Source organism: Pholis gunnellus, assembly GCF_910591455.1.
Source record: "Pholis gunnellus genome assembly, chromosome: 7".
Lineage (NCBI taxonomy): Eukaryota > Metazoa > Chordata > Actinopteri > Perciformes > Pholidae > Pholis > Pholis gunnellus.
In genome coordinates, this window is record NC_136533.1 from 4,051,396 (window position 1) to 4,123,484 (window position 72,089).

General features: G+C 43.4%; 3 protein-coding genes across 4 annotated transcripts in view; all 3 read left to right on the plus strand.

Moving 5' to 3' along the window:
* Window positions 1–431: 431 nt before the first annotated feature.
* On the plus strand, window positions 432–16,515 carry LOC306698964 (kinesin-like protein KIF21A; the record flags this gene model as incomplete). Its single annotated transcript, XM_079163465.1, has 3 exons — window positions 432–750; window positions 15,716–15,938; window positions 16,417–16,515. The coding sequence occupies exons 1-3, from the start codon at window positions 707–709 to the stop codon at window positions 16,513–16,515; spliced, it is 366 nt and encodes a 121-aa protein (XP_079019591.1). The 5' UTR covers window positions 432–706.
* Window positions 16,516–17,533: 1,018 nt separating this feature from the next.
* Window positions 17,534–39,925, plus strand: LOC306698531 (kinesin-like protein KIF21A). 2 transcript variants are annotated; one of them, XM_079162857.1, is made up of 32 exons: window positions 17,534–17,710; window positions 18,200–18,340; window positions 18,549–18,680; window positions 18,770–18,940; window positions 19,671–19,786; window positions 20,015–20,210; window positions 20,307–20,496; window positions 20,628–20,694; window positions 20,973–21,161; window positions 22,768–22,855; window positions 22,948–23,062; window positions 24,005–24,193; window positions 24,736–24,935; window positions 25,335–25,442; window positions 25,565–25,633; window positions 25,746–25,876; window positions 26,255–26,399; window positions 27,311–27,505; window positions 27,675–27,776; window positions 28,016–28,181; window positions 28,757–28,777; window positions 29,541–29,598; window positions 30,147–30,201; window positions 30,292–30,494; window positions 31,088–31,207; window positions 34,654–34,790; window positions 35,270–35,444; window positions 35,734–35,898; window positions 36,433–36,550; window positions 36,795–36,965; window positions 37,367–37,566; window positions 37,703–39,925. In XM_079162857.1, exons 1-32 carry the CDS (start codon window positions 17,552–17,554, stop codon window positions 37,791–37,793), a joined length of 4,383 nt encoding a protein of 1,460 aa, XP_079018983.1. In that variant the 5' UTR covers window positions 17,534–17,551; the 3' UTR covers window positions 37,794–39,925. The 2 variants fall into 2 exon arrangements, with proteins under 2 accessions (XP_079018983.1, XP_079018984.1); XM_079162858.1 differs by lacking the exon at window positions 28,757–28,777.
* Window positions 39,926–49,284: 9,359 nt separating this feature from the next.
* LOC306698296 (copine-8-like) overlaps window positions 49,285–72,089 on the plus strand; it is a gene marked incomplete at its 3' end in the record, with an annotated part of 61,802 nt that continues 38,997 nt past the window's right edge. Inside the window, exons 1-4 of the mRNA XM_079162540.1 lie at window positions 49,285–49,697; window positions 63,303–63,343; window positions 68,850–68,896; window positions 70,765–70,868. Coding sequence (XP_079018666.1) covers window positions 49,615–49,697; window positions 63,303–63,343; window positions 68,850–68,896; window positions 70,765–70,868 — 275 coding nt within the window. The 5' untranslated portion in view covers window positions 49,285–49,614. The remainder of the gene's footprint in view (window positions 49,698–63,302; window positions 63,344–68,849; window positions 68,897–70,764; window positions 70,869–72,089) is intronic.

The following is a 72,089-nucleotide window of genomic DNA, read 5'->3' on the forward strand; positions in this document are numbered from 1 at the left end:
ATAATGAATATCTAAACAAATGAATATAAATTATACAGTGCAGTATGTTTACAGGTGTTTTAGACAATTATTTATTAATCAAATATTTCTTTTGAGGGAATTTGTAAAGTGAACAAGTAACTGTTTAAAGTGACCTAAAATCACATATTTTTGTCTTTTTAAATCTTTACAAAATAAAGTTATATTTCTGACTTTCTACAACAATGTGTTTCACACCCTTGTCATGACGTCATCTCGCAGCCCCGGAGAGGGCGTGGCTTGCTGACGCATTGCGGCTCCCTCCCCGGTGCGTCAAACTTGTTGCGAAGCACGGCGGCGCGTGAGTGCCCGCGTGCATGTGTGTTTGTGTGCGTTGTATATGCACGCCTGTGCGCGTGTGCACGTGCAGTGGCTCACCTAGCAGCTACAGCGGCGTCAGTCTGCATGTGGGCTCGAGTCGGAGCCGAAGCATCCGCGAGCGGAACTGCGCAGAGATGCGGCGCATGTAGACGCAAAATGCGGACTACACCGCTGATGTATCACGGTTAAACACAGCGTTAAGATAATTCTTGGTGTTTGTTTAAGAAATGGCGGCGCTGAAGTGGAGGTGAGCCGCTCCGTTTGCTCGAGAGTGCGCACTCGTTTTCTCTTCTCTCGCTCTTCTGCCCAAAGCAGAACCGTTTGTTTTTGTTCTCTTTTCTTATCGACTATCGTGTAACAAGGAGTCATGACTTCAGGACAGGATGAGAGCACAGTCCGTGTGGCGCTGAGGTAAGTCACCAACCATTTCTCTCTCCATGTTTCCATCAGGAAGGCTACATGCGTAGAGGGGGGCTTTAATTGCGCCCGGTGCCACCTGTCAGTCGGTGCCGCAGGCCTTGCAAACACCTGCACGTCGACGGCAGCATCTGCTCGCACGCACACACACACGCTATCTCGTGACCTAGTTCCAGCCAGGCACCTCTTGATGCTTTCTACCGGCTTCTCATGACAGATTTTCGGGCTCTTTTTGTGGTTCATCACCTCTGCTGTGATTTGACTCAGTGTGCTTTCACACCCATTGCACAGACACACATACACACACATACACACATACGGGTCCATCTCTAGCACACTGTGTGCATGCTCGAGGAGGGATGATATCATCAATTAGGGCTGAGCTTTCAGAGAGAGAGAGAGACAGCCTGTGTGTCTTTCCTCAAAGCCTCCTGCAGACAGACAGTTAATCGATGAAAGAAGAGCTTTAACTGACAGCCAGCTTTCAAGGAAAGGACACTGAGTCTTTGCTTAGGAGACATGGCTCTATACTGATCCACGCCTGTGACCGTCTATTAGGACCTTTTTGCTTGATCAGGAAAAAAAAGGCTTCTTTTCCTCCCAAGTACATCCACTTGATGTGCTATTGTGCTGAAGTAGGCTGCTCCCAACCCAGCTGGTGAGGTGGCACAGTGACAGTGGCATGATGGGAAACCATCCTCCCCCTCTGTGTCCCTCTGTCTCCCTCACTCAAGGCCATCCAGGACCATTTTGACCATTATGAAATGATAAATAATGGCCGTGTTGTTGCATTCATCCTCGTCTCTTTCATCTGTATCCATTTGTTTTTTCCCAGCCTGTCCATGCCTGGATTTGCTCATTTGTGTCTTTTTAATAATCACCCTAATGTGCACTTGTTCACAAAAGAGCTTCATCATCATCTTGAGCATGTTTGTCCAGAGCTTTCTGATTTCCCATTGTCCTACCTACGTTAAAAACCTGTGCAGCTAACATTAGCAGAGTATGTTAGCACACCTTTAACTAGCGTTAGCAGTGAGCTACAGCAACTACTGAAGGTGTACACATGCTGCTTTTCATTGTCCTCTGTCTCAATCTCCAGCTGATGTGGTGGTTACATTTTATACCGTCGACTTTAGTTTCTATCTTTTAGCCTGTTTGCACTGCTGAATCCATTTGATTGATATATATATATATCTCTATCTCCACATGTTGTAGAGCCTTTTAGACTTTTAACGCTCCACGTTAACGTGGCACTGACAGCTTGAATCTGCACAAAGTTCCAGAAAACCACATTTTGAAAGGGAGTGAACGGATGAACAAGCAACCAGTGACCTGCTGGATTCACTTGTGAGAGATCTGTGAAGAACGTAACAACATCTGCACTACAGCTGTTTTGTATATCGGGGAAGTAATGGCGGACATGTTAACTGATAACACTCACGATTCAAATTCTGTCAAGTAACCACAACGTTTTGTTTGGTGACTGTAATGAAGCTTTTATTCTTTTATGTTGCATTGAGCTGAGGTATAACTGGCAACCATATTTTCAGTTTCGGCAACATAGAATAAAGATAACAAGCATGGCCTCACAACTGACTGTAGAGCTAGTTTATCACATTCTAATGTCTCAAATTTCATGTGTGTGAAGCAACGTAATTGACATAGAAGCTGGTTCCTCACCCTAAATCTGATACAGGATGCTTTCTGTGAAGGTAAATTGCTAAATGAATTATGGCCACTAACAATAAATGCATGCTTGTCCAAACTAAGTATATGTGTTCAAAAAGACTTTCACTTTCTAAAAAGAGTCTTTCCTATGAGTGTGCACACTGCAGTTAAAGTGTGGACAGCATCCATCCAGTAAGAGGTGGATGTTCTTGTGTTCTGGTTCCAGAAAGCTTAAATTACAGACCCGATTTTAGCGCACTACATTTCCCATTAAAAACACAGTTCCTCTTCTTTCTCATTAAAAGGCTTCATGGCTCCACTGATAATCTACACTTGTGAGGCATTCAGGATGTAATGATGCCTGTAAAACTCAGTTTAATGGGGTTTGCACAGCTTCTTTTCTCCTCTTTGACACCCAGCTCTAGCAGTGGCTTTTGCAGGGGCATGTTTTTAAACTGCTACCAAACTGGCAAAAATAGTTTGTCACGATGACTGTTGACAAGTCTCACCGTACACGTGCTCAACCAGTTCACAAAGGGCGTGACGGTTCAATCTGCTCCACTGCTTATAAACCCAACATATTTGGGTTTGCTCACTCCTCGCTACGCAGGAGTAAGTGTGTGTGTGTCAACAAAATACCTGAAAACGTTCATGTAATGGGAAGAATGTCGAGCTTATCTTGGAGTCCGGCGATTTTTCAATGTGAACCTTAAAACCATAAGTCTTGATCCCAGATTGCGTAGCGCCTTAAGCAGGGCCGTTAACGGAGCGGGGGGGGGGGTCCACTTGGAGGTCGGTCAATCAGTTTAAGACCCGAGCTTATCTCAACAGAGGCCGTCCTGTTCTTTCAGACTCCCACAAAGGAGCGCCGAGCTCAAAACATTTGCTCTTCAGCGTCGTATTTGCGTCCACAGTATGTGTTTAGCCACGCACGGAGAGGGGCGAGCGCTGGAACACAGCGCGGCTCCCAGGCTGCTTACAGATGGTACCGTAGTGGACGTGTTTGCACAGCGCGAGACGTCACAGTTGGTCTTAAATGGGTTGGTGTGCATTGAGGGGAAGGGCTCAGGTGCAAAGTGAGGACTTGTTGAACCTGCCTGCTGGGGCGTATTTCTCCAGTAGCACCAACATAAAGCAGCCGTCATTTGTTGACAAGGCGGTGACGGACGAGCCGCGCGGATCAAAGCGAGAGGGAGCGACTCGGTCTGTTTATATCTGCTGTAACAACGCCGTGTTAGCTGCCGCTGCCATGCTCATTAGCTGCTTAATAACATGAAATGTATTGGAAAATCACATCGCATCGAGTCTCTTACCTTTTTATTCTTTCCCCCCGTGTGAGGACTTGATTTCGATGCTCGACTGAAGGCCGATAATGAAATGAAATAGGTCTCTAAACCTCCTTAAGGCTTAAGTTCCAGGCGTTCTTTAATGTAACGACACGGAGGCATGCGGCAACTGGTTTAAGTGGCTCAGTCTTAAGCCTCAGGTTGTAGTGCAGAGACGGGGTTAACTGTGGTAGGAAAAGCTTGTTAAAATGAGCTGCACGATTAGAGCTGATATCTGCTATTACTTAATGACCTGCAGTGAGGACGGGGGGGGGGGGGGGGGGGGGGGGGGGGGGGGGGGGTGACAAGAGACAACAGCTGACAATAGCTGTGGGGGATTTACAGCGAGAGGGGCCTCTCGACTGAAGACAAGTGGGGTGCAGAATGATTGTGAAAACACGGGGAAAGGAACAGGTCTCCTCAAACACTACATACTTTGAGTGTTAAATTGAAAGAAAACAGACTTGTGGGAAAATAACCAGCTAAATCCTGACCTGACGGAGTGTCAGAGTCGGATGCTTGTGTGAGCTGAGATTCTGAGCAACAAGGCGGAGGACCAGTAGAGGACTGACGGGAGGACCAGTGGGAGCTCGGATACGTGTTTTCGTTACCCATGGCATCGCCATGCAAACACAAAAGACCCCGACGGGTCTAAAGCCTCTCCAGACCTCCAGCTTTGTTCACATCCACTGAGCCAAGCCAGTCTGTGGGGAGTTAGTGTGTGTGTGAGTGATGGTCTCTAGCTGCTCCTCACATTGTTGTAACTGTAAGTCCAGTGTAGAATTCACACCCTTGTGTCGTGTTACAGTTCTGCTTCTTTTAAGCTTTAAACACCTGCTGATGGTAAAAAGAGGGGGAATGTGTATTCTGCCGGTTCATATGAAACACGATACACACAGTAACTGTTTCATAAAACCTCATTCAGTCTGAGCTGAATGATGTACGTTCAGTATATTACTGCATACAACTCAGAGGGGTCCATCCCAGAATTGCTGAATATGACGTTATTTCCAAAAAAACACATTTTCTGCATTACAGTACATCGTAAATTTGCAGGTGAATATGTATTGAACACCCTGTGATGGTGTTGTTTTGGAAGTGGAATGATGATGGAACCTAAATTAATCAGAAATGCTTTTGATAATCGATTTAATAGCTGAAGTTGTTTTTGAAGACACAAATCCAGAACATTACAGAAGAGTTTCAGCTTCTCAAATGTGAGGATTTGCTGCTTTTCTTTGTTTTGTGCGATATTTAGATGAAGTCTCTGTAGATGAGGCAAAGCAAGCAGTTTTCTGACAATTTACAGAGCGATTGAAATAACAAATGTGCTTTATTTTAAAGGAAGTTGTGAAGTGCTGCTTTAAGAGAAATAGTGCTTTCTTTATACATAGACACCAAATAATAGATTGTGGGCTCAAGTCTTATGGGCTTCTTCTATAAAGCTGCTGTAATGTTAACTGATCAAACTGTGAATTGGTAGCCTATTAATGAATGGATATTCATTGTGCTTCCTGTGCGCTCTCACTACTTTTGAAGCACTAATTAATGCAATTAGCGTCACTGCAAACCCACACCCAGGTGACCGCACACAGACACACTGACTCCCACTTTCACATGATGTATGATGACTTAAAAAACAACAACTGGGGGGCATGTCTGCAGGAGCCCGGTGGAGACAAACTGATAGTTTACGGTTAAAAGTCACCAGTCCAAACTGCATAATGAGATTGATCATGGAGAATTCTGCTTCGGGTGTAACCAGACTATATTCAATAATTATGGATTTTCCTCTGGAGTCTGGCTTATTCTTTGTCCGTGGCTTGTGTTGTTTGCATCCTCGTGCTGCGATCCACATTCTTTTGTTAGAGAAACAGCCCGAGGCGGAGCTCGCATGGAGCCGTGCTGCCCCCTCTGCACATGCTGCTGGTCTTTCAAGTCAGAAGAGAGGTGGTCCACATCTCCCGCGTTAGCCAAAGTGTTAAAGTGTTAGCCAAGTTACCCAGACAAGCTATGAATAACACCTACTTTGCCTGCAGCACTAGTTGAAGGAGCTGGAGCTCTGAATAGACTCTGCTCATTAAACAGAAAGATAAACTGACCGTACATCACTTTGTTTTTATGGCGCTATAAAGAGTGCACTCAGACTGACGGACAATATGATGTTATAGTATTGATATTAGAGGTGCTCTCTTCATCCTGTAATCAAGCCTTCAGCTGATGTGCTTAAGAACATCAGCTGTTAACTAAACATACAGTCCTTGTTTATTTTGAAATGGAGACAAATGTCTTTTTACAAATGTCAAACGTAAAGATATTCAATTTACAATGATGCATATGTTCCCATTTTAAAAGCTGGTACCAGTACATTTTTGTCATTTCTACTTGATAAAATGAGGTAAATAATTAATTATATAATAAACTGATGAGTCAATCATCGGAACAAGTCGGCAATTAAAGATTCTTGAGTGTTTTCTGGCTCCAGCTTCACAAATGTGACGTTTTCCACTTGTTTCTGCGTAAGACTGTTAGACAGACAAACTAGTTTGAAGACGTCTTGTGGGGAAACTTTTAATAAGGAAATGAATCATTACTTGTAGCCCGACAAGGAAGTAAGACTACATACTTGTAGTCCAGAGTCCCTGCTGCACGACTCAATGATCAGATATTCAAATTATCTTCAGTAACTGACTTTTGTCACACTGTGACGAGGTAATTTGAGTGAAACCCAGATACGTTTCCAGTGTTTGGCCGCCATGACCCTCTTCTCTAGACAGCGGGCTCTTCCATTCCAAGCGGACGCTAAGCATAGCCTACACTTAAACTCAACTTGGCCCAAAAATAGACCGTCGAACCGGCCGCAGCGTGAGCAGCAAGACCTCAGTTATCTATATCGCGGCCTCTTAAGGAGTCGGCGCATTTCTGCCAGACGCATCTGCAGCGATGCAGAGAGCCGCACGCACCACATGTGGACACGTTCATGACAAGCAATGGATTCCCTCTCCTCCCCCGTCACAGAGCGGGCTACTTAGGAAACAAGCTGGTCATTGCAGGAATAAATTGGATGTAATTATAGAGTAGCTTCCGTGTAGACCACACCCATGCAAATATGTTGTTCTCTGCGCTGCTGCCTTTTGTCTTCCTCGTGCTCAACTTTTCGTTGTCATTATTCTTTCCTCCGGTTTCCACTCCAACACAGCTCGGCGTTCTCCTCACCGTTACAGATCTGTCCAGTTAAGGGGCTCGGCTGAAAACGACCGAGGGTCTAAATGTGGATCCGGTGTCACAAATAGGATGTGGATGTAACTTAACTTCCATCATCAAACTGCCAGCAGAACGTCAGGAATAGCTCTGTTTGCATAGTGAGCTGCCACCTTGTTATTTATGTGAGGAGGCTGCAGCGAAACGGGGACGGAGCATCGAATGTGATATTAGAGGTGATATCTGGGCTAATTTAGAGGATGCAGCCGTAAGCCAGTTTATTAACGATGGGCCTAATGGAGGTTGCATTGGAGTTGAGTGATATGTTGAATAAACCGGCCGATATATTCGGGTAGGCATTGTTTTCCCACCCTAGCTTCAGTTGGGAGATGAGTCAAACGCGACAAACAAAAATACAACTCGCCAGTCTTTCCAACATTCACCAACTCTGGTTTGGTTAAAATAAACCTTTAATTCACAGAGTTAGACATGAAGATATACCAGCTCTACTGACTGTCTCTCTCCCTTTCTTCCTGTTGAGCAGCGACTTGGAGAAATTAGCTACATTGGCACTTTGTTGAAATGTAATAAAATAGATGTGATGCATGTCAATACTAACCTCCTCATGATCTGTGTGCAGAACAATGCAACAGCTTCTTCACACCCAAACGCACGTTTATGCACAGCGAGGCTGTGAGACAGCTTCCTGTCTCACACCTTCAATACAGGCGTGGATTAAACCGTGCTGCACAGCGCTGTATGCAAATGACCCGCCTCGCCACCTGCTGACGGCATGTAACAGCTGTCTGCATTTGCATATTCATGAGGTGTTCAGGATTTTAATTTAGCTGCAGGTGTGAGCGCTCGGCGTGGGTGGTGCTTTCTATTAAACGTTTCGGTGTCGATTGGCCACCGACGGAGAGGAAATATAAAAGCTGTTCATCTGACGGAGAAGCAAACCGCGTAGAGCCGACCGACTTCCACTCGACCTCCACTGATGTGTTTACATAACCTGTTATCTGCTCTCTGGCTGCCTTGAAAGCTGCAGACGGTGGCTGGCTGACATGTCCACACACACACACACACACACACACTCGGGGCTAGTTTTTGTGTCCTGTGGTTGACACAGAGAGGGGACTCCTGTGTCAACACCACATGGTTGAATGACACAGCAGTCCACAACTGACTCTGCAAAGTCCACACATGCAACCCAAAAATATATATATATAGCGCAGAGGAGCCTGTGTGTGTGTGTGTGTGTGTGTGTGTGTGTGTGTGTGTGTGTGTGTGTGTGTGTGTGTGTGTGTGTGTTTCCACTCCTGAAAAGGATGCAACACTGATGTGTCCACAAATAAAAGAGCATCAACCGGGCTACAAAAAGAGTCTTTAAACCATCGATGCTGCACCGTCTGTGTTCAGTAATGTGACGATTGAAAGTGAAAAGTCTTTTCTGAGGTGTGGATTTGCAGTGAACTCTGGGACATTTTACGCTTCAGTCAGATTTGTTGTGGCAGGTGTGAACAGGCGGAGGAAGCACTGAGGGGATTGTGGGTCTCTTGTAAGCGAACTGCAGAGCAACAGTGTGATTTCACGTGATTGTGTGTGAAGTTGCAAGTGACAAATCTGTGCAACTTTAAATTTCGGCTCATTTGTAGTTTGACAGCCAGTATTTTGTAAATAAAAGAAATACACAGTTTCTGACCACAACGGGGATAATCAAACACTTATGGATGCGCTGACATTTTAATCACCTGTCGGTCCTATTTCCTCATCCTCCGTATTTTAAGATTCAGCGCAATGAACCGGAATAAACAAAAGCATATGACCATATCTAAGCATAGTATTACCACCAAAAGAGGTTTTGAAAAAATGACACTGAAAGGAAGAACTCAATCCCCCCCCCCCTCCAGTTTTCCCTCCCCATGTGGACAGCTACAGATGATCCCTCGCCTCCTGTTTCCTAACCTTCCTCTCCTCTGCCCGGCCCCTTAGTAATGATGGGCCGGCCTGCTCCCTGACCTTTTGACTCGCAGGAAGCAGTAAAGCCGTTATCGGCGTGCCGCAGCGACTTTGGCGCGGCCTCGTTTTCACATTTTCCAAAGAGGCTCCCGAGCTCCAGGATCAGCTGGATATTTATGCACAGCCAGCGCTTCAGCGCAGGAAGATGAACCAATAAGCGTCATGTCAGCAGCAGCAGACACAGGCCTGGGCGGGCGTCGTGTTTATGCAAGCTCTGTCCTCGTGTGCAAATATGTGATGAATTTGTTCTCTGTGGTTATCGTCTATGGAGATAAAAAAATATATATGACTGAGCTAATGAGAGCTGTGGTCACCGCTTTGCTTGTTAAATATCATCGTTAACACTTCATGGACATTTTTTGGATCCTGGCACTAATATGGTATTAGAAGCAAAACAATACCTTGTTTTAAATCATACAGTGATGAATAAAAACATGCTTTAGTGTTGGGTAAGAGACTGTATAAGATCCAAATAAAATACAGGCTGCTTTGTTCTTGCTTTAGCCTGATGAGGTTTATATTCGAGGGCAGAGTCGTGCGTGTTGGAGTTAGTTTCGTGTCTCAGGTCCCTGACAGCAAGTCAAGTTTAAAATCTTAAATAAACACTTTGCAAGTCAACATTCACGTCTTCCATATGACGCTCCATTCTCCTGTCAAAACTGAGTTGATGCCGTTTTTACTTGCAGGATAAACGCATTGAAAGAGTGCAGCTTTGCACAGATATTCTCGCACATCTATCACTTTTTATTTTTAACTAAACCTAACAAAGTAGTTCTGTTTCCATCTACAATGTTAACCACGTGTTTCAAAGGAGGCGGGGTTGTGATTGAGGGTTTTGTATGTTGTACAAATATTTTCACAACTCATTTTGGGCTAAAAATCTACATATTTGTCCGCTTCCATAAAGAAATGCCTTATTTCTAGCATAGAAATAGCTGCTTTCTATACTATTTAATGACTTTGTTTAACACAGCACAGACCATCTTTGCACTTGACCCAAGGCTCTTTTTACTCCGCTTTAAGGCTAATAAATATTTCAAATCCTCTAAATGTTACATTTATATTTTAACCCAGACTGACTCGGCCAGTTTATTGCAATTAACCGGCCTGGCAAAGTGGTTACACTTGAAAAGAGGTGAAATGATCCCTCTGGGTAAAGAATGATTATATGATGATGAACCCTCTTTGGTGCTCGAGCTTCAAGTCACGAGGACGGAGAGGCTCGGAGAAGGAGACGAGGACGGAGAGGCTCGGAGAAGGAGACGAGGGCGGAGAAGGAGACGAGGACGGAGAGGCTCGGAGAAGGAGACGAGGGCGGAGAGGCTCGGCTCGGAGCAGGAGACGAGGACGGAGAGGCTCGGAGAAGGAGATGAGGCTCGGAGAAGGAGACGAGGACGGAGAGGCTCGGAGAAGGAGACGAGGGCGGAGAGGCTCGGAGAAGGAGACGAGGGCGGAGAGGCTCGGAGAAGGAGATGAGGGCGGAGAGGCTCGGCTCGGAGCAGGAGACGAGGACGGAGAGGCTCGGAGAAGGAGATGAGGCTCAGAGAAGGAGACGAGGACGGAGAGGCTCGGAGAAGGAGACGTCGGGTCGTTAACCTCACCTCTCTGACGGGCGACAGGACGCTGAGCCTGTCCGTCTCTCTCCGAGGCCCCGCCTCCTCCTGGCATCCTCCTCCAGGCCGGCTTTATAGCCCGCCGGGATCGGATTATGACTTTAATTCTCCGCTTCCATTACCGGTCCCCATATGTCACGCACAGCGTCTCTGTGCCGCACAGACATAAAGACATATTGGTCCATTATGAGGAAGTATTGAATCACAGATATGAAGTTAAAGCTTTTATCGGTGACTGATGGGTTTTATTTTTGGACTGCGGCACAGATTGCATGTGCTCGTGGTTTCTTTTTGGCAGCTCGTCTGCGGCCTGCTGTTCAGTTTACAGTCGACGCCGGTGCTCTGAGCTCTTTGTCTGGGGCAGTAGGTGGTCCTGTCTGGCTGAAACCGACCTCCTCTAGCCGGGTTTCTGACACTAAAAATGGAACCTTCTCATTGTACCGCAAGGCAGTTTAACAGCTTCCATCAAAAGCCACAGTGTCTGAGTATTTGAGGTTGTAGCCTAAACGGCAGTGGTGATCAAAGTAACTGCATATTATTATCCACCTTTGCGTGATAATGTCGTGCTTCTGCACAGTGAGGCGCCTCGCATGCTGTAAGTCTGTCACGGTTCTGTGAAGTCCAGATATGGTTCCAGCTCCCTCAAACCTGCTCATACGTACCAGCTGAGCTCTAATCCTCTCACTGCAGAGGTTTAACATGCAACCACTGCAGGGTCTCTGTATGAAGTACAGACTATAACATAGTGCAGTTAAACTATGATGGTAAACACACCTCATTAGTTTGTGTTGTGTTGAAGTGCTGTGGGAATGTTTACGATTGAGATAAAACATTGTGACGTATATCCAGACCTCACTGGAAGGGTCTGCCACACTTTATATGAATTATAAATTAGGAAGAAGTGTTTAAAGAAGCAGCTTCAGAAGAAATAAGACCTGATATGAAATGATACAAAATTCAGTGCAATTTAAGAAGGATCATTATTAGCTACATGCTGGAATCAGAGCTTGCGTTTAAGATACCTTTTTTAAAGGTGAAGTATTTGTAAACTTTTGCTTGAGAAAGCAATTTTTAGCAAAACGTGACTAACCTGTTTTATACAGTGAGCACAGTGAGCCTTACACACCTGAGTTTAGTAGTATCTTCTTACTTAAATACTTTAATGGTCTCACCTTAGGCCTTGAGGATGGCGGGCTCTGCCTTTAGGACAGTGATTGACGGGAAGATTAACGACAACTGACTGTCAAGATAATTAAGTACATGCTGCTGTAATTAAGAACTCACCTTTCCAGTTGTGAACTGTCCTCACTTCGTAAACTGAAAAGGGAAACCTCACCCTTCTGTCACACGATGTCTCGTTAAAAACAAACGTCCTGCAGTGCGTGAAAGGTAAACATGTGACAGAGCTGCTGCCTCTCTCTACCTTCACATTGAGGCCCGTAGAAGCCGACCTTCAGCGTCTGGCAGCGAGCCGAGTGTGAGACAACGAGACGCGCACTTCTTCTTCTCTTGTTCTGTCTCGCTGCCCTTCACACAGGCCTGACCGTCTCACCACTCTGTGAAGGACGGTGAGACGTCGCGCTAGAAGCTGAGCGGGCAGGTGATGACGTCACCATGGCAGGAGATGATGTCACCGTGGCTGGTGACATCATCCCCAAACAGCCGCTCTGCTGCTCTCAGCAAACCTCCACCGCTGGGAGTGGAGCTTCAGCTCTTGTGTGGCTTTTGATTTATTTATTTTTTGCATGAACAAAGGTTTCTCCCTCCTCTTCATCTTAAGCAGGAGCCAGGTTCTCTCTGTCCAACCTGAACAACTACCGCTTTGTTTTCTCAGAAATCTGTCTCTCTGTCTGTCTCTCTCTGTGTCTCTCTGTCTCTCTCTCTGTCAGTGATGTGCGGTGCTCTTAATGATTTATTGGTGCAGTGAGGAAGATGTTTGAAGTTGGTGTGTTGTGGCGGGTTAGGACGTTGTGACGGGTTAGGACGTGCTCCGGTGTTCACAGCTGAACGGCAGCAGCTCAGAGACCAGCTGTGAGTTTTAGAAAAGCAGAAATAAAGCAAAGCATCTGTGTTTTAAATCATGTTTATAGACAGACGAGAACCCAAACGGAGTCTCAGATGTCATTGTGATACATTGTATCCTGCAAACTGCTACAACTTGTAAAAAGTTTGCATTGATGAGAACCAGAATCCTGAAGGTACACTAAGAAGTCTCACTGTTTACATGCACGTGAAGAGAGAGTACATTTGGGAAATGCCATCAGATTCCCGTGTGTGAAAACACTGTGGCAGAGAAACAGGATTACACACCAATTAGTGAGATAAACTGTCTGAAACAAAGCCCCCCCCCCCAGTGGTTACTGGAGAGGATTAGATTTCTAAAACACTCTGACAATCCACAGAAACATGTAATTGGCTGAGCACGGTGAATTTGTCACGAAAGCTAATTGATTTTCTGACGTCTCACGTTTATTGTGAATTACAACAATGGAACACGAGACGGATTAAAGAGCACGTTTGTTTCTTTGTTTGTTCTTCTGAGGATGTGTGACGTTTGAGTATCACATGATCCAAACAGCTGAAGGCTGGTTGGTTGTACTGAGGACACTTAAGAGTCACAGAAAGGTCTGAATGACACAGCAGAGATGAAACATCAGTGATCAGAGTAAGGAGCCACAGCCATAGAAGTGAATATATGGAAGTTGCTGCTTAAATGACGCTTGAAAGTTGATGTTTTATCTCTTTAAATAAATAAAGAAAAGAGACGATTTGGACATCCCTGCTTCATCCCTGGGAATGAATGCAACAAATAATGTGAACCCTTTTGAAGGACTGTGCTTCACCAAAAGCAGCCGGAGGAACAACAAAGATCGGTCTGCGTGTGAAGTCAGTCTTTCCTTCTGTGCAGTTATTTGGGACGTTTCCTCTCCTCCCTCGCCTCCGTCCGGCCGTGTAATCCCGCTGCCGTGGCGTCGGTGTCAGCGTCTGGATCCAGTGTCCCACAGACAGACACACAATGGCCGCTCTGTGCTCCCCTCACTGCATTGTCCCCCCCCCCCCCCTGAACTCGGGAGGCACAATGAGGCCCTTATCCACACAGACCGAGTCGGGCCCGCTGTCAGGTGCTTTCTCTTCCAGTGAGCTGAACCCACGAGGGGAGTTTGTTCGGATTGTCTTCTTTTTTTTCCGTGTCGCTCAGGATGAAAATGATGCCAATGGAAAGTCAATTCCGATCTTTTTTCATGGCGGCCACACAAAGTAAATGCATCCACGTGACGAAGCAACAGTCGGACAAAGTGACGTAGTATTTAACATCCAAAAAGAGCACTTATGGTGGACGGGTTGCAGCTTTTGGTTGGTTCGGCTGGTTGCGTTGCCTAAACTTACCTTCGTTGTGTTGCCTGAACCTAACTATACGTAGTCATTTTTAAACCTAACTATGATGCGTTTTCAAAACCTAAAGCTTAGTTTATGTTCGCCGGTGTGAGGAGGCGCTCCAGAGAAAGACGTGTTCACAGCCTGCACGTCAGGAGTTTTATAACTTGAGCTTTACAGACGTGACTGTCACAACGACATGTTTTGGGATTATACAAAGACGGACGATTAGTTCTTCGATGCTTTAGAACCAGGAGGTCCTTGACTTCTTTCTTTAACGGGGCTCATTGTTGCTTCAACCTAACTTTCGTTTAACGTGACGCCGTAGAGGGACGCTCATGTCCCTGCACACTAAACCGATAGATGGCATTTGGTGACTACTTCACGAGCCGCCGTGAGACTGAACCCCGTCCATCGGATGTTTTTACTGCTCCCAGTAAATTACTCTGATTGCATGAGTCGGTTCCTCATGTGACGAGTTGTAGTGATTGAAAACCACAACATTACAGTTTTATGTTGAGTGAAGCCTGAGGTTAAAAGTAGAGCAGCTCTGTGTCTTTGTTCAGGAGTGGATTCCTGCACAGCCGCTCTTTGTTGAGTCGGTTCATCAAACTAACGCTTCGGTCCCGACAGACCTTTTCTAGGAAATGAGTTCTCAGCTTCTCATCATCTGCAACCAGCTCTCACTCTGAGGGACGCCTGAAGAGGACGAGACATGATTTGATGTACTGATTCAATAAATGTCTTGAGAGTAAGAACGCTGAGCGTCTCCCCCATGTGCAAAAGAAATAAAGTCTATTTCCTGCTAAAAGTAAGAAGAGACGTTTTGTTATTGATAAATTATAAACGATATGAATACAAATATATTTGTACCAATAACAAGCACATGCTCACTCAATGCTGTCCACAAAAAACGGATTATATTACAATAAACAAATACTTTCTTTTCAGTATTTAATTCACACAAGAATAAACAACCATGTGGTTATTTAATAGACTTTATTTATGGAACTACCAGAACATTGTTATTGCTGTGTCATGATAGATATTTATTTTTGCTTTTGACTCTTGAAAGGTCATTAATAATATGACATGAGACCATTATTGTTGAGAAATCTATAGAAAACAAAATCTATCATGAAGTACGTGATTGTTTGTTACACCATCTTTCTTTCACTAAAGAATTTAATGCTCACTTTCTCTCTCACACACACACACACACACACACACACACACACACACACACACACACACACACACACACACACACACACACTAAACCAGTTAATCCCTGCCAGAGTTCAGTCACTCAGCGTTCCAGCTTTGACAGACAGACAGACAGACTCACTGGTTTAGTACATATTAACCCAGCTGGCAGGTTTTATAGGACAGAGTATTGGGTCAGATTAGGATGTTGACCCTGCCGTCATCTTGTACAAAAACCACACATCTGGAGCAGATGAAAATGTTTGCAATTACAAAAACGAGTTCAGTATGTTCCCGTGATTCCAGGACGGAGAAAAATAAACGTGGACTTCCAAATACCAGTTTCAGTTTTTCCATCTCAACGGGGGGGGTTTAGTTCATGTGGTTGTCAACAATTATCCCAATGCAGCGCGGTAATTACCATGTGTGAACCAGCGCTGTCTCCGGTTTAAAGCGAAGCAGCTCCGTGATCACGTTTGTTATTCACGGGTTTGATCCCCACAGCCTCCTTCCAGGCTCTCATCTCTCTGACTTTTATTTCATTTCCTGTAGGATTCGTCCTCAGCTGGCCAGGGAGAAGATAGAGGGATGTCACATCTGTACGTACGTGATGCCCGGGGAGCCTCAGGTGATCCTGGGGAAGGACAAGTCCTTCACCTACGACTACATGTTCGACATGGACTCCCAGCAGGACGCCATCTATTCCAGCTGCACGGAGTCGCTGATCGAGGGCTGCTTCGAGGGCTACAACGCCACCGTCTTTGCATACGGACAGGCGAGTGTCTGTCCTCGCTGTCACAGCTGCAGGGCGTGTGTGTGTGTGTGTGTGTGTGTGTGTGTGTGTGTGTGTGTGTGTGTGTGTGTGTGTGTGTGTGTGTGTGTGTGTGTGTGTGTGTGTGTGTGTGTGTGTGTGTGTGTGTGTGTGTGTGTGTGTGTGTGTAGACTTGATGTTTGGGCAGAAGGAGGCCTTGTGTTTTTCCAACCATAGTTATAAAAGAATTAGACATTTGGGGAAATGCACTTATTAACATATGCAAGTTAGGGCCTCAATGCACCTCACCCAGTGACACACACACACACACACACACACACACACACACACCTACCTCTTTAGAGAGCCATGCATCTTTAATGTGTGCCCATATTAACACATATCTCCCCAGTAACTGCTTGTGTCACCGCTGGCCTACTTCTGAAGCGTACCGTGTGCACAGTCTGTCCTGGATCAGACCCGTTTGCCTCTGTGGCTTTAGAGGGACTCGTCTAGATATAGAGCGACCCGCTCGGCCGCATCACAACAAGTCGGGCGCCCGGTTTGGGTTTCAGATATAAACAGACGGCAGCGAGAGTAGAAAGCCTAAATATCTGTCCTCTCAAAGGGGCTTTGGTATGTGGTGGTGTATCATTTTAAACTGGTTTGTAATGCTAAACATGACATGCTAAATGTTAGCATCTCTATTCCCTGCTCTTAAACATGAAGAATACATTAAAAAGCATTGAAGGCCAAAGAAAAAGTGCAAACAACAGATTGAAATAATCGGATTGAGACGACATCCTTTATGAACAAAGAGACTGACATCAGTCAAGAAAAAAAAGGTGACTTGACGTCTGAGATGCTCGGAGCCCGAAACCTCACCCGACACATTTGGGATGAACTGGAAGGCCGACTGTGAGCCGGACTGATGCTCTTGTGGCTTAATGGGAGCAAAACCTCTGTGTGGAGGACGTCACAGCAGCAGATTAATGGTTATCAAATCGCACGTTAACATTCGGGTGTGTTCAGGTGTTCACATACTTTTTGTTATAGTAGTTTAAATCAAATAGATATCGCAATCAAACATCAAGATGAGATTATAGTGCAGCCCCTCCCCTTTAGATTAATCATCTAATCTGTTTTATTGGTTTTAGTCGACTGAGAATTCTTCAGCCGATTAGTTGTTTGCTGCTGAATGACTTACTTTAAAGACATTTATGAACACATCTCTGGTAAACACGAGATTTACAGTAAAGAGGTGATTCTGTGTGATTTTATGATCTTCAGTTTAAATCCAATAATTCATTATTTAACTAAATCGTATCGGTGTCGGTCAACAAATAATGAATTTGGTCTGGGACGGCTCTACAAAATGTATTTTCGTTATTGTGATAGGTTGTTAAGTTTCATTGTTTATTTCCACGACCAACTGTAAAATAAAACGAAGCCAAAACAAAATAGATTAAATATTAAAACCACTGCTAGAAAGTGTCTGTTCATGATGTGAGCCCAGTAAACAGACTGAAGTGTCTGTAAGTCAAAGGTACAGTCAGACGTACTCCCTGCTTTGTTCTCTTGTATGACGTTGTTTTCTTCTCCTGCCGCTCCAGACGGGTTCAGGGAAGACGTACACCATGGGGACGGGCTTCGACGTGAACTTCGTGGAGGAGGACCTGGGTATCATCCCGCGCGCCGTGCACCACCTCTACAGGGGCATCGAGCAGCGCCAGCAGGCCGCCCAGGAGCAGGGACTCCCCGCCCCCGAGTTCAAGATCAACGCCCAGTTCCTCGAGGTACGCCACCGTAAATAAATAAATAAAACCAACAAGCTGTGATGTTTCTCTCGCTAGCAGCATTACAGGCTTTACAGAGATGTCGGGGGTCAGGCTCTTGTTGTTGACACTGCTCGTCTAACCGGCTTTGACACCAGCGCCCCGTCGTTTCAAGAGATCCACGCTGACGATTGAACTGCAGCAGCTGTCATCGGGGGGTCAGGAGGTGTCCGAGAGCTCATTAAATATAAGCTCTCCGACAAACTACTCTATCACACATTACTAAACGGGTCCATATCTCTAACATCCAGCATCACTTTCATTTATACTCACTCAATGGCTAGATAAGTATTTTAAAAACATGTCGGTATGTAGGTCGACGGGGGCGGGTTTTCCTCTGGTGATGGAGAAGATATTATTAAGAAGGTCCGAAACGTTTTGGAACCTTCAGATGTTCTGATTTAGATTTAAAGTGAACCATTTTTTCGTGTGTGTTTTGGTTTCTTGTAGCTTTATAATGAGGAGGTTCTGGACCTGTTTGACTCCACACGAGACATGAAGCAGAAATCTCACATCAAGATCCACGAGGACGCCACCGGGGGAATCTACACAGTGGGAGTGACCACGCGGACCGTGTCCTCCGAGGCCGAGGTAACAGAGTGTGTGTGTGCTCATTGTAACAGCCCCATTATTAATGACTAAAACAAGGGTTTATTAATGCAGCTCAGCTTTTACAAATACACTCATTACCCATTTAATATTCATTCCTTCACTGCCAGAGAGTGTTTGTTGTTGTTTTCCTCACAGCTGTATCAAAGTTGTTTGTTAGTATTTAACGCTCTTTTCTCGGCCCGGTCAGATGATGCAGTGCCTGAAGCTCGGGGCTCTGTCTCGCACCACAGCCAGCACTCAGATGAACGTCCAGAGCTCTCGATCCCACGCCATCTTCACCATCCACCTGTGCCAAGTTCGCGTCTGTGCCTCCGACAATGTTCGTGCGGTCCTCCGGCATCATTCGAACGTTTGACCGGACTTGACGCCGCCGTATTTAACTGTTTTGTTTGTGTTGTTGTCACTCAGCAAGAAGGTGAGAGTGACAACAAAGTGTCCAACGGAAACTCCGAGATAGACGAGTACGAGACGCTGACGGCCAAGTTTCACTTTGTGGATCTTGCCGGATCCGAGAGGCTGAAGAGAACCGGAGCGACGGGCGATCGAGCCAAAGAGGGCATCGCCATCAACTGTGGGCTGGTGAGCCGCTTCTCCCTGCTATGCGTCACTCCAGCAGGATTTGTAAAGTCACTCTGATGCAGAGAAGCCGCTGAGATACTAGAGTGTGACTGCCATCTAAAGGCTGAATCTCACCATTCATCATTTACGCAACAAGAGAAATACTGCACAGAGGAAGGACAAACACAGACAATCATGTTATCATTAAAGCTCCAAGTGGCATGATTCACTACATATAACATCTTTAACATTATCTCTCCTATTTAACATGCACAACAATATCAATAACAATGCATTTAGATATGTTGAGTGCAGCGATGAAACAATAAATTAAACTTCAGCTGCAGTGTTAATGTTCTCATCATGTTAATGACTCATTTTAAGTATTTAAAAAGAAATTTGGGGGGATTTTATTTGTCATTAACCCGTCATTCCCTCTATTTACTTTGCTCTCTGGAGTATTTTATTATACATTCTTATTATTTCTATAATTTTTGTATTAAAGGCAGTGAAGACTGCACAACTTTACAAATGGATCACCTGGGAAATTTGAAGTTCGACGGTGGATCTTTGTCTCGTTTACTTCGTACAACTGATGCCCTTCAGGCCCAAATGACTTGAAAATCAGAGCGATAACTTTTGAGTCTTAGCTTAACAAACAAGCTCCTTTTTAGTTATTGACAGAAACCAACAGTCATGGAATAAACTGCTGCATCCCGTTGAAACTCGTGTCTCCTCTGTGTCGCTGCAGCTCGCTCTGGGGAATGTAATCAGTGCTCTGGGTGACCGCAGCAAGCGCTCCTCTCATGTGCCTTACAGAGACTCCAAACTCACCCGACTGCTGCAGGACTCATTAGGAGGAAACAGGTGGGTGGTCAGCTGACGTCGCCTTTATCCTCAAGTACCATCCGTGTCTATGTGGACCCTGAGAAGTGTCAGTGGTCAAAGGTTTAACTATTTATTTACATCCATCTGAGAGGAAGGGGAGGAATATTCAGACCTTTTTAATGTGGTTTAAATTCTTTAGCGTTTTACTGAAGTCAAAATAATATTGCTGATACTTCCAAACATTTATAACTACCCGTCTTGTCTCAGCCAAACGGTGATGATCGCCTGCATCAGCCCGTCCGACCGGGACTTCATGGAGACGCTGAACACGCTGAAGTACGCCAACCGAGCCCGGAACATCAAGAACAAGGTGATGGTGAACCAGGACAAGGCCAGCCAGCAGATCAGCGTCCTGAGGACGGAGATCGCTCGCCTGCAGATCGAGCTGATGGAGTACAAGACGGTGAGAGGAGTTTAAAAAAAAAAACGAAATGTAACTAGAGGGGGGGGAACATTTCACGTCACAAACGAGCTGAACCCTCTGCTTCGCCTCCTGCAGGGTAAACGCCTGTCGGGGGAGGACGGCGTGGAGAGCTTCAGCGACATGTTCCACGAGAACTCCATGCTGCAGACGGAGAACAGCAACCTGCGGGTGAGGGTGAAGGCCATGCAGGAGACCATCGACGCTCAGAGGGCGCGGCTCACCCAGCTGCTCAGTGACCAGGCCAACCAGGTCCTCGCCAGGGCAGGTGGGTCCTTTTGTTATCCTCGTCTCTCTGGCTTCATTCTGCTCATCTGTGAGGCCGTAGTGAACGCCGGATCTGCACCTTTTTTAGTTTAGAAAAGCCATTTTACTCGCCGTGTCTCGGTTCTCTTCCAGGTGAAGGTGCGTCTGAAGAAATCGGAAACATGATTCAGGGTTACATCAAAGAGATCGAAGAGCTCAGGTAAACAACTCTGACCGTAGATTGTGTTGATGCTAGCTCCGCCCCAATATACTTTATACATAGGGTATAATAGTAATACTTTATAATACTCCATACTGGGCTTTTGTTAGTTTGTACTCAAAATATCTTTGTACTCAAACTGTGACTGTAAATATAACTGCAAACATTTCAAAAGATTTGATTGTTCTTCCTTTTAAGATTTGTTTCTCTAAACAACACAAACAAATTAGAAACATTTTCAAGCTCTGGCTCATCCGTGTGCGTTGTTCTTTCATCAGAGCCAAACTCCTGGAGAGCGAAGCTGTGAACGAGAACTTGAGGAAGAATCTGTCTCGAGCCTCCAACCGCCAGTCGCTGTACGGAGCGCCGGCGCTGCTGGCCCCCGAGAAGGAGACGTCCGACATCATCGAGCTCGCCAAGAAAGACCTGGAGAAACTGAAGAAACGAGAGAAGAAGAAAAAGAAAAGGTAACACTACTGGAGACCAAAAGAACCACGAGTAGGTCCGGGATCGGCTGGTGTTTGATGCAGACCAATAAGTCTCAACATGAAGCGATTCATCACACACACATGTAATGTTTGTAATGTAGATTCATGTTATAAAGAGCTCTTCAGAGACTGACGAGAGGTTCCAGGTTGATCAGAGTCGTGTTGTTGGGCGCTGTAACGAGGATAAAAAGCTTCCTCTGATCCTTCTTCCCTCCATTCTCTCTTCCTTCGTTCATCTCTCGCTTCCTTCTCTCCTTTGACCCCTTCACCCTCCCCCGAAGACTCCAGCACCTGTTGGAGGAGCGAGACAGGGAGGAAAGGGAGGAGGAGGTGGAAGAGGTTGATGACGCCAGGTTTGTCAGAGCTTCCACCCTCTGCTTCCCCCGAGTCAGCGTTTTTATTTGACTTTTTCATTATTTTTGCGCAGGTGTTTCCCCACCTGGGGTGAGACTCGCTACCATCAGCGCACTTCCCTTCAATATTATTATGATTTTTACTATATAGTGAGCTCTTTGGATCTCCTGTGTGAACCCTTCAGCTCATTCTTTGACCCGTCACGCTGCATCCCTGCTTCCTTTTTCATCTTTTTTATGTTTTTACTGATGTTGTCTCAAGTTTTAAAGGTAACTTATAACTAGGAAGTGTCTGTTTTCAAGACTCGGAACACTTTAGTTCATCACAACACCAGTTTTCCTGATCCGCTGTGAGGGTCCGAGGAGAAAAGAGCTCGTAGGATTGTAAAGCCCTCTGAGGATATATCTGTGATATTGGGCTTTAGAAATATAATTTAATTTAATATTTCCTCTCTACACGCTTTTACTCGCTCAGGGTCGTTCTAATCATGTGAATATAATAATTATAAATAAAAAGAACTTGCTTAAAGTTCAGAGAAATGCATCCGCCACAGATCGATATTTTGTTTCATAGTAAGTGACACGTGCAGTTATTTTACCTCACGGCAGAGATTACAGTAACATGTTGTGACTCTCGGCTCCAATGCTTTTATTTTTCAATAATTTTCCATTTAGATTATAAGTGTTGAAGGTTTGAAACCTCCAAAAAATATTGGTTGAAATGTCGAGCATGCAGGCAGAATATGTAGCTTTCCTGTTTACATTTCTTTATTTTATTTTGGTCAGCTTATCCAGAGGATTTTGTGCAAAACTTTGCTGTTTGGATAGAATATGTATCCAACATCTGCTTCATGGACTCAACTCACAATTATTATTTTTTTATTCCTTTCCTGCTTTATTTGCACAAAAAAACAGTCTTTTCCACAAACAAGCTGATGAAAACAGAGAAGCATCCTGTCTGTTTATACTCACAGTAAGGTCACCAGCTTCATTGCTACACGGTGGTGAAGTCAGTAAAAGAGTTTGTTTGTCAAAAAGACAGTTATGTAAATAACAAAACGTCTGCCCTGCCAACTAAAAAATACAATGAAACAAGGTCTTTATTAACTGCAGATGTTCTGTTAGAAATTTGCCTCTTGTTGACGTGTGAGCCTGTGGAGGTGGACCATGTGCACCTCCGTCTCTGATGATAACCTCCGTCTCTGACTCTCCACCATGTCTGAACCTTTCAGTGCCAACAAGGAGGAAGTTCCGGACAACGAGCAGGAGAAGGGCACAGAGAAGGAAACTACGGAGCGAGTCCACGAGGAAGCAGACATTGTATGATTGACCGCCTCTCGTTTTCATCTTTTACACTGAAATACATTGAAGAGTGCGTTCAGATATTAAAACGATAGCGTGTCATCCTGCAGGAGGTCCAGGAAGGCAGCGACCACGAGGAAGGAGAAGAGGAAGAGGACGAGGATGAAGAGGAGATGGACGTGGAGGAGAGCTCGGATGATTCAGACTCGGAGACGGATGAAAAAGGTATGGGGGGGGGGGGGGGGGGGCAGTCTCTGTTCACGTTGAGAGGCCTCTGATTGTCCACAAGGGGGAGCTGTTCCATCACTGACGGACCAGTTTCTCTCAGACCAGCAGCCACTCTGTACAACGTGTGTTTAAGAGTTCAGAGCTGAACACTTATAATTTCACCCCCGATGCATTAAAGATTGAAGAACACCGCTGAGTAAAAACCAGAGAGCGACGGCCTTCAAATGAAGCTGCGAAAGTCTGTCGTCATATTTTATTTTGTGATGAGTTAGACTGGTTATATAAATGTATTTATGGTGCTGTTTCATTGCTGCTAGACCGCCTCCTTAATACAGGTGCACGCCTCCCTTTGTGTTTGGCAAGCAGGAGAGCAAACTGTTGTTTTCACTGCACTGATAATCTTGTTTTTGAAAGGCTGAAAACATTACAACGCTCTGTAGTTATTGGAAATGTCTACGCAGCCACCACTGGTATCTACTGCTACAAACAGTATACTAGTAATGATGTTAGTGTTGCCTGCTCTTTACCTGCAACTGTGCAGAAATATCAGGTTTCAACTAAATGAATGGATGTGCAAAAACAAAAAAAAGGCTGCAGATCATTGGAGTGTTTAATTAAAATGCCAACGTTATGATTGAAGCTTTGAACTATTCGGTAAAGCCCGACACTGAATAGTCAAGGCTCTTAATATAAAGTTGTAAACACTCTGAATTGTGAACTGTTATGTTGCAACAGGAAGCAATTCATATGGTTTATGTAATACAACCATCAACTCATGTTGATAGCATACTTTGACTTGAGAAACATTTCTTTTAAGTGAGTTAAAAGAGGAATGTGCTGTCAATGAATAGATACGGTGTATTCATGACCGTACCATCGCTGAGGATGTGAATACGTGATCCGATGGTGTGTGTGTGTGTGTGTGTCTTCCCCAAACAGAGAACTTCCAGACCGATCTGGCCAACATCACCTGCGAGATCGCCATCAAGCAGAAGCTGATCGACGAGCTGGAGAACAGCCAGCGGCGTCTGCACACGCTCAAGCAGCAGTACGAACAGAAGCTGATGATGCTGCAGTGCAAGATCAGAGACACCCAGCTGGAGAGGGACCGGGTCCTTCAAAACATGAGTAAGAGAACCGCATTGATGCACTGTACGTCCTTTAGCCACACCCACCACCATGTGGGATCGGCTCTTAACGTCGCTGCCTTTTGATGAGTTTATTTCAGACTTAAAGCGAAGTCAATTTAAGTTCTCGCTTGTCCTACTTCCATTTGGAAGAATTTATATCTCAGCCTTGTTTGATCTCAGTTTTTATCTTTTAGTAATAAAAACAACCCGCTGCAGAACGCTGATGTACTTCAGAGAATCCTTTAAAGTGAAAGCTCTCAGACGATGACAGTTACATTTATATTTATCAGCACTAATGGATCAAAGCGTTGTTGCATGGAGCTTTTAAAAGCACGGAGGACTTTTCAGCTCATCTTATTAAAAAAAAGCACACAAAAGAGACTCTTTGACAACTGAAGATCAAGGTTTCTGACTGTGTAAACCATTACTGAAGATGTGTTTGTATACGCAGCGAAAGAAACTCTTCCGAATAAAAGTTCTGTCAACGTCTGTTCAAGGAAGATCGGTTTTTCCACGATGTTTGTGTTTCACTCTTTTCAGACACGGTCGAAACCGGCACGGACGACAAGTCGCGCAAGATCAAAGCTGAATACGAGAAGAAGCTGAGCGTCATGAACAAGGAGCTCCAGAAGCTCCAGTCGGCGCAGAAGGAGCACGCCCGCCTGCTGAAGAACCAATCGCAGTACGAGAAACAGCTGAGGAAGCTCCAGGTGGACGTGGCGGAAATGAAGAAGACGAAGGTGCGATTGGTTACAGTGGTGATAATAACTCTATTGTAATGTGAGGTCTCTCTGCCTGCTGTCTGTTTAGTGATAGAGTTGAGTTTGTTTGGAAGGATTTACTCATAAATAAGTTTATGTAGCACTTATGAATCAAGTTTGAGTGGCATCAGAGACCTGTACACATGATTTACTCAGTTAGAAACGGATCTTCTGACTCTCAGCTATGTTTCCTGTTTGAAAAACAAAAGAAGTGACTTAGACGAAACCGTACAGCAGGCCAGACTCGTTGGAGAAGAAAGAGGGAGGATTTAAGAAATCAGCATCTCCCACATCCACAATATTGACTCGCTTTCACAATATCTGTGTGTATGTATGTATGGTATGAACGTTTGATATATTTGGATGTGATTGTTCCAGGTCCGCCTCATGAAGCAGATGAAGGAGCAGCAGGAGAAGAACAGGATGAACGAGTCTCGCAGAAACCGAGAAATAGCGTCGTTAAAGAAAGACCAGCGCAAGCAAGAGGTCAGCGACGGGGGGGAAGTCCTCTGCATCCTTCTTTTCTTTTTAAACTTGCATCTTAATCTGAGCCACAACATTTCGTTTTTCCTCATCTAACTGAGGCTGACGCGCTCATTGTGTTACAGCACCAACTAAAGTTACTGGAGGCTCAGAAACGGCAGCAGGAGCTCATTCTGAGGAGGAAGACCGAGGAGGTGAGCAGCCTCACAATTGGATTGCTACCTTTTTTACATAATCTATGCGGGTACACTTGTACGGCGTCGCTTCTTAGCGTTCACTCACGTTTCCGTTTGCCTCGTGCGTCAGGTGACGGCTCTGAGGAGGCAGGCCAGGCCCTCCTCAGGTAAGGTCGTCAGGAAGGAGGTGCAGGACTCCACCTACAGACCTCCATCTGGACGCTTGTACTCCTCCGGCAACGCTGCTCCCAACGGCACTCGGTGAGTCTGTGTGTGTGTGTGTGTGTGTGTGTGTGTGTGTGTGTGTGTGCACATGTTTACAGAGAGGCACGTGAGGAAGGCTACTAAATATAGATGCGTTCTCGTAAACCAAAATAGGCCAGGTTTTATCCTCTCAGCAATAAATAACCGCACATGGAAGTGAGGCACTTAACACCTGCACCATCATAAGTCATCCTAGAATGTCAAATCCTCTTTGCACATGGCTGTTTAGCCATTTATTATGTTGGATTTGACTACATAAAATCTGCACCTGGAACATGTTTATGAGCTGATATACATCATCAATGTGTTTAATCCATTATTGACCGATGCTGTGTGTGTGTGTGTGTGGGTGTGTGTGTGTGTGTGTGTGTGCAGGTCTTCCTACAGGCGTACAGTAGGTATTTACTCCACCAGAATCGCGCGCAATAAGTGGCAGTCTCTGGAGCGCCGCATCACGGACGTCATCATGCAGAGGATGACCATCTCCAACATGGAGGCCGACATGAACCGCCTCCTCAAGGTAAAGCTACGGCAGTACGTTGTTGTACTGGGAGATGTCTTGATTTATCCACTACGCCCTGAGCGAGACAAACGGCGTTAACGCGGTTTTGCATCAAGCCCCCAGGAATACAGCCAGTCTTTGAATCAAATTATATATAAATATAGTGGCCAAACCGTGGAATTACAACTTATCGTGTCCGTCATGGGGCCGAAAACAGACTTATTCCCATAGACTTTAATTTGGAAAGAGACGTTTGTGACCCTCTGCGGCTCACGTTAACGAAGCTTTACTGATGGAGGATTGAGCGGAGGGGTATCCAGTCGGTTGCAATCTGCAACCACACCACTAAGATGCCATCACATCCTACACACTGCCCCTTTAACTGTCAACCTGCTCTGATGCAGGTGCGATAAACCTGTCACTCTACTGTATTTATGACACTTGCATCACCAAAAAGGGCAAAAAAAGGACATACGAAGTGTAAAACGTCACCCAGCACACACACACACACACACAGCAGTATACTTTTCAACTAATAACACACTAAATCAACATGTTTACATCTGCTGTAAAGCCTATATTAGCCTGCACTTTGTCTGCTGAATGAAAATGATTAAAGAGGCTTGAGAGGTGTCCGGCAGATCTCTGTGAGAAGCTTGTTTGTTTCATATTAATGCTGTTCAGACTAACTGAGGGTTTAGTTTGTTTTGGGGAAAATTCAAATGTCAGATTCTGACCTCAGAGGAGGATTGAAGTACTGCCACATCGTCTTGTTGTTGCACGATGGCAAACTATAAAAAATAAAAACCTGGCCTAAAATCTTTTCAAATGAACTACATGAACCAAAGACCTTATCGTTTTCCTGTTCCCTGCACTTCTGCAACATTTAAATAACTCCATGGACTGAAATCTGTGTTTTGTGTTCCCAGCAACGCGAGGAGCTGACCAAGCGTAAAGAGAAGGTCATCAGGAAGAGGGACCGTCTGTTCAGGGAGGGGCCCGAGGCAGAGAAGGCAGCGATTCCTCTTAACGAGGAAGTGGACGCTTTGACGGCCAACATTGACTACATCAACGACAGCATCGCGGACTGTCAGGCCAACATCATGCAGATGGAGGAAACCAAGGTGAGAGAGAGGATCTGCTGGCTGGTTAAATAGATGGAGAGCGTGAATGAGCTTTTATCTCATCACTGACTAGATCTGAACGCTGAACAGCTCAAGTGTGACGTAAAGAGTTCTTTGTCCTCACGAGTTTCAGAGAAGTTGTATAAAAACGCTGTTTCTTTTTCTGCAGGAGGAAGGCGACACCGTGGATATTTCTGCTGTGGTTAGTTCCTGTACGCTGACGGAAGCTCGCTTTCTGTTGGATCACTTCATGTCCATGGCCATCAACAAGGTACCGGCATAGATTTACTTCATAATGATGTCATTTATTATACATGGTCCCGGATAGATATTCAAATTTTGTTAAATTTATGTACATTTTAGATAATAAAGACGACGGTGAAGTGGTTTTATTTGTGCGTTTTTCTAACACAACTGTGAAACAATCCGATCGTAACTCTAACTCCAGTCTTCGCTCGATGTGGCTGAAATTGGATGTGTACGATGATGTCTCCGTTGTGACCTCCTCAGGGTCTCCAGGCAGCCCAGAAGGAGTCCCAGGTGAAGGTGATGGAGGGCCGGCTGAAGCAGACGGAGATCACCAGCGCCACACAGAACCAGCTGCTCTTTCACATGCTGAAGGAGAAGGCCGAGTTCAACCCGGAGCTGGACGCGCTGCTGGGGAACGCGCTGCAAGGTGACGACGGCGTTTGTTTTATTCGGGTTGAGTTTGAAAACGCGGACCAGATCCCCCGACTGGTTTAACCCAGACCCACCTCCTGGAAGTGTCCTTAATATCACAAGTACAACAGGGATTCAGATGTTTCTCTTCCACGAATCAATTCTGTTAATTTGCCACTAAACATGTCGGCTACAAATCCATTGGCCTTTCAGGAGGTCGGCTGGCTTATTGTTCAGTTGCATGATGGGGTTTATTGACACGCTCTTGCCTGATGCCTTCTGCTGAATAGAAGCTGGTCTAGTTATTGTAACTCTGCTGCATAGTTCCACTGTTAAAGTCTGCTATGAAGATCCTATCGCTATGAGACAAATTCCTAAATGTGGTCACATTTGATAGGTTACCGAGTTGTTTGTTTGAAGTATTTGTTCCAGCCTCTGTTCAGCCGGATGCTCTGTTTACAGTAGCTGCACTTTATTTTCTTTTGTTTGTTTTCTCTTAGAACTTCGGGGGACAGTGTTTTTGATTTTGTGCATTGCCTTTTTTTCCTGTTCCCCCACGTTTTCCTTTTTTGTTGTCTTACGTTTTTGCAGAGCTAGGTAACATCCCGGCTGGTAAGTGAAACCATATCAGACTCCTAATCTGTGTTATGAACGCATGGTTCCTTCCCCTTTTGCACTTTTTACAAACTAACGAAACATAACAATGGAACAGGTGCATGAGGTGCAATGCAACCAAGGCTTCCCTCCATCTTGTCTGCTGACCTCTTCCCTTCCCTTCCCCTCGTCTGGATCCACTCTTCCTCCTCCTAGCTCACCATGCGCTACAGCCTCCATGCTTTAGCGCCCCGCTAACCCGAGACCCTTCCTCAGGAGTCCACTCAGCGTGGGTGTTGTAGCTCTGTAGGTCAGCCGACCCCGTCGGGAGCAGCGGACTAATGATTCCTCTCACTCCTCCACCTTGTTGTCTTCGCCCCCCAACTCGCCCACACGTCTCTCTCAATAACCCCCCCCCCCCTTCCCCCTGGCCGCTCTCTGACCTCTGACCCCTCCTTTCCATCCATCTGACCCCGATTCAGCTCAGTGAGGACCCAAGTGTCTGTTTATTGATAAAACAGCATGGCGCCGCGCTGACATCGCCCTCATCCGCTCCCCTTGTTCGTCCCCTCTACACCCATTTTGAGCAGCTTCTTTTATTTAAAGTAAAAGAAAAATTGCCTCACCCTTTAGTGAAAGAGCAAAAAGATGAATTATTAAGGCGGAGGAAAAGTGTTTCAGCTGAGGACCGTTTTAGAAAATCATAAGCGGACAACTCGGCCTCATCGGCCCGGAGGGTTTCCTCCAAACTTTAATATTATTCATTGATCTCATTCGACAGAAAATGGAGACGATAGCAGCAGTGATGAGTCTGCTCAGAGCCCTTCTGCAGAGGGGAAGTAAGTTACACATTATGTATCTTATGACTTGATATTATGCTGTGTTACATTCTTTTATGTTGTGTGGTGTTATGACGTATACGTGTTCCTGTGAATGTTTATGTTGCCTAATTTTATTTTGGTTAACTGTTAATGTTATCTTATACTTGTGTTAATGTTACATTTTTATTTAGCATTTACGTCGTGTTTATTTTAACGCATTCATTTTACACTATTTTTTTAAACATTTAACAAATAAGAAAACAAACCAAGAATAACTGATTAAATGAACAGTAAACATATAAAGAGCAAATTCTCAATAAACTAAATAAATATAAATGTGACCGAAAAGGAGTAGGAAGAAGTTTATACTTAAATAATCACCTTCATGTTTATCATATTTACACACATGATCATCGTGCAGGTTCCCATTTAGCAGTTCTGTGTTTTATTTATGCAGTATGATGTGTTATATGAGTTTATATTTGATGCTACATTGTATGTTCTTATGTATTGTGTGTTTTTAGCGATCTGTATTGACTCGTATGAAACTCTTGTACTCCCGTCAGCTCCTTGACGTCGGATCTCATGAAACTCTGTGGAGAGACCAAAACCAGAAACAAGGTATTACGATGTGTTCGTGCCTCGTTCTCTGCATGCACCAGCGTTCACCCCCCCGATGACGTCCCGTCTTCATTGTATTCTCCCCTTCAGGCTCGTAGGAGGACCACCACTCAGATGGAGTTGCTGTACGCAAACAGCGACTCCGCCCCCGATGCGTCCACCGCCGACTTCTCCGGCCCGTTGCTGCCGTTGGCTGAGACGCCGGACGGGGGCGGAGACGTGGACTCGTCAGGCTCATCAGTCAGGGACTACACAGCTCTCTCCCCAGGCTTTTCCTCTAAAATGGGCAGCATGTAAGTCCAGGCCCGGCACTCTGTCGCTAACACAATAATTACTACTTCCTTCCTTCCTGCATGTTTGATGTTGCCGCTACATCCTCTGCTTCAGTTCATTTTTTCTTTCACATTATTTATGAGCATCTTTACATCAAATGGCCACACCTCCCCCAACCTGAGCAGTCCTTTGAGGTAGAAGCATGTCGAGAGGAGCCAATAATAACATTTGTATGGCTTATTTATTACTGTCCCCTGCGGAAACTACCTTTCTCAGCAAAAAATACTAACCGATTGCTTTAACTGGCTTGTGGAAAGCCATGTTTCAAACATAAGTGCACACTGACTTGTATGTAAAAATAGAAAGCATTGGCTGACAGTTGCCCAACAGCAAGTAAAGTAACAGAAATATATTTTAGAGGAGCACAAAGTCAACACAGTCCCACAGTTTGGGACTTTAAATCTCAGGTAACATGTGTTTCTGTGTGCTGCATGTTCATCTCTTCATTGTTGCCATCATTTATATGTTGTTTTCACATCCTTTTTATCATTGTTTTGTTTTTATATTTCTTTGTGTCGTCTGTGGATAACCTTAATGATACTGAAACGATCAGTTCTGGCTCCAGAACTTCGTCGGGGCTGGAGAAGCGAGCCCCGGAGCCTTCCCCGCTCTCTCGCAGGAAGACCTACGACAAGGCAGCGGCCGACAGGGCAAAGCTCAAGGAGATCAAACAGTAAGAGCCGGTTGCCGGCATTGTGGCTGCGAGGCCGGGAAAAGCAAAATAACTTCACTTCGACTCTACTAATACTCCTCCTGCTCGGTTTCCTGCTTTGACGAAGCATGCGGTATCAAACGTGCTCCTCGCCTGGTGTGATGACCTTTTGACCTGCCGAGTTCTGTGCTGAATTTAAAGTCTCGTCGTTCCTACGTGACTTGGATTTCTCTTTTGACTCAAATTCACTGTTCAGCTTGCTAATCAACCTCTTCTGCTGCTGATCTACGTGTGATACGCGTTTTAATTTATTTTCTCTCTTCGTCTGATCCGTAGGTTATTACAGTAGTCTTATTAAGACTGAAATACAGTAATGTGCCGTTTCAACTGTTCCGTTGTTTGAACGTCCAATCGTCCCGTTGTGGTTTAAACTGTAGCCCCAAAATGAAACGTCAAAATCATTGATGGAATAGTAAGAGTTTATGTTTTAACCACTAGGCTACCAGGACACTTTAGAGGAACTCGATCTAAATCTATCTAATCTAAGTAGCCTCTTCTTTTTTCATCTGTTTTATTTTTAGGTGCGTTACAGCCTCACGTTGGCTAGTTTTAGTTGAATTTAAGCTGCTGATTGAAGATGCTTTGATATAACTCACATTAAGCTGGTATTATATTAATCTTCATATCATTTTCATACCAAAAATTGTGCACAGATTTCTTTTTCTCTTACAGTGAAAAGCCTCCAAATCCAAATGTTGTAGTATTATTACACTAAACGAGGGTCAAGGGTCTGAGGATAGAGGATAGAGGGTGTTTTGGTGTTTGTAGATTAATTTGACTTCATGCTTCTCCCTGAAACGAGGCTACTAAATCCCCGGGATGTGTTGGGCTTTAAAATATAAAATAACTTTTGATAACTTCTGCTGTAAATGTACAAATAAGTGTTATTTGTGCAGCTCTGGTGAGGCAGGAACTGTCACGACTGGACAATATCTTAATATATAGATCTATAATAAGCCTCAGTAATGTCTTCCTCAGACGAGTCTGAACCCGGGAACTCTTTCCTGTCAAGCTGTCCCGACAGTTGCTCCCCTACGACGTCAGTGCAGCATATGCGTCTCCCTTCTGTCTCCGTGCCGTCCTCCCACACTGCTGCCAGTAGTGTGTAAACAGCTTAGCGCCGCACACTTTAATTATGCTGCAGCTTAATTGGCAGCCCTATACTGTCTTCCTCCACAGCCCGGGCATCCGGATCCTGATGAAGATCCCGCCGCTTCCTCTCTCCCCCACCGCTCGTCCCAGTAACCACCTCGCCGCGTTTAGCCGTATGGCCGGGTATCTGCAGGATAAGTAAGAACCAGAGATAAGTCGAATCAACACGAGCCAGCCGGAGATTAGAGTTAGCTTAAGATGCTAGGGACGAGCCAGAGCATTGCACTCCAAACCGCCGCCTTATTTCACATTTTACTGTCGACATCTCCTGCTAATGTAAACGTGAGGCGCACATTTAGACGTTGTGTAGTGACACAATAACGAGCTTCCTCAAGGTTGTGTTGCGCTCGTTATGTTGTAGTCAAAGACAAAGTGTCCTAAAACCATCGGAGACCATACTGGTGGTAATGCATGGTGGTGTTTGGACCATTTAGCAGTGCATACTGTAGGATGGGAGATTTGTTTTCAACCTTCCATGTAGCCATTATGTTCTCAGTTGTATTGAATGTAATGGGAAATCATTGCACAGACTTGCTGGTGACCGGTACTCCATCATAGTAAACGTCTTGTTTTGGGGAGTTAAAGTGTTGAATGGTAATGTAAGAATTGTCTTCCTTATTGGTAACTTTAAGTGTTTAAGAGTCAGCTGCCAGAAGGCGTCCGTTTCTACACAACCAGAGAACCGTTACTACTTGCTTTGTAGCTACTGCACATTGTAAGAGTTGCTTTTTGCAGAAATTGTACATTTCTTCAGCAAAAATCGTTTTCTAAAAAGTAAAAACTGTCAAGAAGTCAGATTCAGCTCTTAACTAAATGTAGACTAAATAAGTAGTGCTGCGTTTGACTTTCGGGGGACTATAGTTGTTACTACATTGAGATTTTGAACAGTTATCATTATTATTTAGCGCAGTAACACAGAAATGTATAACCATCAAATTGAAAACGGGCATCGTGGGAGTTCTTGTCTGGTAGATTAGATTACTGTAGATTCAACTCTGCACATGATTTTGGGCGGACGATGTGACAATAACAGAAGTTCAACTTTCAGCGCAATGATTTTCAAACTTGCCTGGTTGGACCTGAAAGCAGTGGAAACATGGAAGGTAGAGGACGTCACAGCTCCGACATGCTGCACCACCGGTATAGTCCTGTATGGTCATTGTATAACATTAGGGTAACGTTACATTATTATTGTTTAAAATACCTTCACACTCATGAGTACAGAAGTTCACTCTAGTCTTAATCCAATACAGAATGATTAGGTAACTCGGATAAGAACAGGAAGTAATTGGTGTTCAGTAGCCAATCGGGTCTCAGGACTATCGGATCCTCTCTTCTCCTCCAGGGCGAACGGATACCTCCACCTGTCCTCCAACCACCTCCTCCGCTCGGTTTCCCCTCCTCGCTCCGCTCCACCCAAGTACAACCTCATGTTATGTTTCACCTGCCACACAATTCACTCAAATGTCACTTTTGGGTGTACGGGGGGCAGAAAGGTGAAAACTGAAACACAGACTCACACGGTGTGGATTTCTTCTCATCAGACCGACGTTTAACCGGAAACCTCCCCAAACACGAGATTAACCACACATGAGCAGTTAATGAATGCAAGTTCTTGGATCAATAGATAATTACAATGAACCCAAACAGTATCATCTTGTTAAGCGTATTGCTGCTGCTAAACCCTTTAATAATCCTCTCTTCTCATGAGCCCTTTTATTTTCATTATTCTGCACACAGCAGGCCTTTTTAAACCTCATTTATTCAAAACTCCTGAATATCGACGTCTGGCTTTGCGGTACACCATCAGCTCATCGCGCCGCTCCGCTGGCACCGATAGCGATCGTACAGTCACCCTATCAGACAATCAGTCCACACGGCCGGCCAGTAAGAGATCGATCTGGCCGTCTGATGAGCCGACACCGCTGGTTTCCAGTCATCTTCTGTCTTTTGTCTCTTTAGGGTGTTTCTTTTATCTATTATAGGCTGGAAACAAGAAGCTCCTTTCTTCGGCACAGCTGTTCTCATCTGTCTCCTCATTTTTCTGTGGCTTGTCCTTGTCTTCTCTTTTCTGTTCTTGATTCGCAGCATCGTGCTAATCAGCCACGAGCTGCACGCTGGGCATGACTCTGGTTGTGTGGGTGTGATTTCTGCTGCGCTCAAGATTGTTGGACGGTGTTTGATAGAGGTGTGTGTGTGTGTGTGTGTGTGTGTGTGTGTGTGTGTGTGTGTGTGTGTGTGTGTGTGTTTTCCAGGGGCGTGATCAACCCTGTGCCTCCCACTAAAAGCAGCCGGTCGGCGACGTTGCAGTGCGTCCACGTGGCCGAGGGACACAGTAAAGCCGTTCTCTGCGTGGACTGCACCGATGACCTCCTCTTCACGGGATCCAAAGGTGAAACTCCCACAATCCCTTTCTCCCTCCATCCTCCCGTCACCTCTTCACCCATAATTCCTCTCCGCCTCATCAGTATTCCTCACATGTCTCTGCTTCTTACGGCTAATTTATCACGCTTTTGACACGCTGTTATGCTTTTGTATAACGGCAAATAAAAGCTGACGGGGATTAATTAAGATTGTCATACGCACAGTGTGTGGAGAAATGAGGTGAAGTGACATTGTACACACAGTGTAACTCTCACGGTGGGGGAGATTTCTATGATGATAAATGGAGGTGAATATGTTGGCAATCACCTGGATTGAAGTTGTCAGCTTCTCTTTCTCACTTCTATTTAGTTTTGTTGTCATTAAGATGTTGTGTTTTAGGCCTCGCTGCAAATAACATTTCCTGTCAGTCTTGTCAGAGCTGCGCTCTTTTACTCATTTTTTAAAAAATAGTTCTGTTGAGATGATAGACTGCGTGTCTTCCTGCAGACCGGACCTGTAAGGTGTGGAATCTGGTGACGGGTCAGGAGATAATGTCCCTGGCCGGCCACCCCAACAACGTGGTGTCGGTCCGCTACAGCTCCAGTTTGGTCTTCACCGTCTCCACCTCCTACATCAAAGTCTGGGACATCCGCGACTCGGCCAAGTGCATCCGAATGCTGACGTGAGTGTGACGGTCTGAAAATGCCTTTTCCTCTTATGTTGAAACTGAAATAAAAAAACAAAGTGTTACTCTTCATGCATTTGTAGAACTTGTGTTTGACATTGTGAATTATGCATGACTGTCAGTTATATTAGGCCTTGAATGATCTTAGAGGAAGATAATTCCTGAATGTGAATTTAAACATTGCAGTATTGCCTCAGCTCCACATCTGTTCCGTGAATCTGTACGGAGACCAGATCACAAGTAAACAACAACCTGACTAATGTCACGTCTAAACCAAACCTTCCAGGTCCTCCGGTCAGGTTAACGTTGGGGACGTCTGCCCGTCAAACACCAGCCGGACGGTCACCATCCCGGCAGGAGAGAACCAGATCAACCAGATCGCTCTCAACCCCAACGGGATGGTTCTGTACGCCGCCGCCGGGAACTCGGTGAGAGTCTGGGATCTCAGAAGGTAAATGGAGCGGCTGAATTTAAATACCTCAGACAGTGTACTGCATATCGATCATTCAGGCTTTTGACAAGTGAATGTAGTGTTTTTAACCACTCGTGTGTGTTTTGGGGATGGCAGTCTGCTTTAATCTATTAGTGAAATATCTTCTGTCTTTAAGATTTGCGTCTAACACGTAATAATCAAAGTCCTGTCAGCCTAGGAAAGATTCATCAATATTACCATTTGTTCAGCATCATAACGCACATCGTGAGTTAATTCAGCGCCCTCTTCCTGATTCAATGTGAAACCTGACAGGCGTCCAATCCAAAGCTGTCGTCCATCACTTGCAGCCAGCTCGCACACGTTTTGATGAATTCTTCCTCTGAGATAGAACAACATGTTATTAAATCAGCGGCCTGGATAATTAAAAATAACTTTGAATCAACAACAGGCACCAAGATTGAATGTTCCAAACTTTATTCACAATCTTTGTTTACCCTCCTTGTGCTGTGAAGACTATTTCAATTTAATTCATTTTTTCTCCTCTTGTGTCAGATTTGCGTCCACGGGGAAACTTACCGGTCACCTCGGCCCCGTGATGTGTCTGACTGTGGATCAGTCTGTAAACAACCAAGACCTGGTGATCACCGGGTCCAAGGACCACTACATCAAGGTGTGTCATCATGTCCTGGACTTACACCCAGCACTCGATCCTAATGTTTATTTTGAGCCCCGTTTAAGAAAGCCAAAGATGAGACTATGATTATGAAGTTTATGATTCCAGGAATAAAATACACAAAGCTCCATCATGAGAGTAACCTAGCGTGTCTACCTTGAGTATAATAAGATGCAGAGAAACCACACAGCTGCTGTGGTGTAAACACACCGTTTAACATTCAGCGTTCTTCTGGCTGCAGCTGTTCGACGTGACTGAGGGCTCTCTGGGGAGCATCGGCCCCACACACAACTTTGAACCTCCCCATTACGACGGCATCGAGTCGCTGGTGGTCCAGGGCGACATTTTATTCAGCGGCTCTCGAGACAACGGCATCAAGAAGTGGGACCTGAACCGCAAAGACCTGCTGCAGGTACTGGAGCGTGGACGCTGATGAGGAGGGGATGCAGTAAAATATCTGGTTCGGTGTTTGATTTGATGGATTCATTTGCAGGTTTATTTGTGTCTCATCAAGGAGGGAATTTAAAGTGCTTTTACTTTTATTATCTATAAAAAGAAGCACGTCAATAGAAATAATTCTCTAATTTAAACAGAGGCTAAATCAGGCGTACAGCCATGGGAACTTATTTTGGAAAAATATGTGAAGCAATCAATGGCGAGAGACGGATGATGATTGTATCCCGTTTGAATTGTGCCATGATTACAGATATGTTTTTCAATTCAAAAGTTACTCTTCAGCATCATTTACAGATGGCAGTAAAATGGTGAGATCCTTCGTAACTGTTAAAAACTCTCCATCCTTCCCTCCAACAGCAAGTCCCGAACGCCCACCGGGACTGGGTTTGTGCGCTGGGTGTCGTCCCCGGGTCCCCGGCCCTGCTGAGCGGCTGCAGAGGAGGGGTGCTCAAGCTGTGGCACACGGACACGCTGGGGACTCTGGGGGAGCTGAAGGGCCACGAGAGCCCCATCAACGGCATCTCCACCAACAGCAGCCACCTGTTCACCGCCTCCGAGTGAGTCTCTCTGCACGTCCTATGGCCTTCAGTTAGATTGAGAACACTATTCAGATTAGACTCTGTAAACTCTTAGCTAATATTATCCTTTTTACTTCTTTGTCCTTTCTCACTGTTCCACGTTCCTGTCTTCCAGTGACCGGACTGTGAAGATCTGGCGCGCTCGCGGTGGACTGGACAGCACTTTAGAGGCGGCGGACAATGCGGACGAGGTGGCCAGTAACTGAACGCTGTGGGAGGACACTTAACGGCCTCTTTTGATGCTGCTGCCCTGCACTACTCCTAAAAACGCATACCTTCACCTGCAACGTAACCTTTATGACTGAGCCAACAGGAACGTAGTCTCCTCTCAACAGAAGGAACCACAATCACTCTTTTCCCCCGACTCTCCGTGCGTCAGTGGGTCGTGCTAATCAGTTTTAATTCACCGCATCGTTAATGACTCTTTGCAGATTGAGCTCGTCTTTTTCTCTATCGCACTGAAGACGTTTAATTAAGAGTAGAACACGACAAACGCACTAATTGATAATATCTCTGCAGCTCTGCTAGGGAGAGAAAAAACAGCAGGACGTCGAGCTAACGGGTTGGGAGCTGGTCTGCCCAACCCGGGTCTCCAGTTTCTTGAAAATGTTTTGGATTGTTTCTCTGAACCCAAAGCCCCCCCCCCCCCCCCCCCACAATAACAAAAGTGGCTTTACTGTATGTGAAAAAAGACAAATCACTGTTCCCCTTAACTTCCTCTTCTGCTTTTGTGCGCCTCAATTTCTGCAGCTGTTAAAGATCAGCGACCAAAATGATGTGAACTCGTCGTCTCTGCTGTCACTGCACTCGTGAACAGAAAGCACTGCACAGTAGCAGCCTCACTGTAACGCAATGTTCGACTTTTGGTGGAAAAATGATTGTTTGGAGGGTTCTTTTGTTGGTTAGCTTAGCTTAGCATAAAGACTGGAAACGAGGAGCTCACTAACTATCACGTTATATCTCGTTTGTTTAATCTGTACGAAAAAAACAAAAGGTAATTATCTAATTCTCACTTTTGGTGAATTTAGTATAAATCTACAGCCGCAAATAGACAATGTAGTAAAATACAACCCTGAATGTGTATTTTGGATGTTTTGTTTGCATTAGTCTGAAGAAAGAAACTAATTATAGAAGATCTCAAAATTGATCATTGCATGAAAAACTGTTTTGCCTCGAGTGTCTCCTCTGAAACAAACAAAACTTATTTAGTCTATTTTGTTATCTTCAGTCAGAGCCAGACGAGCCTTCCCCTCTTTCTTCCAGTCTTTATGCTAAGCTAACTAGCTGCAGATGTATTGATCTTCTCATGTAACACTGGCGGAAAGCGAACACGTGTCAAACTAATCCTTTAACTCTTGAGCACTTGTTACAAACAGACACAGTTGGTCTTTGAGATGCACTTAATAATGTTTGGTGAATGTGAGCCGGTTCAGCGTTTAGAGGATGTGCTTCACTTGTCGTTCACGTGTCACCGCATGTAAAAGCGTACGTTCGCTCCCTGAATCTTCACTGCTGAGTCGTCGTCTTAAAGTCGTGTGCTCGCCTTCCTCTCTCGACCCCCCACAAGAGGGCTCCTTGTCATGGACCCCGGGTTCTGATCCTCGTGGGGCCTTCCTGGAGACTTCCTGGTCTCCCCGCTGATTTAACCGTCACTTCTGAATGTTCGGTGAACCAGCAGTCGTTGGCATTACTCGAGTGCAAATCTAATGTATGTAAACAATGTATTTAAAGAAAGGAAGTGTGACTGAATGTTAGCTTTGTGGGACCACACGAGAGCCAGAGAGGACCAGAGTTTGGCGGGAAGCTTCCCCTCCAATGAGGTGGCAGCTTGTGTTTAGTGGCCTACGGCTAGTTTAATTATTATTTTGTCTTTTGTTTTGTTTGTCATGCTGTCCCCGTTCCACATATCCTGGACGTTCCCACTCTGGAGTTGTAGTAGCCGTTCCCTAATGGCGGACTCTGTAGCGATTCTAATGTCAGATGCCTCGGTGAGAATAAACGCCATCTGGCAAAAACGACCAGCTCCGTGTTTCTTCTTGGTTCTGTCACTCATTTCAATAATTACTCATTTATCTGTAGGTTACTTATTCTAAGAGCTACTGTAACATTTTGTTTCTTTTATTCTTATTTTACAAATTTATCTCAGAAAAGGAGTTCCTCGGTTCCTTGTCTGCCTGTTAGATTTTCTTGATTTTTAGACAATCTTAAGCTCTTATTTTGGTAACACGTCTCTTATTTTGGTAACGCGCTACTTTAAGTCCCCCTATTAAGCCTTTATAAGCAGTATACGAATGATTTATAACACACTATAAAGACACACTTAAGTGCTTATTGATGTACAGGGTTAATAGTTATAACTAGTTATAAATCTATATTATTACAGCTTTCTTTGACTTCATTGTAATTAATTGTCTTTCATTATTTGCTCATGGGAGCCCACAGTTGATTTTGTGTTGACAAATTCATTAATAAAGCTATATGTTCTTGCAATACAGTGTGTTATAAACCATTTATTAAACGTCTTCTAAGGGCTATATAGAGGGGCTTGAAATAAAATGTTATTTCCTTGTCACATTTTATTAAAGTAAGAGTTGACATGTATTTTATAATGACACAATGAGACAGTCAAAGAGTAGGATCATCCCCTATAGGCTCCATTATTTCAGTGTTACAGACAAAAGGTTTATTTCTAAATGCCACTTCTGTTATTCATCAGAGATTCAATATGTGAATAGTCTCTGGGATTTCCTTACATATGTTTCTTTAGGTTTCCCCCCTAAAATATCTTACAAGACCAGAATGAGCGTTTATGTGCGCGCACACACGACCTCCAACACTGCTGTGGAGAGAGAGAGAGAGAGAGAGAGAGAGAGAGAGAGAGCTCCTCATTCCTGTTTCTCTCTGAATCTCCTGCTCTTAATTTCTCAGAGCTGGCTGTGGTTTAGGTGAGGAAACCAGTGTTTGAAGCGCGGACCACAAGATGGCAGTAGCAGCACCTTCAGGACTGACCAGCGACGGTGTGAGGAATCCTCAGAGCTGTCAATGTCCAAAAATACTTCCACTGACACTTTAGTCATCTGGCTCACAAGAGAAGCAGCTTATATTCACTGCGATGACCACCCGGTGAGTTGGATATCCACGAGACCGTGTCGTCAGTGCTGTATATTTAACCAGTGACATCAAGAATAACGAGCTGTTGGGGCCTCTGAGGGTCATCACAGTCAACCAGCAGTGAGGACCAAAAAACGAAACTAATCATGGTGAACTGTAATTACTCTTTTACCAGCAATAATTCCTCTACACTGTTTTACAGAGTCACGTTTTGCTGCACTTGTTAAAGCCGAGTTTGCTGATAATTGAGTTCAAGATTTTGAATGGGGTACTTGTATTTTAAGACTGTTATATTGGTACTTTAAATGTACTTTTAAAGGGTAGTTCCACCAAAAAAAAACATGATAATACTGAATTGCTGCCTGGCCCGCATGTTACTATTATAACATCTTATAAATATACAATAACACAATGGTTGCTCTCTCCTTTTTTTGTTTTTGTTTTGGGGGGGTAATGTAAATATAGTAATCATAAAATAATAAACTTTATTTGTGGAGCAAGCAACTTAAAGTGATTTACAATAAAGAAAGATATGGAATGAACATAAACAGTGGAAGTAATTTGAGACTTATAAACGTGAACTCAATTAATTAACACAATTAATGTTCATTTACCGAAACCACAATCCAACATGGATCCTCCTAATTCCCTACAGGACACAAATCCACGACAGGTCCTCGATCACAATGACATTTTTCAGCCACTTCAGAATGTCTTCCCTTTAGGATGTTACCTCACTGTAACTTCCACCTGTAAGAACTCACACCACAGTCTTTGTGTCCAAGTCTCCCAACCACGGATAACAATAATACAAATAAGGTTTGCAGCATGCACATCAACTGTCTATTAATAATATTTAGCTGGCTTCCCTGACATCTATAGACTCTTTACTCCATAGCTTTGACCTCCACTAATCCAGCAGCAGATGATCGCAGTGTTCTTAAAGGCAAACAGTTAAAAAAAATGACAGAATGGAACAACAATGGTACGAGTCTTAACTACACCGATGTGATGCTGCTACAATCCAGCAAGGAACGCTCATACCGAGACTTAGTTCAGACGCCTAATGAAGGACTCGGAGGGGGCCATCGGGGTCTGCCGTCATAAATCTGCAGGATTGTCTGACAGGCAGCACCAATCACCGGCCACCTGATGGGAGAGTGTGTGTGTGTGTGTGTGTGTGTGTGTGTGTTGTGTGTGTGAGGTAATGTCGGGTTGCAATGGACCCAGAAGATCCAGCAGAAGTTTTCACTTTGCTCCAGGAGTCGACAGACAGCAGCTGTAATGAAGTCTGTGCATCACCTCCCGCTGCACACAGACTTGTTAAACAAAGCCATCACATGCTGCTCATGCTGGTCAGTGGCCTCTCCCTCTCCCTCTCTCTCTCTCCCTCTCCCACTCTCTCCCCCCTCTCTCCTTCTTTGATGCAAGTCCATTAATCCTCATTTAAAAACAGCACAACCAGCTGTTTCTCAAGGTGCAGAGATGTGCACTTTTTTTTTTTTTTCACTCGGGGGCCCTGCTGCTCTCCGCTGAGCAGACCTCCGCCCCCTCAAAGACGGATTCTGACCTGCCTCAGCAAGAACTACACTTGAAAGACCCTTTCATACAGAACTATGTCACATCACACCAGGTGATTCCTTCTTCTTTCTACTGAGAGGGTGGGATCCTTTCACACGGAAGCTTCATTAAAGTCGATGTGCCCTTTAATCAGCACTAAAATCAACGTATCATTCATATTGTTTTGGGTCTGTCAAAAGTCAAAATGCAAAGTTGTGACCTTTTTAAAACAATGTAATTACTTTCCCTTTAAGTGGAAACAAACAGTAGAAAACATGATGGTAGAAAACTTTCAAATATTTTAACATTTGAGCTTTTACAAATGTGAGTATTTGATGCTTTTTCTTATCTGGCGTTACAATAAGCTGAACGTCTTTTGGACGGTCGGATGGACAAAACAAGACATTTGATGAGGTCGCCTCGTGCTCTCGTGATTTGTGATATTTTAGGGACCAAACAATGAATTCATCTATTGAGGAAAATAATCTGCAGATTAATTGATAATGAAAATAATATGTGAGTGGCAGATGTAAATAGTATACTATACTTTATTTTGACACAGTTACGATTTGATCAAATCAAACTTAACGCACTGTTCATCACACTGTGGCTTGATATATTTAATATCTTCAGAAAGTTTGGGATCTTAATGCGAGTTTAAAATAAAGTTTGAGCAGCTGCACCACGTGGGCCTGAAATAATGGATCCACTGGCGGGTCGGGCAGGGCTGAGGACCTGAATGTGTTCTAGAGAAACTCTGCAGACTGTGTATTTTTCTGGCAAATTAAGAGAGCGGGAGATTGAGGAGGGAGTCATTAGAAGCCGTCAGAGCAGCTTCACACTCTGATAATTTGAAATCTATTTGTGTCACTGAGGCACGAATATAATACAAATCTGTCAGTCCAGATACACTCGCAGCTTAAAAAGCAAAAACTACTTTACAATTTAAGGGATTAAACCCACAATCAAGTCATGCAAGCATTTTAATTAAAGTCTGACTACTTGCTCAACTCAACCTTCAGATTCAGATATTAAAGAATGAATCTTTAGAAGAAGTGATATTCTTGCCATCCCAGAAGATATTCATAACGTTTCCATGGATTCTTTTAAATACTGCCTCAATCAAAATGTAATCTTGAGTCTTATAGTCAAAATGGACCTCCAAAGAATTCAAATTTAGCTTGGAGTACAAGCAGTTGCTCAATAAAGAGCTGATGAAATATTACCCAATATTAAAGCTCATTTGTGAAGCAGTTACCAAGGAGTCGGACAAAGCCCTCTCTAATTCACCTCACCACTTCATCTGGATCGCTCCCTCAGCTGCTGTAGGAAGCTCGTATTCTACTTGTATTGAATAAAGGCTGAGATGATTTAGACCCATTGTGTAACCTCAGGCTCTCTGCAGCCGTGCAAGCTGCTCTGTGAGGGTGTACTCAAGCTCAATGCTGGCGTCAGCAGTTTTTTTTAATCTCAGCGAGGCCCTTTGCTGGTTAAGTAAAGGTCAAACACCTGTTAGATTTGACAAATACAGAGCAATGTGTTTTCTGAGAGGTGCTGTGGGTTTCACTGACAAGCATTTTCCATTCCTCCGAGGTGATCGAAATGTAGTTTCTCAGCATCTTGTTGAGGTGGTTCCCCCTTTTTCTTTATTATTATGAACTCTCATCACATATATGTCACATACACATTGCATACAGTATGTCAGTATGTTTGGATATTATTTAGAGGCCTAAGAGGTAAAATTATCTGTTATTACCCCCAGGTTATTTTGTTATGTCAGCATGCTAAATGCTCAAAATGTCATTGCCAACATGATATTTATCAATGTTAGTATGCTAACATGCTGATATTTAGCTATGTACGGATGCTAAAATGCTCATAATCTCAATGCTAACATGTTGATATTTAGCAGGTATAATGTTTACCATATTAGCTGCCCTAGTTTAGCGTGTTAGCATATTAACATGCTCACAGTGTCAATGCTAACATGCTGATATTTTGCTATGTCCGCATGCTAAAATGCTCATAATGTCAATGCGAACATGTTGATGTTTAGTTGTCAGCATGCTAAATGCTCAAAATGTCATTGCCAACATGATATTTAGCTATGTCCGCATGCTAACGTGCTCACAGTGTCAATGCTAATATGCTGATATTTTGCTATGTCCGCATGCTAACGTGCTCATAATGTCAATGCTAACATGCTGATATTTAGCAGTTATAATGTTTTCCATATTAACTGCCCTAGTTTAGCGTGTTAGCATGCTAACATTTGTTAATTAGCCTTAAACACAAAGTACAGCTGAGGCTGATGGGAATGTCAATAAGGATTCAGGAAAATTAAAGTCGCAAGAAATGGTCTTGAGATGTACATGAACATAAAACATGTCTGAGACAAAATGTATGGCAATCCATCCAAAAATGTCAGCCAATCCATCTAGTAGATGTAGAAATATCTCAAAGGATAAGTGACCGAGGTTGTTGAGATATTTCAGTCTACTGCATTCACATTATCTTATCATACAATATCCACTATTTATATATATTTCATAGAACCAATACAGCTGTGGTTGTTTTCTACAATCACAAATAAAAAGTGGTTGTATTAACTTTCTTAAATTCCCAACAGAGCTAATCCAGAACACAGTGTACTTATCATCAACGACGGCAAAAACAAGTCATTAAATGTGTGAAGCTGAGAGGTTATTTGTTTTTTTCGCACTTGATTATGTTTTTAAATGTCTTCTGTATTCCTGGCATTAAGCAGAATGAGCAGATATTTGAATTTTTGCAAGCAACCGTCTCTATGCTCATTTTGTCTGTTTTACGTGAATACAAGTCTCAAAGAGGGAAAAGATGCAGCCACAGATACACCATGAGAACACCCAAAATGTAATTTCTTGTTCATTTTTTTCCTATAATGTCTTAGAGGAAGATGGGAGTCAGATCATCTTGTGGGCGCCTTGATGTTGTACAAATTGCCAGGTGCTGAATTCAGGTAGAGATTAGGGGGCTGTGGTGTAACATGGCATCATTTTAGCAAAGTGGAAAGACGTGTGGAGGAAAAAGATATGTTCTCAATTCGGTATTAAGCACCTTTACCACTATGCTATCAATCAAAATACAAGATTGTTAAAAAGTACCATGGCGTTATGTTATATTAACAAAAATGTGAAGAAGATCAGATGATGGATTCCTAAATGACTATCAAATGACAAAAATAAATCCTGATGGTAAATGAATAGTGATACAGCAATTAATAAGACATGCCATAAAATCATATATATAAATGTATTATTAGTAAGTGGACAAAAAGAGTACGTCTTTATGGCTGTAGTTCCTAACTTTTGGGTAGTGATCCCTCCTGAGGCAAAAACAAAAATGCCGTGGACAGAAATGAGGAAAAAGACTAAATAAATTAGATTTATTACTTTTATCATTTACTTTTTTGTTCTTGCTTTTATATTATACTTTGGTTTAAGAAGACTTGAAAGTAGAGATTGAGACCATAAACACATGTTTACAATGTTTACTGAGGTAATAAATCAAGAGAGAAGTAGGGTCATTTTCTCATAGACTTCTATACAACCAGAGGAGTCTCCCCCTGGTGGCCATTAGAGAGAATGCAAGTTCAAGGCAATTCAGCATTGACTTCACTTTCCAGGACAGGAAGTCGAGGAAGTCCTAAGCAATATTTGCTAAGTCTGATTAGCAAATATGAATATGCTAACACGCTAAACTGAGATGGTAAACATTGGAAAACATTATACCTGCTAAACTTCGGCATGTTAGCATTGTCACCGTTAGCATGATGACATAGCATTTAGCTTAAAGCACCCTTCTGCCAGTGGAGCCCCACAGAGATGCTAGCATGGCTGCAGCTTCTTAGTTTTGGGGTAATACCTGATTGTTTTACCTCTCAGAGATATAAAAAAATATTAGAATAAAACAATCACAAACGAGCACATCACTTAGTGACAATTGCAACTGCTTCATTTTAAGGGGTCTTGAGATAAAAAGGGATCCACTGCTCTGCAGGATGCTAACAGGATGCTGAGAAGCTACATTTAGGCATGTCAGTGAGAACATCACCCCCACAGAAAAACACACGGCTCTTCATCTGGCAGATCTAACAGGTGTTTGACCTGCAGAGTGAACCCTCTGTCTATTTCTTCAGACTAATTGGAGCTGACACACGCGTTCCTATATTTAGCCCTCATTTTCATGCTGGGCTGGTTAATTGAGTTTGCTTTGCTCCTCAGGTGGTCTTTGTCATCTGGCCCTGACACCGGCCTCAGCTCCAGTGACACACCTTTTTACCTGTCGTTTGAAGGAGGCAGAGAACAAAGTATGATGCAGGTATAGTAACAATCCATGTGTGACCCAATTTATCCATTTTAACTTTTGCTTTATGTTAAGTTAATTACCTGTCAGCTAGATGTTTTCACTGTCGTTTTGAGACATCTTTAATTATTTCGAAATTAACATTGTTCCTGAACTTAATTTAGTATATTTAAATCCCTAGTTTTATTACATTGCATTTATAATCCATACACAGATAATTGTGTTTTCTCCCACCCACAAAGATAACTCAGTTGGCTCCCCTGGAAACGATAATGTCTAATATTTAGATAGTAAAGCCTCTCAGTTACTTTAATATTTGAAAGAACGGTTGTGAGGATAATTAGCTTTTGGATAATTCAACCTCATCCACATGATTAGAGGAGCTCATAACATTAGTGCAAACAAGCAATTAAATAACAAAGCGGCACATTTTTTTTTGCAGTAATTGTCGACCTACTGCTGGGAGAGATCATTTAATAACAACAACCCCTCATACCCCACTGAATCACCAGACAAAAATAATAAAGTCGGATTTACATCAAAAGAAGAAGCAAAGTACGAAGTTGTTGCTCCAAAACAGTCCTGAATGTGAACATTGCAATGTTTGAATCTCAGCTCCCAGCCAAGTAATTAATGAGTTTATTGATCAACAACCTTATCAACCACTTGCAGATCTATTGTGGTTGTTTTGCTAAAGTTTACTTTATTGAACTTTAAATACAGTTTCTTCTCAGCTGTCTGAAGGTTGCTCTCTTCTGCAACGCTTCCTGAAAGTAGTTTTCCTTAAATGGCCAGAAAACCTGCACGCGCCTACATTGACTTACATTAAAGTGTAACTGCACCCCCCATGTCTCAGCATGAGTCTATCCACTGCATTATTTTTGAAAAATGATGCAGCTTCGACAAACATGACGGCTGCAGTAGCTTGGAAAATAGCGATATGTGGTATGGGGCACTGCATTAGATGGTGGCCACCAGCACACCTTTCAGCTCATTCTTTATTGTAATAAGTATAATGTTAGCATTACAATATGGTGGAATTTGCAAGCTAACGTCAGCTAGCTAACTAGCCGGCTAAACGACTTAATGCTTCATCTACACCAGGGGTGTCAAACTCATTGTTGCTCTGGGGCCGCATCGGCATCATGGTTGCCCCCACAGGGCCGGTTGTCGGCGGGGGGGGGGGGTGGGTGCTGCTGCTCCTTCGTCGTCGTCGTCGGCGGGGGGGGGGGGGGGGGGCTGCTGCTCCTTCGTCGTCGTCGTCGTCGGCGGGGGGGGGGGGGGGGGGGGGGGCTGCTGCTGCCACATACGCTGGTGGAGGTGTGTGCGCGCGGATCGGGGAGGAGCTCCGCCGTGCGCGATTTCCATTTTTTTTTTTTTTGCTGGTAGATTCGCGGGCCACATAAAATGACGTGGCGGGCCGGATCCGGCCCGCGGGCCGTATGTTTGACACCCCTGATCTACACACTTACAGAGCAGGAAAGCACATTGCTACTGCCAGGTAACCATTAATGCTGATACAACAGGTTTTGTAATGTGCTTATGGCTTAATTTCCAGTACAAATAAAGTAGAGAACCGGCTTGTTCTGTGCTGTGATTGTAATGCTACACTACGGTTATGCAAAAATTATCTTATCTGTCTTATCTCAGAATTAGCCTTGCAAGATTTGGGTTTATTTAAACCAGCAGATGGCATTTAGAGACATTTTCAACCACGAAATGTCTTCTTTTTTAAAGAATTTGGTAAGAAATTTCAATATTAACACCAGCATTGATAAGTGTGTTGTCAAAGTAGAGTCATATAATTTAGTCCATCTTGTAAAACACAAAACGTGTTTAAGTGTACAGTTATTTTGAAAGAAAGTATTAGTAGCGTTATCTGTATCGAGTTAAAATAAACTTTGGTATAGCCCATCCCTAGTTTCCCAATCTAGTTAACGTTAAACAAAGATGGCCGCCCGTCGGATCCGGCCTGGGCAAAAAGACTTAGGAAACTGGTTTAAAATATTTTTGGTGCGTAACGGACACATTTTTTTTATCATCTAGATAATTGGAAGAGGACTCTAAAAAATATCGGCAGAACAACGGCACGTTAGCCTGTCTGTCCGGTGTTTAGCGTTAGCTGACATTCATCCGTTTTAAATTAGATTTTAACTCATAATTCCACAGCCCGACCTTAAACTAAACTACACGTACCCGCGTTAAATAGTCTAAACTAACGTTAAAACTGTCACTAATTGTAATTTTCCAAACTCGTTTCTGAAGATAAAGGAGGAATATTTATCAAGCTATACAAAAATTGGGTAAATACTGTACACTCCCACTTTGTGTGTAGCCTCCGTGTATGTTAGTGTGTAGGTGTGTGTGTATGTAGCCTTTGTGTATGTTAATGTGTGTGTCTGTAAGTGTGTGTGTAGCCTCTGTGTATGTTTATGTCTTTATGTGTAGCCTATGTGTATGTTAATGTGTGTGTGTGTAGGTCTGTGTGTGTGTGTATGTAGCCTTTGTGTATGTTAATGTGTGTGTCTGTAGGTGTGTGTGTGTGTGTAGCCTATGTGTATGTTAATGTTTGTCTGTGCATGTTTGTGTGTATGTCAATGTGTGTTTATTAATGTGTGTTGTGCGTACGTGCGTGCGTGTGTCTGTGTTAATGTGTATGTTAATGTGTGCGTGTGTGTGTGTGTGTGTGTGTGTGTGTGTGTGTGTGTGTGTGTGTGTGTGTGTGTGTCCTCCCCTTCACAGCGTCCTCTCTCCTCCGGAGCATCGAGGCGCACAGAGACGCGACTCCGCGCGCTGCAGCTCCTCCGCATCCGCGTATCTCTCTCTCTCTCTCTTTCTCTCTTTCTCTCTCTCTCTATTCCTGGAACAAACGGCTTATTGTCTTCTCCTTGCAAGGCTATCTTTTTTTGTTTCGTTTTAATTGTTCCCCCATTTCCCCTCTTCTCTCGGCTCCTCTCATGCCGCCGTTAAGGCGCTGGATACTGGGCGCTTTGTGATCGACTAAGCAGCTCGATGAATATGGCGTGTATCGGGGACGCGGACCCTTTCACCGCCGCGATACCTGCCACCAAAGTTGAGCTCACGGTGTCTTGCAGGTGAGTACAAAACTGCTGCTGTTACAGATATTAAAAGCATGTTTTTTATTTGTGGAAACGTTCAATAGTTTTGATATTTGACACTTCACTGTCGGGTCACCACGACGGGTGAATGTCGTGGAGATTAAACGCACCAGCAACTCCATTCGCGGTCGTCTTTTATTGCTGTTAACAATTAGATTTGAGCCGCGTGCATCTTTTTTGAGGGTCAGTTTTATCTTTAGTAGTGGAAGTTGAATTATAATTCACTTAAATGGGGAGTTTGAAGCGTGTGTTGGCAGCAGTTCCCTTCAGATGATCGCCAGATGGGGCTCAGAGTTGACATGTCTTTTCTGCTGCTGTTTTAATATCGATGCTACATGAACATACTGTGGGAATGTATGTTCCTGTGTCTGGTAATGATCATGGTAATATACTGGTTATATTCCTCCAGAAAACACACTTATGTTGTTCTATATGTGGACTGGATGTGTTTGGTTGGGATTGATGCCGGTTTACTACTGAAGCACCGTCCTCTCCTCTCCTCTCGTACTGTAGCTCTGATAGTAGAGGGTTGTCCTGTTGATGAGGATGAGGGGGAGGAAGGGAGTATTTTCTGGATGCTGCAACTCACCCACTGTACTCACCCCTAATCCCAATTTATGTAGGCTATTATATTCATCCATCTATCTATCTATCTATCTATCTATCTATCTATCTATCTATCTATCTATCTATCTATCTATCTATCTATCTATCTATCTATCTATCTGAGAGCTGAGACACTTAAAATTGAACCACAGAAAATGAATCAATAGCTGTTTTGATAATTGATTAATTGTCACTTTTCCATCAGAAACACCAATGGTTGCAGCTTGTTGCAGCATTTGTGATACAAATTGCGGTACAAACCAACACAAAGTGTCTCGGTAAGGTGTTCATCCACCACAAGTGAACAGACTTATTTTTGAATGTTCTGTTCATCTGCAGATGAAAACCTGAAGATTATTTCTTAAATAGGATTAACTTGGTCAATAAAATGCCAGAAAGTAGGAATAAATTCCCACCACAGTTTTCCTAAAGCACAAGGTAACATCTATAAATTGACTTTTGGACTTTTGCTGAGACAAACCAAGTAAAGATATTAGATTTTTCACTCACATAAGACGTAAGGGGGCGGGCAAAATATCTTTGATTGTGGGCCATATCCTTCAACATAGGACTTGAGATACACACTTTACTACAGCCTTTATACTTTAAAAAACTGATTAAATATCTTTTTCTTTATTGTGTAGCAGAATTTAGTCAACATCTGGTGTTTAAACTAGCATGTGTGATGTACTAAACCATATTCTAGATTGTTTAAAAAAGAAGCACTGCCACCTGAGATATAAGACAAAGAAAAGACAGCACATCCTTTCAATAGAGAAGCTGTTGTATCATAGTGTTGTATCATAGTGTTGTATCATAGTGTTGTATCATAGTGTTGTATCATAGTGTTGTATCATAGTGTTGTATCATAGTGTTGTATCATAGTTTTGTATCATAGTGTTGTATCACAGTGTTGTATCATAGTGTTGTATCATAGTGTTGTATCATAGTGTTGTATCATAGTGTTGTATCATAGTGTTGTATCATAGTGTTGTATCATAGTGTTGTATCATAGTGTTGTATCATAGTGTTGTATCACAGTGTTGTATCACAGTGTTGTATCATAGTGTTGTATCATAGTGTTGTATCATAGTGTTGTATCATAGTGTTGTATCATAGTGTTGTATCATAGTGTTGTATCATAGTTTTGTATCATAGTGTTGTATCACAGTGTTGTATCACAGTGTTGTATCATAGTGTTGTATCACAGTTTTGTATCATAGTTTTCTATCATAGTTTTGTATCATGGTGTTGTATCACAGTTTAGTGTTGTATCATAGTTTTGTATCATAGTTTAGTGTTGTATCATAGTTTTGTATCATAGTTTAGTGTTGTATCATAGTTTTGTATCATAGTTTAGTTTTGTATCATAGTTTTGTATCATAGTTTAGTGTTGTATCATAGTTTTGTATCATAGTTTTGTATCATAGTTTTGTATCATAGTTTAGTGTTGTATCATAGTTTTGTATCATAGTTTTGTATCATAGTTTAGTGTTGTATCATAGTTTTGTATCATAGTTTTGTATCATAGTTTAGTGTTGTATCATAGTTTTGTATCATAGTTTAGTTTTGTATCATAGTTTTGTATCATAGTTTAGTGTTGTATCATAGTTTTGTATCATAGTTTTGTATCATAGTTTAGTTTTGTATCATAGTTTTGTATCATAGTTTAGTGTTGTATCATAGTTTTGTATCATATCTGTTCTGAAGCTTTCAGGCTCACTCTTGATCTTCAGAAGACGGAGTTTGAGTATTTTCAGCACTTTAAGGTCTTCTTGTCAATGTTGGCTTCAAAGCTGAGACTGAAATTGACTTCTTTGGAAATAAAACCTGAATATCTTTTTGGGATTTTGACTGGCGGCTGGAGAAAATAATCTATTTGAGCATCTCAACTTTCACTTTGTGAATTTGTAATAGCTTTTTAAAAAAAAATAGTTTTAATGCTGTTTTATCAACCAAAACATCATGAATCAGCAGCCTGATGGATACATCAAACCATCCACACTACCAGTGATCAGTTTCAAGTTTGTTGTGTGTAAAAAAGCATTTCAAGTTGCAACTAATGAATGTTCTATTGATTATATTCTGGATTATTTGATTCATCATTTTGTCTGTAAATGTCAGAAAATACTGAAAATGTTCATCAAAATTGCTCAAACCCCGAGTTGACGTCTTTAAATTGTTGTTTTATCTGATCAGTCGAACACCCAAATGATTTAGTTATACCAATCAAAGAAAAGCTTATTTTCACTTCTAAGAGCACCAGTAACTCCTAAACTATCATCACTAATATACAGTGATGCTGGAAACACGGAATGATATCAATATATATTCTATGAACGGTATTTAGGTGTATACGGTTTTATTGATAACTGTTATCCATCTCCATCGGTTTAGGACCAAGTTGTTTATTTGGAAGATATTCTTTTACTGTAAAACTAAGTCCTGTAAATCTTTTATGGGACAAATAATGAGCTGAAGAACAAAGACTTTGGACTGAATTGTGCTTTGACTGACCTGAAATCAGCCAGCTGCTGCAGGAGACCGAGCTGCTGTTGTTGTTTCATGTCGGTCAAAGATAAAAGCCCGATAATGGCTCGACAGAAGAAGTCAGCCCCGTAATGACCTCAGCCATTTCTGAGATCAGAGCCCGTGAAGATGTTTCCTTCCAAAAGGATGAAGCCACCATCTGGACAAAAAAATAATTGCTCTATTGAAATGATGGCACCATGAAAAAAAGTTTACAAAAGCATGCACATCCAGATAATATATACTAGGTTGAGGAGACACGTAAAAGAAGGAAAAATAGAGTCTCTGCACACTAGAAATGCTCCCTCCATGAGAGAAAAGCTCTACTGTTAAGAGTTATGAATCATCAAGATCATGTATAAGATCTGCTGCATGTGTCCATGAATAGGAGGAATTATAGAAAATGGATGGAAGGGGCACGCAGTGACAAACTGGAGCGACATTTCTTTAATGGTTGCAAAGGAATCCTGAGTCACAGTCCATTACTTGTGTCTCAGCTCTTAGGAGAGTGTGTATCCGTATGGAGAGAGGTTTTAGCACAGCTTACAGTGACCTGTGATAGAAAAATATTAAAGTCACCGCTCACAAAAGAGAGGAGCAAACTAGTTTTCACTGTAAGTGTTCGAGCAGCCATGGTTTGTTATTTGCAGTCTACAAGCAACAGTTTTTATACAGCGTCTACTTACCCAAAACTATGTCCTCATTACTCCGGATAGGTACTATTTCTTCAGGAAAAGTACCTCCAAGTGTTTCCCAGGCAGGTCTGCAGAGTATAGTATTTCTTGAGTGACAAGTCTCATGTCAGTTTTCTGATGCAGTGAGCAGCACAAACATCATCCCACTGACCTCCATTGTATTGAGTTGGCAGCAGGAATGTCAGTGAAGAGATTTCTCAACACCTCTGGGGCTGAGACAATATATTGAGAAAATATTGTTTTCTATACTTAGAGGCTACTTGTTTATAACAGAAACCCCACGCTACAAACTGGAGGTGTGGAGGAAATGTAGTATTTAGAATGTTTGGAGCCATAGGGACTAAAAGACGGGTTGTACACTCCTCTTTTTAATCTGTCCCTGTGCGTCCATACTAGGCCTGTCAGAATAATGGACTTATTGTACAATATATGGAGACGATCTCAATCATTTTTTATGTTATCGACTTATTGTCCACAGCTCCAGTGTGGGAACATTTGGGGTTTCCGAAGCCGAATGAGATAGAAGTGTTGTTACTTGTATTTAGCTTGTAGCTAATAGGTTGTTGATTTGCATTTTTTCTGAAAAAAGATCCAAACCAGTGAGAAACGGATTGGCAGGGTATTGCCTGTTGCGGAATCCCTGTGCCAAATGTTTAATATTTACCCAAGTAGCCATTTTATTTATTGTTTTGGTTTTATTGTATTAATTCAGAATATTTGAATACTTCCCTGAAGTCTGAATATTCCTCAGAATAAAAAGTTAAATTGCTCTATTGAAGTTTGTACTTCAAATAACAATAATAAGGTTTATTGGAATCATTTCTGGGACAATAAAGCGTCCTACAGAAGTAGTTATTGCGACAGGCCACCGTGCAGCTCAACTTTATGGAAGTGCGACACTGGGGAGCTCTGACAGCTGACAATCCTGCTCCACTCCAGCAGTGATGTAGGAGTGTACTCCAGGGTGTGTCAGTACATCGGGACATCAGTGTTGGTTGTGGTGTGAGGTGCAACAGAGTCGAGACTTTCAGTCAGAGGGCAGAGAAACGCTGCTTTTCAAGCCAGGCATGAAGGAACAAATCAAACAACCTGCGTCAGAGCTGTGACTAATGATTATGTTAGTTACAGTTACAGTTGTCATTTTTGCACCCCCCGTTGTGTTAGTAGCAAATATACCTGTGCCCCATGGCCGTGTTGGTCTTAAAGTGAGTTGTGGCCAAGTGCCTTGTTGGTGCATTGCAATCATGAGTCAGCAGAAAGCAGTTTGCACCATTGACCAACTAAAACCTGGTCTAAAGCGCAGCACTTTCCTGCAATGTAAAGACATTTTTAGCATCAGACACTTAATTTACAGGATTCTGGTGAATTTTTATGCACCAAACTATGGAAATGTTTTTATCAATGATAAGGAAAAACATCTATGATATGAAACATGTCAGTTGAAATCCCTCTCCTTCATTTTGAAGCTTTAACTTGTCTTATAAAAGAGTTTATTTTCTGCAATAATCCAAAATCCAATGGGGACATCCCATCGGCTTTTCCTCGAGGGACCCAGTGCGATGCTAACACTCTAAGCAGCTGGACTCAGCAGCGACGGAGTTCCCTCCTAATCACTGAACAGAATGTGAAGCTCTTCTTCTAGAGCTGGACCGAATAGTTCGATGCTTCAAAGCTACATTCATAATGTTGACATTCAAATTGTAAGTCAACATTTAAACGCTTTTTTTGCATGTCTATTCATTTTGTTTCGTTTTTGTGGTGTTTTTGCACAGTTGCAGATAAAGATCAGGCTTCACCAAAATTATTAGTATTATAGTATTTGGTGGGATTGGGAGCGTATTTTCCAAAATCCAACATAAGTAGATACAACGGCTTCAGTTCCCCGTCGGTAGCGACTCTTCTCACGTCAAAGGTGAAACCTTTTTTTTTTTTTATGGGCCTTTCTTTTTGGTTGCTAGAATACATTTTGCTGACGTCCCCGTCCACAGCAGCACGTTGTTTTGCTACCGCGACCTGTCTGCATCTCTAAAGCCCCCATCTGCTGTAGGTAATACAGTATAAGTATCGTAATACTTGTAATACTGTAATACGGACCTCAATAAGTACCTCATACAAACCCCATTTCAAAGCACCCGCACCAACACAAAAATTCACCAGCGCTGAGCGGGTGGGTGGTGTGATTTTCCCACTTCGGTGTCTCCGCATGTCGGCGAAGCTGCTGAAGCATTCACACTAGATGGATCCCATCCTTCAGTGAAAAGCCCCCCTTTGCTCAATAAATCCAAACCGTGGCCCGCACTCGTCCTGCGTGTAGTCGAGCACAACAACTGACAGATTGATTAACTCAAGTCCAACATTGTGTGAGAAGCAAATCCCCCCAGTCTGCTGCAGCAGCAGTTTGACTGATGAGCGCCTATCATTTCTGATCACAAGGCCTCGATGACACACACACACACACACACACACACACACACACACACACACACACAGATGGCGTTTAGGTTTTGTACACAGATAGTAAGCAGCGAGTCAGACGGGCCTCTAGAGCTGCAGACGGGCCTCTAGAGCTGCAGACGGGCCTCTAAAGCTGCAGTCGGGCCTCCAAAGCTGCAGACGGGCTTCTAGAGCTGCAGACGGGCCTCCAAAGCTGCAGACGGGCCTCTAGAGCTGCAGACGGCTGTTCCCTTGGAGAACGTTTGTGCACGCAAGTTGACCGCGTTCACGCCGATGTGGCTGTCACCTGATCTGACCGGTCCACAGCGGAGAGATAGCCGTGACCTTTTGGGCACAAAAGGTAGAAAGTGCGTCTCGTCGAAGAATTGACGCGCTGCGATGTGGCCGCATTGAAGCCGGCCGGCGACCCGCTGAGAGGCCGGTCGATGTGTCACAGCCGATGTTGTGCTCTCCGCGAGGAAGGTAAACAGAGAGAGACAGACAGACTTGTTGGAGCACAGACGTGCATGTTTCTGATGTTCGCTGCAATGTGAAGCAGCTTTAACAGACATTACAAGATGAGGAAATAGTAAAATAATGTTGAATGGTAAAGGAAAATACTTAAAGTAGGGCTGCAACTAAGGATTATTTTCAGTGTTGATTGAGAGCGTATGTGCTTAGTTATTGTGCTCTGCAACATTATTTCACCCCCAAAAATACAACAACACCTGCTTCATTCTTGTGGCTGCTGCAGGGAAAGCAGATGTTGTAAAGATTTGCTGTGTTGTGAATGCAAGTTACTCGATCGCAAACCTGCCACAGAGCCAAAGGTCTGCGGAGCATCTGATGGATTCTCCAGACTGAGGAATGTGTTGTTTGGTCTTTTACACTTTTAATTCTTCTTGAAACCAACCATAAGCTGTCTCTCTGATAGCTGCTGTGTGGTGCTACATTCTGGCAGACATGCTGCTGAGGTGATGGAAAGGTGCATACTGGTGTTTAAAAGAAAAAAAGCAGAGAGTGAGTTTAAAGCAACAACACTCAGCAGACCAGCAGTGGCTCACTGAGGCAATAGTTTAAAAGACTTGGCGCCCGATTGTGGCAATTTGCGTCAACATTCTGAACATGCAGACATTATAGAAGCTATTTTTAGATTTGATTCCGTGTGACTTGCACTTCCCTTGGATATAATTATCTCAGATGTCACAGTTGCTAATGCTTCTTTAAAAAGAAGCTCCTTATAACTCCAGAACTCGCCTGAGAATTATGAGGTTTTTAAGCTTTCTTCACTATCACAGTATTCCAGTGATAGTTATCTCTACTATCTATAATAGCTGCTCCGGCAAGCTTTTAATGGTGACATTAAATTTGCCAAATAATTGGGGTTGTAGCCCACAGCTAACTATGCACCGTACTTCCTGTTTACATTCCCCCAAAGCCCCCAAAATATAGGAACTGTAGTTCAGGGGGAGTTGTCTCCTATCTGAGTGGTAGCTGTCGATAGCAGTTTGTAGGCGTTAGGAGGTAATAATGGCGAAGCGATCGTAGGAGTTCTGCATTAGGAGATAAAGTTCATTATTAAACTATCATCTTATCACAATCAAAACTAACTTATTACAATGTGGAAATAAGACACACAGTCTGACTTTAACCCAAAGCACATACAGGTTAATGTAACAGACAAGAGTGTAATCGACAGGAACAATTCTCTGCTTTATCATATGAAAATAAAAGGATTTGTATGATGCTGAGGGAGAGTAAATTCAGAGCAGCGAGGCGCTCTGTGGCTGTGTACACTGTTATAATTAGGAGCAAAGCAATTCCTCCAGTAGCAGTTTGTTTATGTAATGTATCACTTTTCCTATTGATTTATTACTCTTTGTCTTTAATTTTCAGCTATTATTTCATACATTTCCACTCGGCTCCATTTGTTCTTATTAATTACTCGGTAGATCTGTTGACAACTCAAACTAACTTCAAACACCGCCTCAACGAATCGAAGTCAAATCCTTTTCCTTCTCTGTGTTGCTCCACCTTGTAGCTCCGCCGCCTAAAGTGTGTCAGGTTTTTACATCCTCCACCATTTAGATGTAACGGAGCAAAGAGCATAAAACCAGCAGATCAAGGCGGTCTCATGTGGCGGGAACCAAACCGCAGGAGGCCCAGCGGGGGTCCTGCTGAGTGGCTGCATTAATGACTCATTGAAGGAGGCATTTGGCCTAATTAAGACCCCAGCCAGCCACCGTAGTGTCACCTGGTGACCTCGGAGAGCTGGCGTGGCTCCGTGGCATCACACGGCAGCTCACCTCCTGCTCCGTCCGTTCCCTCCGCTGCCATCTTTTGCCTTTCTACTCTGCACACTATGGGATGTGGTTGTTGTGCTTCAAACTGAACAGAATCCACAAATTGGAGACTTTCTGAGAAAGTTGTACATCAAAGCATAGCACACAGCATTTACGTCGTTGTCCTTTGTAATACTTTATAGATGTATGGTCTGTACAAGGACAGGAGGTTAGAAAATGTGCATTGACAGTGGTTGCAGTTGCTCTCTATTCTCATGTAATGAGAAATGTACATTTACTGAGGTGTACTGAAGTCAAATGTTGAGATACTTGTACTTAAATGTTTCCATTTCACACTACTTTATACTACTACTCGCCACATTTTGGAGGTAAATATTGTACTTCTTACCACACTGCATTTATTTGATAGCTTTGGTTAGTTATTTTGCAGATTTTGATTTTTAATAGAAAATAATAAATCTTGATGTTTTATTTTAGGTTAGGCTAAACAGCATATTAAAGTAAACTAAATTATCTCCACCGTTACCAGCTGCTACATGAATGAAAGGTGATACATATTAATGCATCACTAATTATAATCCAGTCATAATATATCGTTCTGAAATTACTCATTCTGCATAATAAGTACTTCTGCTTCAACTGCTGGAAGAATATTTTAACCTTTTGCACTTTTAGTTAAGTCAAGAGTTTGAATGCAGGAATTTTACTCGTATGAGAGTATTTCTACACTGAAGTATTGCTTTAGTAAAATATCTGAGCACTTCTTCCACTAGTATAGAACATATTCATGTCCACAGCACCTGGTCATGTAGCTATACAATGCAGCTTTCTCTTAATATCCTATTGGAAACGTGAACAACTTTAGGTCGCGGAGGACGAGTTTACATATTGTTAACTTCGCACCGTCTTGCTCTCGTCAATTAAAATGCATCTGCTTTGCCTGATTCCATGGGAATACAGAATAAGGAGCGTACCGGGGTTGTTTTGATGACTGTCAGGAAAATAATTGAATGGATTTTTATTTCTAAGTAGCACTATGGTGCCTGAAAGCTCATATCTGAATCTTAAATGCTGGTGGTCCCAAATGAGCGAGAAGGCTGATGCCCATTGGCAGGGATGGAGGAAATATTGTTGTCGTACAACATCAATTAAATGTTGCACTGAAGAAGTTTTGCTCCCACAGTCGCGTTGTAGAAGTCTGTTCGTCCAAAGTGGCTCCATTATTCCACAGTAGTTCTACACAGTCGTTTACATCGCTATTGTTGTGACTTTGTCTCATTGACGTTGGATTCCTTTAGTTCACTGAAGCTCTCATACAAACACACACTGAGAGAATCTGAGAAAATCGTTGAGAGTTAAGAGTGTCTCATGTGCTACAAAGGCGGATTGATCGGAACAGCTCAGAGTCTTCTTCAGACTCCATTGACCTTATTGATCTGGTGCGATCCTCCCAGCACGACCAGCTGTGCCCTGTTCATTACTGAGGAGTAGAGGAGCTCTTTATTGGTCTATAGCTCCACAGACAACTGTCACTGCACTAACAGTAAACAAACCTGCACATCGGCCGGAGGGCTGAATGTCAAACCAGTGGACTCAGCTTACGCAATGGGAAGTGGCCCACGCTGCCATCCGGAGCGCTCTGACTTTAAGAAGCAAGACGGCGGAGAGGTTTCCTCCCTGAGAAGGTTTCCCGGCCGCTCGTTCTCCCGTGGAGTCTGCTGAGCACTAACACTGCCAGGGTTAATGCCTCCAGTCCCACCGGGGGCCTCCCGGGCTAAAAATGTAGGCACTCACGTCCACCTCATAGGATGTGTCGGGCTGGTTGGAGGAAGCTGAGCGGTGGAAAAATTGTTGCTGGAAAGTGTTGATGGCTGTTTCACATGTTTGAGGTTATGCTCATCCTCGCTACAGGTATAAAATCAGATCAGGTGATGGGGGAGAACCACAGGGCTGCTTTTGAAATGAAAAACATTCTGTTTGGTATGAGTTAAGGAATCCGTGTTGATTTGGGCAGCTTTAGTTTTGAGACAAAAATGCTGAATAACCGAAGTCACATTTTAGTCATTTTTATCTTGCCAAAGGGTTTTCTCCCTTCACTTTTTCCTGTGTCATGTGTGATTATTTTAAATATTTCAGTCAACCAGGTCCATCCAAAACTACATGTTTTGTCAGTTTAGTCAAACTTATTTCACATAAGATTTTATCTCATCGTTATCTGATGAAAAAAGCAGTTTGAATGATTAAGAGTGCAGGTTTAAAGCTAAGAGTATTTCAAGCCAAAATACTATTTTATCATTCTTTGAAGATATTTGCTATATATATATATATATATATATATTAATAATTAACAAACCTCCATTAAAAATGAACCTTTTTAACGTCTGGTTGCAGCAATGTCCCTTTTTTATTTTTTACAAGAACACATCTGAATTACCCCCCCCCCCCCCGCGCGCTCTTCTTCCTCACATACAGGTATTTAAAGCGCCAGCTGCCATGTTTAGGTGCCTCTGATGTAACTGTTGGGATTTCAAATGTAGTTCTGGTGTCGAGGAGGGACCGCGCGCGTAAATGTTTGATGAACGACGAGGCACTCTGGCTCGGACCGCCCGGGCGTTTTCCAGGGCTGCCCGCGGTGGAAAGGGCTTTTTAAGAGAGTCGCCCGTCTCTATCGGGGCCAGGTGGAAGCCCGAGGGTGCACGTGAATCAGAGGGAGGTTACCGTATCCATGCACGTGTGTGCACTTCTGCTGACACTCACTCACAAACAAACGCGTCCTGTCTTCCATACACTCCCTTGTTTTTTCTTCTTCGTCTCTCGTCCCCTGCCTCCACTCGTAAACCCTCTGGGAGCCAACAAGAGTACTGTGATATTTTTCGATCGGACATTCATCCCACTTGGCAGGTGAAGTCGCCCACTTCTCACTCCCGCACAATCTCTCAGACTTTGCGCCATGTCACAAACACAGGCCCCGCGATGCGACTATGGGCCCACATCGCTTATTATCATTTATTTAAGGTCTCAGAGCCGGGGAAAAAGCCGGTGGGCGTGCCCCTGACAAGCGAGGCAGTCGAGCGTGGCGTTTTACCATCTGGGCCACACTGGGATCAGCACAACACGAGCGCCTGATCTAGATACATCACTAGCCATCAACGGCTCCAAGACACTCGCTGCCTGTCAGACGGGACGGGACGGGCGACAGAACGCTCGCGCCCCTTCAGCAAGCATGATAGCGGGAGCCTCTCCCTCTCCTTCTCTCTCTCTCTCTCTCTCTCTCTCTCTCTCTCTCTCTCTCTCTCTCTCTCTCTCTCTCTCTGTCAGCAGGGCACAATATGGACGCAGTCACGCTGCTGCGATCGCTGCCACTTAAAATGATGCTCACGATCATCCCGATTAATAATCAAAAGCCTGGGAACTCTCTGCAGCCGTGGAAGAGTAGGCTGCAAAAAAAAAAAAAAGTTTGTTGTGGCTATCACGTAAGGTCAACTCACACTCATGCCATGACAACAACATTTTGTTCAAATGTGTTCATGTTTGCTTGACGAGGACTTTTTGTGGCAAATTATGAGTGTTTGCTGAAAGTAGCATGACATGATTACAGCGCGTCAAAACCTCCTCGGGGAGGAAGTCCGTGTGAACAAAGGAAGATCCTAAAATGGTCACATGAATGATTCTTGTAACTGTCGTTTCTAAATGTTTTGGAATGCAATGACCGGGCTTGTTGTTAAACTGCAAACTTGAGATGTTTCTGCATTTATCTTCACACTTTGCTTTTTGCTTTTTTGATCACCTGACATCTGCGTGAAGCAAGGGAAGTGTTTGCAAGAAATCTTGGCACAGACATTATCATCACTTCAACGTCTCTTGTTAGCCAGAGCTTCGTGAGGAGAAATGTCCTGAGGAAAATACATAATTCATTTGCATCATGGGTAGTGTAGTACCCTTGTTTTTTTATAGAAAGAAGCGTACAGGGACGTAAAAGGGAGGACATGTGTGGTTCCGTTTCATCAGTAAGGAAAAGTTTTCTTTTCTGTTTTTTCGTCTTTTGCAAATCCCCTGACTTTAGGAATCCCTAAATCCGTGAAGTACTATTTAACTTTAAGGTGTTTACCGTTATTGTGTCTGATTTAAAAATGCCATTTAAGACACATTTTGCCTGTGTTACCTTTTCATGGTGCTTTAAAATCCTTTTCCGCTGCTCCACAACAGTAGATTTTGGGGTAACGCGTCCCGCCGGACTTGCAGATGGCGCCCGTATTATTTAGTCTTGAAAGCTTTATGGGGTTTTAATGTAAGATTTGGCAGCAGTACGAGCTGAGCGAGCCAGTGAAGGGTTCTCGTCGGCTTCTTCGAGACTTCTCCGCCCCGTCCCTGTCCTCCTTGCCACCTACCCCTGAGACCAGGACACTGTAGGCAACCGAGTTGAAGCACAAAGGCCCACCACTGACGCAACAGGCCGGGTTTCCCCTCCCTGAGCCCGAGCTGCCCCCTCGGTGTTTCTTCTCTGCTCCCTGGCAGCTGTGACTTGTCTTCCTTGTGTGCATATTTAATTATTTCAGAGCTGTTTAACCGCGGAGTACCTCAGCGGTGCCGAGCATCTGCTCTGCGATGGGACTCTTCAGTGCATTTATCCCTCCCCGTGCAAAGAGCAAAGACTGGAGTGTCATGTAAATTTGATGCTGGCCTCCACTGTTGTTTTTGGCACCCAGGGAGTGCAAAATAGGGAAAAATGTGTCCCGTCTCCGGCTTTTTCTCTGTATTTTTGAAATATAAATGGGGCCCCACTTTAAGCTCAATGTTACAGTCTGTTTAATGTTTCTGCCTCAGTGACTGGATGAAATGGCTTTTGTTAATCAAGTCAGAGGATATGGTTAAACAAGCTGTCGGGGACGGTAGCCGGAGCTAATTAGGCGAGAATGTAATAATGTGATAACGTTCCAGTCTTTGTTGAAGTGGGAGAGATGTGTGCATTTACTTTTGATGACAATGGGTCTCTCTGTTTTGTTTTTGTTTTTCAGAAACCTGCTGGACAGAGACACGTTCTCCAAATCTGATCCTAGTAAGTTTGTCACACACACACACACACACACAGACACACACACACACACACACACACACACACACACACACACACACACACACACACACACACACACACATGCACATTAAATACTGCAGACAAACAGAAATATGTACAGACAAACATCCACCACATGTAGAGACATGGCTTGCATGATGCACTACACATGGAACAACACACACACACACACACACACACACACACACACACACACACACACACGTTCTACCTCGCCTGTGTGAATCAGTAGACATTTGCATATGTCAGGGGTTGTATTCGTCACTGTTCTCTCTCCCAGTGTGAGTGAGGGTAACCAGATCATCCTCACACACAAACCAGCCACTTCCCTCCTACAGATTAAAGGACACACACACACACACACAAACACACACACACACACACACACACACTCCGCACTCCCCTGACAGCAGGGGTTCAATTTGGCAACTGGTCCAGTGGTTTTTAAAGGCTCGGTCTGCAATCCAACAGTAATTTGCTTTGATAGAGAAACATAAAGTGTTGGATTGAAGATGTCTTCTCCTTGTAAACGTGGAAACGGAGTTCTCATTTTAGACAATGGCTTTTGTCTTTAACACAAGAGCTGGAAAGCAGACATGGCACCTCGTATGGAAAGCTGTTTTAATTCCACAAAAACCTTTTTCTACCAACAGGGAAGGAAAAAGACAGGCTCCACCTTCACCGCCAAGGGAGGTCATAAAATAGTAGGGCAAGGTTTTGGTACTTGCCCTTTCAGGTATCAAAGGACATAACCCAGTACTAAATAGTACAGACACTTCTCCAGCCAGACTTTACCTGCAATCAATACTTTTAGCGCCCAGACATGGAAAGAAAATGACAGTTTGATTTCTCCGCAAGTGTTCGATTTCGATTTATTTAAACGTGTCATTGGACCACTTCCACAGCAGCAGCAGCTACAACCAATACAGCCGGTATTGCCGGCAGGTTTAATGGTGTATTATAAGCACCTTTTACGAGTTAGGAAGTTAAACAGGTCATAATTGCATTGGCTATATGAACGCTGTGCAGTGCATAAAGTCAGCCAGTGGGACACACACACAGCTAGATAGATGTTTATAACAAGCGTCTATCTTCAGCTTTGTTTTCGGATGAACATTTTGTACACCTTGTTTTTCAATGTAGTCAGTAGGGGAATTTCAATATCCCTTAACCTTATACCAGCCCTGTAAAACAGGCAGAGGACCAACAACCGTGATCCTGAGGTCAATTGTTGTACAGACTAAACTACTGTGAGCTCTTTTATTGAGTTTCCTTTAAGAAAAATGCTCGTGAGTGAATGTATATGCCGAGTGCTTTTATTGTGAAAGGTAAGAACCCAGCCTGACTAAATGCTGAGAATAGATCGATCCTCTCGTACACGGGCACATGTGCACACGCAAACCTTGAAGTAGTTTCTTGCTGTTTTCATCTGTCGTGCCAGCTTTGTTTTCTGTAACAGACTGTGACAGTCCTGTCTGTTAAAAGCCCTCTATAAATAAAAAGCACCAAGGGAGGAAAATACTCTTGAGTTATGAGGAAAAGTTGAAGTACAAATACATGTATCGTTATTTTTATATAATATATATTATATAAATATAGCACTTTGCCACCTGGGCGCTGTACAGTGAACCCAAATGGAGTATTTTAGTGTTGGCCCGCTGTGCGTGAACCCATAATTGATGAGCTCCCCTAGAATCGCGGACTGGACCTTTAAGTGTCAGACGGTGGGAGAGGAGGATGAGCATCCCTGCCCGCCCCCAACATTTATGCAAGGAGGCACTTGTGCTGCGTCCATGTCTCTGCTCTGCTGACAGCACTGGCCCCAGTCACACAGCATTAGACCGCCTCAGCAGAGCCCCCCCCCCCACACACACACACACACACACAAAAAGTGCACACATTCAGGGCCTCAGGCAGGCTCACGCACCATATTCATATTAGCTTATAAAGCTGGGCAACAATCCAGTGTTTTGTGTGTTTTTGTGTGCGTGTGTGTGTGTGTGTGTGGGTACTTTAGCCGCTGCAAGAATGTGCTTTGATCAGTGTGCTTCAGCAGATTGGAAAAGGGCATTTAGAAGACAGGAACATTGCACCGTCTGTATCTCCTACATTGGAAACAGAAGCGGTGATGGCGGTGCTATTGTCAAGCACCCCCTGCGCCCCCCCCCCCCCCGCATCATCATCATCAGCCCCGATGGATTGAAGACTTGAAAGTGCGCCGGTACAGATGCCCTGGTTGCATCACTATTTATCGGGCATGTGATTGATGTATCGCACAATAATGCAGAGACCATGTGTCATCCGATGCTTCATTGCAAGATTAAAGGACGACCGTATATTCATCCAGCTGAGCCCCGGCTCGCTGCACACCACCCACAATGCAACATATCCAACATCCAACATCCATCCAGACTGACAGTCTGCCAAAACACGGCAACAGTTTGAGCACTTCTGCCGCCGCCGCACCAGACGCAGGGTAATTGGGACCTTTCTGTTTTTTTTTTTTGTGTGTTTTCAGACAAAAACAGTGACATTTATTTTCTCAAAACCCAAAATGTAATTAATATTATAACTTATCTGGGCTCAGCAGGAGCTTCACTCTAAAAGATGGAAATGTCAGTTTTTCGGGGGAGGAAAAAAAAACTGGAATTCATCAGATACGATGATTTTCACTCACAGTCACAACTGTTAATGAATCCATGATTACATCAGTCATGTAATTTCATCAGTAGGTGGTAGCTCATACATTAACTCAGGCATAAATTTACAATTAATTAATGCTGTAATTAATGATAATGCATGTCGCCTCGGAGGAAGGTGTCTCCTTCATAATCAGATGTCACAAGATCAACTCAAGTTCTTTTTTTAGAGCGTCTGATTGCCTCACGTGTTTTTTATAGGACCCTGATTTTAGAGTTTTTATGCTACATTTAAATAGTTTCACCTTTTGGCTTTAATGATCTTCTTCCCTAAAGCTTGTCTGTTAATCCTTTTTTACATTTTTTTTACACAAACTGAAGTTTTGAACAGCATCAAAGTGTAGAAGTAACATTCTGTTAATTTGCAATATTGTAAAGTTCATGAAACTATTATCTAGTTATGCAGTCTTGTTTTCAACAGGGTCCATTTATTGCTTAACCTACACTTATGTGGACAATTTATTTGAAATCCAGGATGATTCCCTTCTCACTGTAGGCGATAGTATCCTGTAATATAATAATTATCTTTAGAGACACAACCCTAGCGAGTAACTAACCTCGCATGAAAGGTCTTAAAATAACATGTTGTTGTATTTTGAGGTGTTATCTTTCGGACTATTTCTTTGGCCGGGGCGCAGCAACTTCCTGCCGTCTTATTGTCACACCGCGAGGTTGCCAGGCAGCTTTTCTTCTTCCCTTCCTCCTCCATGCGTCTGCCTCTGACAAGGCTTTTATTGATAGAATGAACCAGTAGAACGACAACCGTGTTAACACACCGGGACACGACCACTAGTAGGAAAGCGGCCACAGCAAAGAGGAGGAGAAGAATTCTCACTTCTTTGTGATAGCACAAGACAGTTTGGGATTTAGTCTCAAGTGGGCGATGCTTTGTAGCAGAGCTACTTCTTTTCCATCTGCAGTCCTTGTTCAGAATCCTATCCGTTATGTGTGACAGGCATGAAATCAGTGTCTTGTTAAGTGACACTTGGGCTGTGTCCGAAATCACTCACTCATTCGATAGCCCCTACTCCCTATCGAGGGACTTCTATGTAGAGGATTATATCGTGAGCTCATCGCCAAAATCAAGAAGAAGAAAAAAAACTTTACAGACACACTCGGGTCATTTTCTCTTCACCGTTAATTACATCACTGCTATCTTACAATTTAAACGTCGCTGGTGGACCATCCATTATAGATGCAGACGATACTTGTAAGCGACATTATCTGTGTTTAAGTTGTCCCGATGCAACATCCTGTAAATGTCTAGGGCTTTTATTGTGAAAGGGAGGTAGTCAATGTGGCGGCAATAAGCACATGTTCAGAAATGAATAAATACAAAGTACTTTGTGGCCAGTTTGTGTTGTCATGCGCTGCTCTGCTCACGTTATATTTTCTTCAACACAATGCATGATGGTACATAGTGCCTGGTGTGTATGTAAGTGGTCACTTAGCTCTCAACTCAGCAGACTAACGCCAGTTTGTTGTTTTTTCTTTTTCTTTTTTAGTGCTGTCGTGCGACCAGATAGGACAAGGACACACAGAGGTTGCTGTTGTGGCCTTTTAGAGTTAGCGATCATTATTGCTCAAGTGGAATGGGTTGGAAACAGGCTGCTCTGTCCTCCTCATGAGGAGTGTTTTTAGAGATTATTCCAAATAGGACGCGGCTCAGATTACAGAAGTTAACACACTAAGCATACATAACAGAGCCGTTTGATGTTTGTGAGTCCAGATATCAGTGTTTTTAAAAAGTGCTGTCTCTACTACTAACTTCATTTCAAATGCATCCAGCTGGTTTGGATTTGCACCCACTATCTGTAAATCGATGACTCTGTGTTTCTCACAGCATTTATTGATGCTGTGGTGGGTGGTCCTCAGACATTCTCGGGGGGTACGGGGGCACATGCTCCCCGGGAAGAACGTGTTGTACATTTAAAGTTAAATCTGTCAATCCGGTGCACTTTGAGAGCAATATTGAAAAAAGCTTGATCTATGAAGAACATTTTAGTCCACTACAGCTCAGAGGGTGGTATTGTACTTTTACCTACAGTACACTAGATGTATTAGTTACTATTACTACTCTGCAGATTCAGATTTGAATAGTGATGACACGGCAAAATTGTCAAGATGGGTTCCGGGCAGTCAAAGAAATTAGTTTTATTGCAATTTGAAAGGATTTTAAATATAATATAATCATATTTGTGCATTTCTAACGTCAGCATTTCCACCATCCCGGTGCATTTTTACCAGTAAAAACAGATTTCCAAGTGTCTGGTCCTTTGGGGTTCTCAGAGTTGTGAGTCGCTGCCATGTGACAGATGTGTGTGTGTGTGTGTGTGTGTGTGTGTGTGTGTGTGTGTGTGTGTGTGTGTGTGTGTGAATACAGTGAAGGCTGCTAGAATGCAAATGAAATGTCATTTTAGTGCCAGCTGATTGCCTCGCTGTGTTTTCACTAGCGGAACGTAATCAAAAAACACTCCAAGACTCCCTCGGACGGAGACGCTCGAATGTCAATAGGGAGAACTTTCTTCCACCCACACAGACGCTCACTAACCCCCCCCCCCCCCCCCCCCCCCCCCCCTATTCCTCTCTGAAATATCATCATGCTGCAAGGCAAAGTTCTACTGACATTTAATTAGGGAGTTTTCCTCTCATGTTGGGGTCCGGGGAAAGAACAGCATCTCAGCTGACTCCTCGGCGTTGTGAAATACTCTTCGATCAATCTTAACCTTCTCTTGTTTCTCTCCCCTCCTCTGTTTCTAATTCAACAGTTTGTGTGCTGTACACTCAAGGAATAGCCAACAGGGAATGGAGAGAGGTGAGTACACGGGGTGGGGTGGTGGGGGGAATAATTTATAACCAGTGAAAGCTTCCAAGGAGCTTTTGAAGGCTGGCCTGTGAGCCAGTTTACAGTATCTGATAAGTGATAAGACCTCTGCAAGTAATGCTGGTTTGTTTTTTTGCCCTCAGCAATGCTCGGTTCAGCCTATTGGATCAATGTGTTGGTTTGAATTCATCAAACTTAACCCAGCCCACTCTTTTTGTTGTTTTCACCAGTGTTGCTGTGTCATTCCCGCGGCATTCATGTTAAAATGTGTGTGTGACAAAACCAGATTTAAGTGAATGCCCTGTGAACTAGTAAGTGAAACTCGGGACCCGAGTCGTCCAAATCATATTTATTGTGTTGGTGTTCTCTCTTAGTTTGGGATGATTGCTTTTTTGGAGCAGGTGTAATTACTGTCTGGGTCTCTTTCAGATCAGAGGCCCCTTTCACAAAAGTGGTTTTCAAGCACTACTTACATGCAGATTGCAAATAGCGGCAGCTTCGCATTTCACAGATGATAAGACGTTGCGAGTACTACAGATGATAAGACGTTGCAAGTACTACAGATGATAAGACGTTGCGAGTACTACAGATGATAAAACGTTGCGAGTAGTACAGATGATAAAACGTTGCGAGTACTACAGATGATAAAACGTTGCGAGTACTACAGATGATAAAACGTTGCGAGTACTACAGATGATAAGACGTTGCGAGTACTACAGATGATAAGACGTTGCGAGTACTACAGATGATAAAACGTTGCAAGTACTACAGATGATAAAACGTTGCGAGTAGTACAGATGATAAAACGTTGCGAGTACTACAGATGATAAAACGTTGCGAGTACTACAGATGATAAAACGTTGCGAGTACTACAGATGATAAAACGTTGCGAGTAGTACAGATGATAAAACGTTGCGAGTAGTACAGATGATAAAACGTTGCAAGTACTACAGATGATAAAACGTTGCGAGTAGTACAGATGATAAAACGTTGCGAGTACTACAGATGATAAAACGTTGCGAGTACTACAGATGATAAGACGTTGCGAGTACTACAGATGATAAAACGTTGCGAGTACTACAGATGATAAGACGTTGCGAGTACTACAGGGTCACAAGCTTTGGTTTAACTAGCGAAATATGCCGAAATGAACGAGAGAAAGTGTTGTCACATTACAAATGGCAGCATGCATGTTGCGAATTCTGTGAAAACATTTTTTATTTGAAAAATCTATGCAACCGTAAGCTAATTTTTCCATGGGTCCATTTTGGTTTATTACGATTGGCATGCTTAACCAGCATCAATCACTGAAGTTTACAAATCAGATGATCACGTGACTATCTCTTACCATATCAGCCCTGTAAAGCTGTAAGGTCCATTTGTTCTAGGGAACATAATCATTGACTGGATGATAAATGGAGAGAAAGTGTGGTTATTCTAATGAGGCTTTACTTTAATTAAAGTCTGTCCTGAGGGCAGCACCGGGGGAAAGGTCGTGTTGTTGCCTGAATCAAAATGGTTTATCCTGTACACAGCGGCAAGTTTTGGACATTTTTGACCCAGCTTGACCTCGGCACTTATTTTTGAAGACTTGACTCAACTTTCACCAGAGTAAATTATCAGCTTCAGGTGAACTTAAGCATTGTATTGGAAATTTAGCATTTAACATGTTACATATTGGCATGTTCCGTAGAGTGTTTTTTTGAAGAATTCTTTGTCCACAACAATGGAATTTTCAACTCTAATTATTAATTGCAGGACGAGTACTTTTTATGTTTCTGGTCCGGTGTTTTGCTGGTGTGTGGTTTGATGAATGAGTCTCAGTAATCAGACGTCACCTGTCTCGTTTTGTCTTCCAGTTTGGCCGGACGGAAGTCATAGATAACACCCTCAACCCTGACTTTGTCCGCAAATTCATCCTGGACTATTTCTTCGAGGAGAGGCAGAATCTACGCTTTGACCTGTGAGTTGACAATTGACTTATGCGTGTTGGTGTGTTGTGTGTGTGTGTGTGTGTCTGTCTGTCTTTGTGTGTGTTGTGCAAGCGTGGGCGCTTCTCTGTGTGGAGCAAAGTTGAGCTCAGACTGAAATATTCATGGTCTGCGCGGAGGGAGATGTAGAAGTCTGCTCCCTCTTAAATAAAAGACTAAGTTTTCACTTTTTTTCTTTTCCACTGGCATTTCCATTTGAATTCGTACAATGCTTTGGGACAAAATAGGGCCATGTGCACACAGTGAATTATACACTTGGCATTTTGTGACGATTATAATCCATCTTCAGTATTTCAACTCAGCATCCAGTTTCAGTGGAATCTTCAAACAGACAATTGCAAAAAATCAATTTATCGTAAGTGATCAAGACCCTGAATTCTGTCAATTGTATTATATTTTTGTACAACATGTTTTTAATACTCAACATTGTTTTTGTTATGAGTCTGAATCGTGATCATGATTCTATGCAGTGCAGGAAAAGGTCCACATGAAAGGAACAAACGACCTCCTTTCAGCAGCAGATGCATGAGATTGCTCGGCCTTAATCCTTTTAGACCTAAGTGCGGCTTTTGACACAGTCGATCATACAATTTTAATTGACTGCCTAAAGCACTGGGCAGTGTTTCCCACAGGATTTTGTGAGACTATGGTTTTTGGACCTCAGACCCTCTCGGGGGATCTGGGGGAACGCTCCCCTGCAAGAAAACTTTGTACGTTTTAAGGTTAAATCCATCAATCTGGTGCACTTTGAGTGAAAGATTAAGATGTTAACAATGTTGTGCTTCTAGCAGTGGTGGAATGTATCCAAGTACATTTACTCAAGTACTGTACTTAAGTAAAATGTTCAACAATTTTACTATAGTTTTTTATAACTTTATAAAAAGAGAGGAATATTGTACTTTTAACTTCACTACATTTATTTAACACAATGTTCGGCTACTTTGCAGATTCAGACTCTTAATGCAAAATATGAATCAACTACTAAACTATGATGTATTATTAAGTAGTGCATAGATATTAAGAGTAGTAGTTAACATTTACCAGGTGCAACATTGGATTGATGAATGCATTAATGTATCAATGATTATAATCCAATTATATAGGCCTACCGTAAATATATTATTTGAAATAAGCCATTCTGCATAACGAGGATACTTTTACTTTTGGTTCTCTAAGTACATTTTGATGCTCTT

Excerpts from the sequence above, each read along its gene's own strand:
- LOC306698531 (XM_079162857.1), top strand. The coding sequence starts at position 17,552 with ATGGGGACGGGCTTCGACGTGAACTTCGTGGAGGAGGACCTGGGTATC. Across the intron at positions 27,777-28,015 it reads TGTCCATGGCCATCAACAAG|GGTCTCCAGGCAGCCCAGAA; the intron begins GTACCGGCATAG and ends TGACCTCCTCAG. Across the intron at positions 37,567-37,702 it reads CACCTGTTCACCGCCTCCGA|TGACCGGACTGTGAAGATCT; the intron begins GTGAGTCTCTCT and ends CCTGTCTTCCAG.